Source organism: Oryza brachyantha, chromosome 3 (genome assembly GCF_000231095.2).
Source record: "Oryza brachyantha chromosome 3, ObraRS2, whole genome shotgun sequence".
NCBI lineage: Eukaryota > Viridiplantae > Streptophyta > Magnoliopsida > Poales > Poaceae > Oryza > Oryza brachyantha.
In genome coordinates, this window is record NC_023165.2 from 15,144,584 (window position 1) to 15,215,844 (window position 71,261).

The 71,261-nt window shown below is 40.7% G+C and overlaps 3 protein-coding genes, 1 long non-coding RNA gene and 1 pseudogene across 10 annotated transcripts; 4 read left to right on the forward strand and 1 right to left on the reverse strand.

Moving 5' to 3' along the window:
• Positions 1-7,064: 7,064 nt before the first annotated feature.
• LOC102707013 (xanthine dehydrogenase) lies at positions 7,065-22,290 on the forward strand. Its single transcript, XM_006650166.3, has 14 exons — positions 7,065-7,407; positions 9,301-9,400; positions 9,869-9,977; positions 10,719-12,221; positions 13,007-13,249; positions 13,333-13,647; positions 15,433-15,672; positions 16,238-16,522; positions 16,596-16,817; positions 18,210-18,371; positions 18,446-18,580; positions 20,744-20,980; positions 21,101-21,274; positions 21,880-22,290. Exons 1-14 carry the CDS (start codon positions 7,269-7,271, stop codon positions 22,120-22,122), a joined length of 4,107 nt encoding a protein of 1,368 aa, XP_006650229.1. The 5' UTR covers positions 7,065-7,268; the 3' UTR covers positions 22,123-22,290.
• Positions 22,291-26,703: 4,413 nt separating this feature from the next.
• LOC102701435 lies at positions 26,704-31,204 on the forward strand. Of its 2 annotated transcripts, none has more exons than XM_040521985.1 (10): positions 26,704-26,852; positions 26,931-27,126; positions 27,226-27,386; positions 27,498-27,643; positions 28,726-28,788; positions 28,880-28,972; positions 29,400-29,561; positions 29,666-29,772; positions 30,219-30,370; positions 30,448-31,204. In XM_040521985.1, exons 1-10 carry the CDS (start codon positions 26,762-26,764, stop codon positions 30,711-30,713), a joined length of 1,437 nt encoding a protein of 478 aa, XP_040377919.1. In that variant the 5' UTR covers positions 26,704-26,761; the 3' UTR covers positions 30,714-31,204. The 2 variants fall into 2 exon arrangements, with proteins under 2 accessions (XP_040377919.1, XP_015690222.2); XM_015834736.2 differs by having other exon boundaries at positions 30,219-30,364.
• On the reverse strand, positions 31,190-35,104 carry LOC107303840. 4 transcript variants are annotated; one of them, XR_001549808.2, is made up of 5 exons: positions 34,711-35,104; positions 33,997-34,092; positions 33,578-33,706; positions 32,965-33,288; positions 31,190-32,837 (listed from the first exon to the last, which is right to left on the reverse strand). It is a non-coding gene; the product is annotated as an uncharacterized LOC107303840 (long non-coding RNA). The 4 variants fall into 4 exon arrangements; XR_005811356.1 differs by having other exon boundaries at positions 31,190-32,701; positions 32,792-32,837; positions 33,997-35,103; XR_001549806.2 differs by lacking the exon at positions 33,997-34,092 and having other exon boundaries at positions 34,711-35,101.
• Positions 35,105-42,110: 7,006 nt separating this feature from the next.
• Positions 42,111-54,350, forward strand: LOC102706545 (lysine-specific demethylase JMJ25-like). 3 transcript variants are annotated; one of them, XM_015834456.2, is made up of 16 exons: positions 42,111-42,397; positions 43,018-43,191; positions 49,283-49,408; positions 49,501-49,631; positions 49,895-49,994; positions 50,110-50,242; positions 50,319-50,382; positions 50,466-51,255; positions 51,664-51,996; positions 52,172-52,406; positions 52,500-52,819; positions 52,900-52,972; positions 53,074-53,159; positions 53,321-53,440; positions 53,542-53,606; positions 53,703-54,350. In XM_015834456.2, the coding sequence occupies exons 1-16, from the start codon at positions 42,188-42,190 to the stop codon at positions 53,869-53,871; spliced, it is 3,129 nt and encodes a 1,042-aa protein (XP_015689942.2). In that variant the 5' UTR covers positions 42,111-42,187; the 3' UTR covers positions 53,872-54,350. The 3 variants fall into 3 exon arrangements, with proteins under 3 accessions (XP_015689942.2, XP_040377787.1, XP_040377788.1); XM_040521853.1 differs by having other exon boundaries at positions 52,172-52,397; XM_040521854.1 differs by having other exon boundaries at positions 52,172-52,331.
• Positions 54,351-56,624: 2,274 nt separating this feature from the next.
• LOC102701715 lies at positions 56,625-58,942 on the forward strand (annotated as a pseudogene).
• The last annotated feature ends 12,319 nt before the right edge of the window (positions 58,943-71,261 follow it).

The window sequence follows — 71,261 nt, forward strand, 5'->3', positions numbered from 1 at the left end:
AATATAGATTGATAATAAATTAATTGTATAAATAAATGCTATTTTATTAGACAATTTTTTTAAGTCCAATTAAGCCACGATTAGCAAATGTTTACTGTAGCATCACATTCACTAATTATAAACTAGTTAGGCTCAATAGATTCGTTTCGTGAAATAGTCCATAGTGGGTTTTATACGTGTCAAACATTATGCTTTAAAAAGAGTTGTGATGAAACAAACAGGCTCTCAAGTTTTCGCTAGCTTCGATCTGTGCTTGCAGTGACCGTATGTGCAACCACCGCCAGCTAGCTGAGCCCTGCAAAGATACACTGATTGGACTCGGTAAATAGCTCATGCTCCTAGAACATATTTTAGTTGCCGGGCCGTCACGGATACGTAGAAATGATTTGGCCGCATAATAGAACATATTTTAGTTGCAGGGCCTGCGTGAAAAAAACTGCCTGCTGGTGGTTGGCCCGACTCCGGGTCGCCAAGGGCATCTATCATATATAAAAGATATTATCGTTCATATGGTTTGGATCAGTATTATAAGAGTAATTCGTATAGCAGATCATATTTTGATGGGTTAATATATATTTAAATGAGCTAGCCATAAGAGAGAAACAATTAATGTGTTCCACCGTGGAGTATGGAGTTTGTAATAATAAAATCCTACTCATATGACCTACAGTTGATGATTACGGGGAAAAAAAGACAAGCGGTATATTTTTAAAGGAAAAATAATTTATAGTAAAACTTTTATATATGTATTCTTAGTGATAGTGATCTAAAAGCTAATACTAAAAAATATATTTTAGTGAAAAAATCTTAAATCAACTCTAAATTTAATGTTGAAAATTCAAATTTTGGCTTATAAGCATGAGCAAAAGCGAAAGATAGGAGTGTTCTTTATCAATATACATTAGTAATGTCTTAAAGGTGATCTTACTAATTTATTACTCTTTCTAGTTTAACTTTATACATTGGAAAAGCTGAAGAAGATCTTACACGGGAATATTTGCCATGGACAACTTTCAGACTAGAGTTAATCCATAAAAGACATAAAATTGCTTTGCCTTTTTAAATATATATGTTAAGTTGATTCTTCGGGCTAAGTGGGCCTAGCTTGAGATCAATGAACCTTAAATACTATGGTACTTCGTTGTAAACAAAAAGACATGACTATGAGTTTCGCCTTATGGTCACCATGTGCCTCAAGCACTGAGAATGTCCTAATTCTAAGGGAGATTGTTTGACTTTTTAGTATATTTATAAAAAAATAACTTATGAATAAAGTTTTATACATTCGTTCGTAACGATCTTAAAAAGTCAAAAAGTCAAGACTAAAAAATAAATTATGATAAAAATCCTAAATCTTTTTTTTAAAAAAAAAATAGCTTATAAAAGTAAAACGATGGGGCTGTTACCAACCAGCCACATGAATCGAGTAGTCGCGTGAAAAGAGGTGGCTCCACTTATAATGAAACCACTCACATGATACTCATTTCACACTGCAATGCACTGACTAGGGATTTTATTTATCGGGCCATTAACTATTTTAGCAAATCATCCTTCACGATTTTCAATTTATAGATGAGTCTATAATCTATATGCAATGCACATAGGCCGTGTTCGGTTGGGTTAGATTTGGGATAAGTTATCCGGCACAGAAAATATAGTAATAGATTATTATATGATTAATAAATTATTAATTATAAAAAATTAAAAATAGATTGATATGATATTTTAAACAAATTTCATATATTTTTTTGCAAAAAGCATATCGTTTAATAATTCAAAAGGCGTAGAGACGAAAAACGAGTGAATCTGGATAAGTCGCAAAGGAACAGCCGAAAGCGGCCATAATACTATAAATTAATTACCTTTGACTGTTTCACCGGCCATTCATGTATTTGTTTTCTTCCGACCATTCACATGCAATGGTTCTTTTCTAGGTAAAGTTAAAAGATAAAATATTATTTATTTTTCTGATAGGTATAATAGTTTAAATGATGGAATTAAATATGTGTTAAAAGGTAAGATGATAAAACTTTTATATAACACTTTTAAAATATACATTGTTTGGACGTTCATGACCTTGTGTATAAAATCCGAGGAAAAAGTTGAGAATATAGTCCGGAGAAAGGAGTAACACATTCATAGCTGTCGTCACTGTCATCCACACTGAAGCATCGTCTTCAACCTGAGGAAGGTCGAGATGTCCATGCAGCGTTATATCCTGTGTTGGTGGCTCAGCTAAGGTTACGTTTGGTACTTTGGTGGGACGAGACAGGACCATATATATATATATATGGTTATTCAGATTTATATTTAGTCAGATAGATGAGTTGATCTATTTTTAGATGGATGAAGGCGGATGGGGCATATTAAAATACGAATAAATAATACCTCTTATTTTTACTTGATGTAGTTATTTTTTACCTACGTTTTGATGGATGGTTGAGGGCGATGGGACATACTGAAGTGTTAATAAATAATATGCCCTCTCTCTTTTTATTTGACATTATTTGACATTATTGACTTTTCTATCCATGTTTGATCACTCATCTAACAAAAAAATATATAATTATTAATTATTTTATTATGATTTGATTTATTATTAAAAGTTTAAAAATGACTTATAATTTTGCGTATTTAAAATTTTAAATAAAATAAATGGTCAAAAATTTATTAAAAGTCAATGGCTTACAAAACTGTAGGAAGTAATATAAATTAATTATTATAGATCTTACCATAATTAGTATCGATTAACAATAAAACATATATTATCCCTAATTAACACTAATTTAATATTAGCAATTAATAATTAATAACAAAATATGCTAATTATTACTATACAATCACCAGTGAACTTCGATAAGCTCATTCGGCCAATTTGTTCTACACTCATTCAACATCTTTACGGAATATTTTTTTCTACCCACCCTATTTAGCTTACCCATAAACCAAACATATCAAAACACTAGAGATAAGCTAAGTGTAAAGTCAGCTGACCCCACAGCTTTTTACAAAACAATCTAAAAACTATTGATATTTGTATTATAAACATAGAAAATTTGATGAATTTTATAGTTTTAACCCCCACAAGTTTTGGGAGCTGGCTCCGCCACCGCTCAACTTATCAGTGTCTCGCACATGAGACCACCACCGCACTATCTTCCAGATATTGGATGGACGCTGTGTCAACCTCTCCTCATCCTTCCAACGCCGCAACGCAGGGGATTGCACCACTATACCTTTTGTCAAGCAATGCAAATGATGGTTTAAACGGTTAATTTTCAGCGTCACGAGAGTACGTTGAGAGGAAAATTTAAGCGTAAAAAGTGCTTGCCAAAATAGACAACTCTGGGATAAAAATTAGTTAGTCCAGAGTAGTATAAAGGAAAAAAAAAAAGCAAGACTACAATCACAACTAGAAAAGGATACCCAACAAATTGGAAAATTACATCATCCACCCTCATCGTCTTAAACAAAAAAAAAAGGCTTAAAATTTTCATTTAGAAAACAGAAGAACTGTAAATGATTAAAAAAAAGAGCAATCATTGATTCGTGAAAAATTAAGCAACTTCCTTGAAATTACGTCTCAAGCCTGATCAAGAACTGTAATTAATAGTCCCATGCATATTTGAGGTTCTCTTCTATCCCAGAAATACTAACTTGGAACTCAATCGCTCAGTTAGAGAATAAGAACCAACATAATCGTCATTACGTGAATCGTACTGTAATATCGTATGTATAGCAATTTTGGTTCACTTATTTGCTTGCAATATCAGGATGTTGGTGAATGAAAATTTGGAAATAAAGAAACTGAGGAGAGCCCGCGCTTGCATTAAGGAGAAGGAGATGGTCACGCTGTGTTGGGCTGCTTAATTAGAACGAGTATGAGGCTAATCGATAACCGCGGCTCTAGGCAAGAAGGAAGGGATCGTACTTTCTTTTTCAGAGTTAGTTTTCACGTGTAACCTATTCTCTCATGGATGTGACTATGTTGTGGATAGGTGTTTAGGTTTAGTAAATTATGGTAGGTTTAATGGCATGATATATAGTTAATTTAATCTACAGAGCTTAATGTCACCATAGCATTCTCTTAAATAGTAGTAGTAAATATTATCATCATCTGCGAAAACTCTATCTCACTATATCTCCTAAGGTTGCTTTCATATTTTATTATGGATTATCGATTTTTATGGCACATTTTTCTAACTCCTAAATGATCCATTTCGTTCAAAATATTCTATACAAAAGTTTCTCAAGCAACCTTTCTAAAGCAATTTTTTTTACCTTTTGCTAGTTAATTTAGTTATTTATAACCTCAATAGCTACCAAAAAGGTATCGCCGACGGTATGTCTAATGTGTATGTGCCCATACGTATGGGTGAAACTGGGTCGGATACGGTCGGATAGCATCCTTCCCGTATCCTAACTCATATTTTCTTTTCGGGATCGGGTCGAATACGGATATCGTCGAATACGAATATGAAGACGGATTATGTCGGTCACAGATACGGAACAGATACATACTAAGACGTATACGAATGATCCCGGTTACGAATATTTATTCGGATATCAAATCAAAACAACAACTATATATACCATATATATAATAGCTATTCAACTATTCCATAAATCTTAACAGCTAGCATTAGCAAAGTTGGTAAGAAAACATAATTGATTCATTAAATTATATCATTAGTATGTTAGTATATATAAACAAGAAGTATAAATAAAGTTAATGCACATATATATATGGAACACTTAGAATAATGTTTCTTGTTACTGGGTTTTAATAGTATGTGAATGCAACATGGGTTTTTGATGGGCTATAACTATCCGGGTCACATCCGGATATTTAACCGGGTAGTATCCGTTTTTTTGGCCGGGTAACCCGTATCCGTCGGATACCATATTCCCAAACCCGTATTTGTATCCAAGAAAAATTCTCAAACCCGGCTTCGAAATCTGCATTTCTTCCGGATACATGATTTGCTGACCCGAATTTGTCCCGAATTAATTCGGTCGGGCGGACGGACAAGAAATATCCATCCCGTTTTCACTCTTACCCATACGCGTAGGTGCACGAACACAAGAGAGTCGATGTGCAATTCCATCCACATGTTATTGGGGCAATTAACTTTTTACCACTCTTAGAAATGACACTTAACATATTTGTCACCTGCTGCTGTCTATGACATGTGGGCCCCACATGTATCTATGACATGTGGACCCAATGGCAAATATGTTAGCACCATTTATAAGAGTGGCAAAAAGTTAATTATTCCATGTGTTTTGTCCTATGTGCAAATTTATGTTCACGTGTTTTTGGTCTATTAAGCACTTTACGTGTTCAAACTTTTTTAATGAAGTTTACATATAAAAACAAGCTTATAGGTAGAAACTTCCGGTGAAAATCTTTATACGTGTAAACTTTGGTATGTGATGTATATAGACACAAAAACTTTTGACTCATAACCCTACGTTAACCAGCAGCCCATGAATGAGGGGTGTTTGGGACAGAATCTTTTTTATTCTTTAAACTTTTTAAGAAATAATTTTATTACTAAACCTTTGGGGAAAATATTTTCATCACATAAACCTTTTGGCCACGTCACTAATATTGGCGTGGCCAAAAGGCTTGCCACGTCATTGTCGGTGGTGTGGGAGCATGGTTTTGCCACGCCATTGACATTGGCGTGGCAAGATTGTCACGCCATGCCACGCCGATTAGGCTGCGTGACAGCGTTGTCTTGCCACGCCACCAGTATTGGCGTGGCCAAAAGGTTCAGTTTTGAAAAAATTTTACCCCGAGGTTTAGTAATAAAATTATTTCTTAAAAAGGTTTATTTAATAAAAAAATCTAGGATAAGGGACTAAATTTTATTCCCTTGTCTTATCGGATGTTTGGACACTTATTATAAATAGTAAACGTAAACTATTAATAAAACTCATCCATAATCTTGTAGTAATTTGTGAGACGAATATATTGAGTGTAATTAATCCATGATTAGCCTATTTGATGCTATAGTAAACATGTGCTAATTATGAATTAGTTAGGCTTAAAAAATTTATCATGCGAATTAGTTCTTATTTATATAATTAATTTTATAAATAGTCTATGTTTAATATTTATAATAAGTGTCTAAGTATCCGATGTGATATGTACTTAAAAAATTTTAGCCATATCTAAACACCCCTTAAGTTCAGACTAGTCATGGACCTAATGTAAAAGTAAAACAGAAAGCCAAACCAATTCACGCAACCGTATACTTTAAGCATATTCACATGATATATAGGTAGTGTTTGGGACAATGGACTTATTTTTAGTCACTTGTCTCATCGAATGTTTGGACATTTATTATAAATAGTAAACGTAGACTATTAATAAAACTCATCCATAATCTTGGGCTAATTCGTGAGACGAATCTATTGAGCCTAATTAATCCATGATTAGTCTATGTGATGTTACGGTAAACATGATCTAATTATAGATTAATTAGGCTTAAAAAATTCGTCTCACGGATTACCACGCATTTATAAAGTTAGTTTTTTATTAGTCTATGTTTAATACTTTAAATTAATGTCCAAACATCCGATGTGACATAGGGCTAAAAGTTTAGCCCTATCTAAACAACCCCACGGTCTTCCTAACCACGGCCTATCTACCAGTCCTAGATATCCAAGACAAAAGGAGATAAGACATTTAGATAGCTAAGAGCTAGTAGACTATAAGTCAGCTATAAACATATTTTAAGAAGAGAAGAGAGAAGATGAATGAGTTACAAATTTATAAACAACTGTAGCACGAACTCTAGTACAACATGTATGTATGTCATATGGAACATGATAGTATATGTTTTATAGGGGGCTATTATATAAATTAGCTATTAGATTAATTATAAATAAATTGAAACAAAGTAGTTGCTCTCATCCGTTTATGCCACAGCCTTTTTCGACCACGATCTACCATAAACAATATCATTGTCGGGAGGATTCGTGATTCACTTCACCCGTGCCCGTCCCTTCCAAGGTCAGCACCCTCACCCACATGCTGCCGCCTCATCCTCCGCACGTCACGCTCTCTCTCGGTTCCGAAAGCTCCCAGAGTCCAGCGGCCGTAGCCTACTTCACTCCCCCCCGATCCCAATCTCACCCATTAGAGAGAGAGAGAGAGAGAGAGAGAGGCAGCCCCATCCTCGCCCTCGCGCTACCGGACCGGAGAACCCCACCCGCACCCGCGGCTCCGTCTCGAGTTGATCGCCGCCCCGTGCGCCATGGGTTCGCTCACCAAGGCGGAGGAGGAGACGGCGGCGGCCGAGGAGTGGTCCAACGAGGCGGTCGTCTACGTCAACGGCGTCCGCCGCGTGCTCCCTGACGGCCTCGCCCACCTCACCTTGCTCCAGTACCTCAGAGGTCTCTCTCTCTCTCTCTGCTCGTTCGCCTGCACTGGGATTGGCTCTCGAATCCGATGGAATTGAATTCTCTACATTTTTCTTTCTATTTCCTTTGGGGGATTACTGAACATTAGTGATGTCATTTTTGGGGTGACAGCGCTTTCTCCCATAGGATTTACCATGTGTGACGGCACTGGTTAGGATTGACCATAACCATCAGAATAAGAATATTTGATGATGTAGCTTAGTCCAGCACTCTGAACCAAGTATGGGCAATAATTAAATTCATGTGTCGAGGTACCGCCGGCAGTTTCTTCTTGTTGTAGTCCTTTCTGGGATTGGATATTCGTCTGTCTGACAGGGTTAAAAGATCAACATACTACATGTACAGGGGCTAAAGGCCAAAGGAAAATTAGCAGCAAATACCCTGTAGAAAGAAATATTCATTTTTTCAGCAATTCTCTCTTTTGACCACTGGTTGCCTACTTAGGTGTTTATTGTATAACACTTTGACCCACCATTAATACAATGGTTATATAAGGTAGAGTGTCTACCTTTTGCGAGTCAGAAAAGCCTTTTTCTTGTCAGTTGAAAACCTAAGGCTGAAGAGTGAATATTATAATTACACATAGTAAGTCCCAAGCAGATCCTGTACATTCAAACAAAGAGAAGATTTGGTAGGGTGTCTCTTCATGATTTTCATCACATACTCCCTCCATCCCATAATATAAGAGATTTGACCCCTAAATTTTGTCCCAGAATATAAGGCCATGTTTAGATGGCAAAAATTTTTGGGGAAAATATCACATCAAACGTTTAACCGAATGTTGGAAGGATTTTTTGGACACGAATGAAAAAACGAATTTCACAGCTCTCCTGGAAACCACGAGACGATTTTTTTAGCCTAATTAAGCCGTCATTAGCACATGTTGGTTACTGTAGCACTTATGGTAATCATGGACTAGTTAGGCTCAAAGATTCGTCTCAAGATTTCTCCCATAACTATGTAATTAGTTTTTCGTTTCATCTACATTTAATGCTCCATTTAAATGTCTAAAAATTCGATATGATGTTTTTAGGAAAAATTTTTAGGAACTAAACAAGGCCTAAGGGATTTGTGATCCTGAGGCAAGAATTTATTTCCCATCCATCAACTTTTGTATTACTTTATTCTACACCTATCAACTTTCGTACTACTTTATACCTTTCCTACCAACTTTCGTACTATTTTATTCCTTCAACTACAATCTTTTGTGATATGACTTGTATTTTTTCTACTTAATTTTTGCAAAAAAAATGTCATAATCCCTTCTATTATGGGACCGAGGGAGTAGATATTAACTTGCAGTAGTAGTGTTCTTAGTGAGGATCCTCCTTAGCAGGTTCTTTGTAATCAGATTATCCTTGTGTGTTCATTGCACAGATAATTTCTATACAAGTCCGATTAAATGACACTGGAGGCCTCTGCATGATCTTGTAAGCTCAGCAAGAGGATTGGATAGCATAACTCTAAACATAAAACAATATGCCACTTTGGCAATAACGGTTGAATGCTTTTTTTCTCCTAAAAAAATGGCTGAATGCTTATTACAATTGTCAAAAGCATGACCAAGAGAGGAAGGCTAAAATACTCATGATAGTTCATTCTTGCATTATCTTTGTGTTTTGAACCTAGCAGCCTTCTGTGATCCTCTTATTTCCAACTCTTTTTAGACCAATTATTTAATGTCATTACATGTTAGATACATTTAATATTGTAGTCCAGTTTGTTCTGCTGTTCCAATCTGTCCAGAACAAAGGGCTATATTTTTCGAGCCTCAGCATATAGATACCATGTCCGTGTTATATTTTCATCATTCATATTTGGTTGTTTGAATTTCATTTGTAACTTTTCTCTAGCTCTGTATTGTAGACATTGGTCTTCGGGGAACAAAGCTTGGATGTGGTGAAGGTGGCTGTGGAGCCTGCACTGTGATGATCTCACACTATGATCGAACTACAAAGAAAACGCTGTGAGAGCTACAGCCCTTCAACAAATCATGTTATGCAATTTTTTCAAGCTACAAAGAAATCACTATTTCATGTAGTAACGCGAAAAAATTGCAACGCCTTCACCCTTGTTCGGTTTTCGTTTTACCTTAGTTAAAACTATCTTGTGCTAGCTGAAATGTGAGATACATTTGCAAGCTGCAGCTTGCTTGCATTTCTTAATCTTTCAAGTCAAATTGGTATTTTGTTACACCTTGTTTGAAACTATCTTGTACTACCTGAAGGTGAGATACGTTTCCAAGCTGAAACTTGCTTGTATTTCTTAACCTTCCATGTTGAACAGGTGTTTTTGTGCTAGTATGCTAACTCTTAATTTTGAAAGTACATTAAGATCCTTAATATTAAACATTACGTGTGGTTGTACTATGTATCTGGTATGTAATTGTCTGATTTTAAATTTAGCTTTATTTTGATAAAAAAATCTTCATCAGGCATTTTGCAATCAATGCATGTTTGGCTCCGCTTTATTCTGTGGAAGGAATGCACATAATCACAGTAGAGGGAGTTGGGGATCGCCAGCGGGGTTTGCACCCAGTCCAGGTGATGCAATGCTCTTCTATGATTTGTTTATATCCATGAGGCATCCACTTCTCTTACATGTTTCGATGTAACTACACCATAAGTCATTAATCTTTTTTTATCTTTTTTTATTAATGGTGTGTGTGAAAATATTTAAGCTGTGTGGAACCATTGATGTTGTAAGGTAGTAATTTGTTGGTTAAAAGACCTGGAGAAAGGTAGAGATTTCTAAGCAGTAAACTTGAGCATGAAGTAATTACCGACTCCATATATCCGGAGGGTTATTTTCATGTCAGCTCTGATGTGGACTCATAGAGCTGGACACAAACTCAAGAAGAGTATTAAAATGGATAAAAACTGAAGATAATTATTTTTTATATAAGAGTACAAAGCAGCTCAACACAATATTACCTGCAAAAGAAACATAACTTGCCTGGCGCAGCTGAAGCAACCCAATTGACATGATATGAATAGTACATGGGTTTCATAAGTTGTTGTGTTGGCCAATCAAAACACAACTCATTCAGATGTATCATGATGTCTCATAGTCTCGGAAAACACAAATATGTGAAATGCATCTCATGTCTCTTATAGGTTGTATATTTTTGACAGCACTACCATGTAGTGGTAAAGAACAAATCAAATATTGAGGAACAAGATGTTATCTGTTTCTGGCTCTTGCCATTGCACTTTCTTCATCCTTTCCTACCTATTGGTTTTGCTCTTTGATCCTGATGTCCAGAGGGTCTGCTTTCCTTACAGGAATGTTTAGCCAATGCACATGGATCACAATGTGGGTTTTGCACCCCTGGTTTTGTGATGTCGATGTATGCATTGCTGAGATCAAGCAAGCAGCCTCCTACTGAAGAGCAGATTGAAGATAGCCTTGCTGGAAATTTGTGTCGCTGTACTGGCTACAGACCAATAATAGATGCATTCCGCGTTTTTTCAAAAAGAGATGATTTATTGTACACCAACTCATCTCCAAAAAGTGCAGATGGTCGACCTATCTGCCCTTCAACTGGAAAACCATGTTCCTGTGGAGATGAGAAATACATGAATGCTAGTGAGTGTTCATTATTGTCACCTATTAAGAGCTACTCACCTTGCTCATACAATGAGATTGATGGAAATGCATACAGTGAGAAAGAACTCATTTTCCCCCCAGAACTTCAGTTGAGAAAAGTTATGTCACTTAAATTGAATGGGTTTAATGGGATCAGATGGTATAGACCTCTTAAACTAAAGGAAGTATTGCAGTTGAAAGCATGCTACCCAAATGCGAAACTGATCAATGGTAACTCTGAAGTAGGAGTTGAAACAAAGTTCAAGAATGCCCAATATAAGGTCTTGATCTCAGTTACTCATGTTCCAGAGCTTCAAACCCTTCAAGTGAAAGAGGATGGTATACATATTGGTTCTTCTGTAAGGCTTGCACAGCTCCAAAATTTCCTCAGAAATGTTGTTTTAGAGCGTAATTCACATGAAATATCATCCTGTGAGGCAGTACTGCGGCAGTTAAAATGGTTTGCTGGTACACAAATCAGAAATGTTGCTTCTGTTGGAGGTAACATTTGTACTGCTAGTCCAATATCAGATCTAAATCCACTTTGGATAGCTTCTGGTGCAACATTCGAGATAATTGATGTGAACAATAATATTAGGACCATTCCTGCAAAAGATTTCTTCCTTGGTTATCGTAAAGTTGACCTAAAGCCTGATGAAATATTGCTCTCTGTTATACTACCATGGACAAGGCCGTTTGAATTTGTGAAAGAATTCAAACAATCACATAGAAGGGAGGACGACATTGCATTGGTGAATGCTGGAATGCGTGTCTATATAAGAAAAGCTGAAGGAGACTGGATAATTTCTGATGTTTCAATTATCTATGGAGGAGTAGCTGCAATTCCTCTCCGTGCTTCAAGAACCGAAAACTTTCTCACTGGAAAAAAATGGGAGTATGGATTGTTGAATGAGACCTATGATCTGTTGAAAGAAGACATACATCTGGCTGAGAATGCACCTGGTGGAATGGTTGAATTTCGCAATTCACTTACTTTAAGTTTCTTTTTCAAATTTTTCCTTTATGTTACTCATGAAATGAATATAAAAGGATTTTGGAAGGATGGGTTGCATGCAGCCAATCTTTCAGCCATACAGTCTTACACTAGACCTGTCGGTGTTGGAACTCAATGCTATGAATTGGTTAGACAAGGAACCGCGGTAGGCCAACCTGTGGTTCACACATCAGCTATGCTTCAGGTATTATTAATCTATTTTTACAACCTAAATTCAAGTTACCCCATTCTGCTTTTCATCAAATTAGATACCTTGGGGTGTTTCCAATTCTACTTTCCTAGATCTAGATCTAGCTCCTTGGAGGATCTACTTCACTAAGATTTGGGTCTAACAGAAATTTTTGGCTAAGAGAATAGCTCCCAAAACACAGGTGGACAGGCCAATAAACCGTACGGTCCTCTATAAATTTTTACTGACCATTTTTCCTGTTCATTTCCATTTTATTTTTTCCCATGTTCTTGGAGGCAATCCTTTGTGCAGCTTTTTTCATGCAATGCAGAGACCTATGCACCAACCATACTCATGGCAATTATGATTAACTTCCTTGCTAGTTATGCCTGTAACAAAATAAACAAACTTTATTACCATTCGGTGCAGAACAAATTTTTAATTCCAAGACATGGTAATTCCATTGATTGGTTTTTAGGTATAGGAGAAAATTTAAAATTTTCATTGATTAGTTTTTATGCTTATTAGATATCAAATTGTTGGTGCTTCCAGTTTCATAAAGGCTCGGCGACTATACATTTTCTTGATTGTATGGTGCTGAGTCATAAAGTTTGAAAACTGAAATTCGACCAAAAGGCCAAACTAGTCTTTGTAACCCACAACTGGTCTAAGTTCCCCTACCATTTTCTTTTCATGAAGCAATTATATTCCTTTTTAATGAAGTGGTGATTGTCATATCATGTGTGGGCTGAGTCCTTTCATTAGATTTCCTTCACTTGCAATAACTTCTGATATGCTAGGTTACTGGTGAGGCTGAATATACTGATGACACACCGACACCGTCCAATACCTTGCATGCTGCTCTGGTGCTGAGTACTAAAGCTCATGCACGCATATTGTCTATTGATGATTCACTTGCCAAATCTTCCCCTGGGTTTGCGGGTCTCTTCCTGTCCAAAGATGTGCCTGGTGCTAACCATACTGGACCTGTTGTCCATGATGAGGAGGTTTTTGCATCTGATGTCGTTACTTGTGTTGGCCAGGTATCTGCTTGTTCTTGTATTTTAGGTACACAGGTTTCAATTTTATTAGTCTGTCAATCACTCCCTTTTCATCCCTTTGGCAGATCGTTGGAATTGTTGTGGCAGATACCCATGAAAATGCAAAAGCGGCCGCAAATAAAGTTAATATCGAATATTCTGAACTTCCAGCAATTTTATCAATAGAGGAAGCTGTCAAAGCTGGTAGCTTTCATCCAAATACAAAGAGATGCCTTGTAAAAGGTAATGTTGAACAATGTTTTATGTCGGGTGCATGTGATAAAATTATAGAAGGAGAAGTACGAGTTGGAGGTCAAGAGCACTTTTATATGGAGCCTCAATGCACTCTTGTCTGGCCAGTTGATTCTGGAAATGAAATTCATATGATCTCATCTACCCAGGTATTCTCTGTTCTTTAGAGTTTAAAGGATTATTTTATGTTCCATTTGCATGGACTATTGATATGGTAGACATGTGTGACTAATGTTTACTTCAAGGTTGATTTTTTTACAGTATACTTTAAGATTGATTAGAAATTATATGTAAGTAATTATTGGATAAACTCCTTTTGAATATAGAAGATACAACGGATTACATTAAATTTTTCATGACAAATGTCAGGGGAGTATTTTGCTTAGAACATACTAGAATTGATAAAGTAGTATGATTGGTTTCACTTAAGTGGCATGTTTGATGTGAGATCATGTACTCTCGGAGCATGAAAAAGGGCTCCTCAAGTGTATTAGGAGCATCCACACAATTTAATGGAAGATTTTGTTAGTATCATGTGACCTCTAGAAAAAACAAAGCCGGACATGTCTTTTTGTATGCACCAATACATATCAAAAGCTTCAATTTTTTGTAGAAGGTACACAGTGACAAATTTTCATACTCAATTTGTTTGGATGTTCCTAAAACATTATCCCAGGATATTTTTGTCGAGATCTTTTTGAGAAGCTCCCACAGTTTGATCGCTTAAATAGTACCTAGGTACTAGTGCATACAATATCTTCTATGCATATTCTTACAAAGATGAATTTGCTACTTTTAATTATTAATTCTCAATGCTTATACATGGAAATATATACCAAAATTCTAATCAATTTACTATTCATGAATTAATAATTTTAAGTTAGGAGGCTTAATAGTTCTGATATAATGAGAAATACCAATTTGCATCCGGCATGGAGTTTCATTTTTAGGCCCCATTTGGTGTTGTGGTGTGTGTTGTGGTGAATTATGGTAATCTATTTTGATGTAACAGCTCTTAGACATTTTGGTTCTTGGCAAAATGCTTTTCTTTCAATCTTTGCAAAAGATAATTTATGGTCTAAACACATGAAATTATTGGGAGAGGCATGATATTTTGGTAACATGTTTTATCTGACTATAATTCAAGCAATCTGTAAGCAAGTAACAAACTACAATGATTAAATGTTTTTATTTTTGCAGCAACTCAAAATAATTACAGCGCAACACAGCATAATCGCAACAACCCGAGGCTTGGTTTTTTCCTAATTTGATAATTCAAATTTCGGTTTTTAGAAATACCAAGTTTTACTCAGAATAGAATCTCAATGTAGTTGTTTCTTGATATAATTGTTTCGAATTTCGAAATTAATAGCTGCCAAATTTATAAAGTCTTCAGTAGACTTGTGATCACACTCAGATAGATGAACTACATTTTTTATCCAAGATTAATATCTCTATGAATTCTATCACTTTCTTTAATAAAAGAGAGGTACAAGTCAAACCTGATGTTCTACCATGATTACACCCATGTTCTGATGCTGGTTGTATCTGTCATTGGATTTTGAAACTGCCATCAGGTCTTCCAAAGTCTAGACCAAAGTAACGCTATGTGGAAGCTGTTGACCCATATTTATGGTGTTGTTGGAGTAAATTTTTGTTAAATTTCATGCTTAAGTAAGAACTTTGAGGTGCAGCTTCTATTTATGTTAGCATGGAATGTAAATACAAAACATGAAAGCCAAATTGTTTAATATGATGAATTTAGGCAACTGTATAACTATTTAATACTAATGCAAATTGAAGTGAAGTGTCTTTGTTTACCATTCTTAATTTTGTGTGGTCACTGTCTTTCTACCAGTCGCTTTTTCCCATTTTTGTTTTCTGGCATTACATGTGCAATCAGTTTTATCTGACCAAATGTTATATATGTTTAGGCTCCCCAGAAGCACCAAAAGTATGTTGCTAATGTTCTTGGTCTGCCACAATCAAAAGTTGTTTGCAAGACTAAGCGTATTGGTGGTGGATTTGGCGGAAAAGAAACCAGATCAGCCATATTTGCTGCTGCTGCATCTGTAGCAGCTTATTGTTTAAGAAGGCCTGTTAAGATTGTTTTGGACAGGGATATTGACATGATGACAACTGGACAGAGGCACAGTTTCCTAGGAAAGTATAAGGTATGGAGTTTCAAAGAGCATCGTCTTTTCATCGCTGCTTTGACAACTGTTTTCCAGTTTATTTTGGCATCTGTGTCTCTGGTGGCTGGAGTTTGATTAGCTCGGAACAAATAATTTATATGTTATTTATAGATGATTGGGTGGATTATGGACACTTTGTTATAGACATTGATCAAATCTTACATATTATAAAGCTAAAAATAGCTAGAGCAAGTTATCTAAGTAGTGCTGATGTAGAAAATTTTGGAGAAATCATATGTTTGGAAGCATGGCACAAATAGCCATCATGTAATGTATCAAACATAATCTAAAAGAAAAAATAAGCATTTGATTTGTTCTGGATAGCTGGAGGGCCTTCTAGATGCAACATTAATGCAATGTTAAAAGATAAATGTGATTATGTGAATGCAATGTGCTAACTGATCACTATTTTGCACCACTGTAGTCGAATGTTAAAGTAAAATATGGACAATAAACCGTGGAGGTTGGCCCGTGTGTAGTCAACACTAAACTTTCATCTGGCCATATGCTTTTATATTTACCTAACTTGCTATTAAACTTGTAGGTGGGATTTACCAATGACGGGAAGATATTGGCCTTAGACCTTGATATTTATAACAATGGTGGTCATTCACATGATTTGTCACTTCCAGTCATGGAGCGTGCTATGTTTCATTCAGACAATGTCTATGATATATCAAATCTCAGAGTCAGTGGGCAAGTATGTCTTACAAATTTTCCAAGCAATACTGCTTTCAGAGGCTTTGGTGGTCCACAAGCCATGCTGATTGCGGAGAATTGGATTCAGCACATGGCTACAGAACTCAAGCGAAGTCCGGAAGAGATAAAAGTAAGTGTAACCATTTTTTTGTTGTGGTCCTGGCCTGCTTATACTATTGAGTTAATTCATTGATTGTTTTCAGGAACTTAATTTTCAAAGTGAAGGATCTATGCTTCATTATGGCCAGGTGCTTCAGAATTGTACAATACGTTCTGTATGGGATGAACTAAAGGTTTCTTGTAATTTTATGGAAGCTCGCAAAGCTGTAACTGATTTTAACAGCAACAATCGTTGGAGAAAGCGTGGAATTGCTATGGTTCCCACCAAGTTTGGTATATCCTTCACTACAAAATTCATGAATCAGGTGAATAGGTTCCAAAACTCTATCCAGAAAGTTCTACTAATTTTATAACTCACTAGAATTTGTCAGACAAGGGAATTCTTTATAGTTTTGGATATTTATTAGTTGGGAATTATACTATTCTCTCAAGTGTTCCAAAAGGCGGTGCCTAGACACACTTAATAGGTAGGTGGAGGGGCAACACCTTGCGTAGGGGGTAGGCGGATTTTAGGCGCTAGGCATCGCTGGGTAAGGCCCTGCACTGCTGGAGGGGGAGCTATGCTGCCGGAGGAGGAATCACGCCGCCATGGAGCTGATGGAGGACGTGAGTTTTGCTGATTTGATCTGGAGGGGTGCTGGTTTCCCTGACCTGTGTGGGCTGAGGGGGATTGGTTCCATCTGTGGGATGAGCATAAGGGGACCGCCATTTTTCATTTTGGCCCTTTGATTGTTCATATATTACAAAAGGCCTCTATTTAATTGATTTCTTCTATATCAGTCCTTAAGTTTATATTTATTTTCATTGAAGACCCTTCTTTCTAATTTCTATAGTAAATTGCTTATTTCCACTATAACAAATTATGCATACTATCATACACAATTCGAAACGCCTAAGGAACACCTAGGAAATGCATAGGCACGCCTAAGATCCAGGCGGCGGCTCATTGCCTAATTAGAGCCTAGCGCTTTTTGTAACCTGGATTCTCTCCCTGTTAAGAAACACCCAGTGGTGCCTGGGTTCAAAGCCTCACCCCTCTTAATAATATCGATAGAGAGCCCTTCCTTTCATATCCAGCATTTTTTTTAGTTCTTTCCATGGTACAAATTATTTAGCTTGGGACTACTTATAAATTGACAAGTTTTTTTTTCATTTGCAAAATACATAGTTATTCAACTAATTACACAGTTGGTTTTTCAGTTGCAATTGATATGTACATAGTTATTCAATGTGGGGTAAATTACAATTTCACATACTGCTAAACAAACATAATTGCAATGTTTCTCACAAACTGTCTCTAGCTCTATTGGAAATTTGGAATGTACTAGCTACCACGTGATATTTTTGTGATGAATGTTTGTTTGTACTGTCAGAACAGCCAGTGTGCAATATTTGTAGTTGTACTATTATCTTGCATGCAGCGTGTAGGAAAAATGTGTTGGTTTTTTGGCCTTGCTAAGTGTGAATTTGACATGTCTGCTATTTCTGCCAGAATATGTACCCATGCAATGCAAATATTCTGAGTTCTCATTGGAACAATAGAACTTCTATTAAAAATTCCAAAAAGCTGAAAGTCAGCCATGGCTTCCCCACAAAAAACGCCATGGCTGAGATTACTGTGTTATTATGTACTGCTACAGCCTACAGTTACATTACTGTTCAGCCTAATGGAAGTTCTAATGGATGAACAACTGCAGGCTGGTGCTTTAGTGCAAGTTTACACTGATGGTACTGTCCTTGTGACACATGGTGGGGTTGAAATGGGACAGGGTTTACACACAAAGGTAGCCCAAGTTGCGGCTTCATCATTCAACATCCCTCTTAGCTCTGTATTTATCTCAGAAACAAGCACTGATAAGGTGAGTTTTGGCTCATAGATTTGGTATATTTGATTTGAACAGTATATTTCTAATCACCCATGTCAAATATGTAGGTACCAAATGCAACACCAACAGCCGCCTCTGCTAGTTCAGATATATATGGTGCTGCAGTTTTGGATGCTTGTCAGCAAATTATGGCTCGGATGGAACCTGTTGCTTCAAGAGGAAACCACAAGTCCTTTGCTGAGGTAATGTCCTTAATATGATATATCTTCAGTAATTGGTTCACATTATTGATTCTGATGTGAAGCATCAATATCCTGGATTCTTTAGTAACTGGACTGCTCAATTCCTGCCTTATTGTACAATTTGTTTCCATTAGTGGTGTGTTGAGTTATAGACGTGTGTTAAGACAAAATAAGGAGGTGCCTGTAAGGTACTAGAACCAATAATTGGGTTCATGAACCATCAAGTTAATATAAGTGAGGGTTTGTTTTGGTTTGGGTATAAGGAGTTGTGATATGATTGGGATGTGTTTTGGGAAAATCCTTATCCTCTATCTTCCCTCGTTCCCTCAATTGTCTATCATAAACATCCTTTCATAATCTCAATCCATATCCCACCCAATCCACCCATAAATCCAAACACCTCTTGAGTCTAAATACAAATTGTAGTAACCAAGCATGCAAAACTTTTACATGAAGGTCTTTGAAGCTGGTACCAAATTAGAGATGCCCAACAAGTGGCAAATGATCAGCTTCTGTGGTTTAGTGTCAGCAAGTCCATCAAAGGGGTGTTAGTTAATGTGCTTGATATACAAACTATATTCGACCACATCAAGTATGGATCATCCATGAACAAAACCCAACCCAAAAACCAGCAATATTTAAAGATATGGTCTATCCTGGATAAAACGGTGTGCTCCTTAGGGACTTTAGTTTTTTTTTCCTTCTTTTTTTTGGTTGATAGAACAACTTGCTACACGATTATGACTTCCCAAGGGACAAGTGAGTGTTTAGAATGTCCTTTCTGAAATAAATGAACACATTCACTCCTTTTAAGTGAGTGACCACATCCCCTTCTTTTAAAAGGGTGAGCGTGTTCACACCTTAACAAATGGGTGACACCTCATTGAAAGATTTCACCCTTTGAGACACTCGCAGGCTGTTAGCTTGGGCCTTGTTGAGAAAATGTTACACTTCTAATGTACTTCTGGGGTTGGGCAAGGGTATTAAGAACTTTCGGGGCAACGGAAATTAAGAAAGTAGGTTTCAATAGGGGAAGGTTATGATTAGTTGAGAAGAGCAAGCAAGAGGAGAAATTAAATGGTGCAAGATTGTGATTGGTTGAGAAGAGGAAGTAGGTGGAGAAGTTGCTATATTATTGGCCAAATTTTGAATGCTAATGTTACCATATTTTGGGACATAAAGAGCAATAAATACATTATAAACTTATATTACACTTTGGTTAACACATCTAGAAGTTGAGTTTAGTAGAGATGAGTATGATGTGATGGGTCTGTGGATATACAAGGAACGATCTTAAATGACAATAGGATAGGCGGCACTGAGAAGCTTGTTTAACATGGCTTGAGTTGGTTTGGTCGTTTGGGCATATCCAATGGAGGCCTCCTGAAGCACGAGTGCATAGTGGCACCCTCAGTCATGGCAAAGGTACAAGGAATGGCCTACTTGTAATACCCTGGCTCATTATTAGTGTTTTGGCCTGTTGGGCCGAAGTGTTAGGCCTGTTATTCCAAGTGTTCAGTTGGTGGGATTAGTCCATATGGAAAGTTTAGATAGGTTTGGCCGGCTTATACCTAATTCACCCCAAGCATAATACCTCCGAGTTAACCCTTTTATACGAAGCAAGGATGAAAGTGTAAGTGGGGTGCTATGTAAAATTGTGAACGTGGGTCCACTCACCGTGTAGTGGTCTGAATTGGATTTCATCTCTAGCCTATGGCAACATTGTTGTTGGTCATTAAGTTACAAAAAGTAGTAGTCATTTATTTTTTATATGTTAATTTAAAAATATGAGAAAGGAAATTATGTGCAAAAAAGGAACTAAAAGGTTCCGGTACTGAATTACTATATCTGGGAAGGTGGTAGTGAACTTGTGATAACCTCTTCCCTCTTTGTTGAACTTGACAACTTACAATTACCTTTGTCACATATCGCCGATATCGGTCTCCATCTTTCCTCCATCCAGTATGTTCTCATTGGTAATGCCACATGAATACTATATTTTATGCTGCATCTGCTCACTTAATTTCTATACCTGATAATATTTCCTGTTCTTCACACCTAAATGGCAATAATATGCCGACATGTATTTCCCACTGTATTGCATACAATTGAAGATAAAGAAATTAGCTGTAAAGTTAATTTTGGTGTTACTTGTTTTGACAGTTAGCTCAAGCATGCTACATGGAACGGATAGATCTCTCTGCTCATGGATTTTATATCACCCCTGATGTTGGGTTTGACTGGATATCTGGCAAGGGAACTCCATTCTACTATTTCACATACGGAGCAGCATTTGCAGAAGTTGAAATTGACACCCTAACTGGGGATTTCCACACAAGGACAGTAGATATTGTTATGGATCTGGGCTGTTCAATTAATCCGGCCATTGATATTGGCCAGGTATGTTTACAAATTACAATGGAAATGTTTGGATTCCTGGAATAAAATGGAGGACCAGTGATGCTTTTCTCCCATTTATTACCCTTTTTTGTTTTCTTTAACTTCAATAGCTTGTTTCAGATCGAAGGAGGTTTCATCCAGGGATTGGGTTGGGCGGCCCTGGAAGAACTAAAATGGGGAGATGATAACCACAAGTGGATCCGACCTGGACACCTTTTCACCTGTGGGCCTGGCTCTTACAAAATACCCTCTGTGAATGATATACCTCTAAACTTCAAGGTCTCACTCTTGAAGGTAAACTTCTTTTTTATTATTGCACTTCAAAAACAGAACTATGTTGAATTTAATTGAGATTATTGTAATTGTTGATTGTATGTCATTTTTTTTACATAATAATGAGTTTCTCTGCAACATTACAAAGGTATGCAATCTTGTATCAGTTATAATAAAATATGGGTGGTACAGGTTCGAGAAAATACAGAAGGACCATCTTGGTTCCACTGATTTTTTTAAGAAAAAGATGTGAGAAAATTTGACTGCAGGTGCTGTAACTTTCCCAGTGAAATACCGTATTAAATCCAAATCTATATTGAACTATAATGCCCAGCCTAAGCCCCTCTCCATACATTTTTTTATTCTGTTAATTTATACTAGTGAACTGTTTACTTTGCTCCTGCCAGCTCTTTCAGAAATAATTTTCCAGTGAAAGAAACATGCTAGAGAATGATGTCAATATAACATGTAAATAGCACTAGATACGAACTAGCGATGTTCACTTAAATTAAAAATGGAGGATCATCTACAAATTAATTTGCCAGAAACGCTCCTGGATTGTTTGATTGACATGTATTTACCCTATAGCTCGATTAACAGCTGTTTTTTCTTTTCCTTCATTGCAGGGCGTTCCAAATCCAAAGGTCATTCACTCGTCCAAGGCTGTAGGAGAGCCACCGTTTTTCCTAGGTTCAGCCGTCTTGTTTGCCATAAAGGATGCAATATCTGCCGCAAGAGCTGAGGAGGGCCACTTCGACTGGTTCCCACTTGACAATCCAGCAACACCGGAAAGAATAAGAATGGCATGTGTGGACTCCATTACGAAGAAATTTGCTAGCGTATATTACCGCCCCAAGCTTAGTGTATAGTTTGCCAAATTACGAGGATCGTGAAAGGTTCATGTTTAATCTGCCGGAGGTATGTTTGTGCAGTCCAAAGCCACTGTTGTGAACATATATATATATATATATATATATATATATATAGGTGTCAGTTATAGGAGGCAAGGTTACCCTTTTTTTTTCACCTATAGAAAGTAAAAATAAAAGGAGGAGAAATACACATGTTTACACCGCCAAGCTGGCTAGCGGAATAAAAATTTAGGGTCAAGCCCAATAATAGCGTCTTCTCATATTTGAGTATTTTTGTTGGCTCTTTATCCCAAAAGAGTCTAATTATGATGTTAAAAATAGTGAGACTCGTTCAAGAGTTACTACTCCCTCCATATGTGAATATAATGTATGTGAATATAATGGTTTCTCGTAGTTTTATAAGAAGAGAGAACATATTGCTGTGAAAATACTTTCATGCCCTTAGTTGCTGGGAAAGTAACGTTGGGAAATCAAACGAGTGATGGTTAGGATTGTAGTGTATTGTTATGGGCGCCGGCTTGCAAACGTAGGAAATATGAGTGCTGGACAGAAGGACGAGGCTTGGGAAGCCCCTGCCCGTGCCGTCCCGTGGCAGCGAGGAGAAGGAACAGGGGCGAGGAGGCTGCACGTGCAGCGAGGAGAGGCAGATCGTAGGTGAGAATTTAGATGAACTAATTGCTTACTTTATTTCTTGATTTGATGGCCTATATATAGGCTTGACAATGACTAATCTATATGCTAATCAAACTCCTATTCTTTATGCTAATCAAACTCCTATTCTATATGCTATGTATTAATCTGAATCTAACTCCTATATGGACGCATGTTTGCTGCTGCCGTTGCCTATTTGCTGCTGCCGATCCAATCTGGACTCCTCAATGGCCGGCACAGATATGGACTCTCCTCCCTGGTTCGGACGCCGGCGGCGGTAGTAGAGGCCGACCATGACATTATTCCCTTCGTATTTTAATGTATTTTCTTCATATTTTAATACATGATGCCTTTGATTTTTTTTACATGTTTAACCATTTATTTTATTTAAACTAGCAACGATGTTCGTGCTTCGCTACGGGTAAAAATAATTATTATATATTAAAGAAACAACTAAAACATATATTAGAACTTAGTAATAATTAATTAATTATGTGAACCATATTATAATTGTCTCCTAATTTAAATTCTGAAATTTTAGCATCTCCTTATTTTATCATTCCTTTCCTTTTTTTTTTTTCTCCTCTCTTCTCTTCTTTCTTTTCTTCTTCTTCATTTCTTCTTTATCTTCCTATTCCTTCTTTTCCTTTTCTTCCCATATGGATAGTCCTTGTTTCTGAGTCCTAACAGAGATAAGAAAGTGCTACACACCAAACGCACGTCAACTCTGAAATTTAAATATATTTGATTGAATCTGAAACATTGGTTGCCATACACGTTGCCATTTGCCACTAAACGTGTGTATGTACTCCATAGCTCAATACTTGAATTGCATTCATGCTAACCTCATAAATACCAAGGAAGAATATGTAATTGACTGAAGACATTAAGAAATGTAATATATCCAACCAAGTTAAACTGAAGTAATATACTTTAATCTTATTGGCCTTACCTCACTTCTATGCCAATCTCTGGACCAGTTTTTATATTTAAAAATATATTTATACTACTTGTAGTCATAAACTTCATGCATATGTATTAATAAACTTTAAACACAAATAAATATTCTGTTCATAAACTTTATACATAAATAAAATATTTTTATGTGAAAATATTTTTGCTCATCAACTTGGTTCAACAATCAAAATAATCTACTCTAAAATCACAATAATAATGATATATTTTGATAATTGTAGGTAACAATTTTTTGGTTTTAAAATTTTCAATCTATTGTATTGATATATTTTATGATAAAAAAAATAATAAACAATGTTACAAATTTAGTACTACATGTAAATTTTAATAATTAATTAGTTGGGCTCTGCCTCTAAATAATCAGGGCTGCAGCTAAAAAAAGAAAGCGGTGGAAAAAGGAAATCGGCTACAAATAAAACATTGGAAATAACATCCACGACGTGCGCGGTGCGCCTGGCAGGATCGAACAGAAACCTCTCACGAAGAGAGTCTTATCCGTCGGACCATGGAATCGATTTTATTTGTTTCTGCGCGGAAAGGAAGAAATAAGGAGGAAATCATCTATACGGACAACGGAGAACATAAGCACTCATTGTTTTTATAATAGGTATAGAAAAGTATATAATTATGATTTATTTTGTTGTGATTGGATTTATGGTTAAATATATCTAAAATAACTTGTATTATTGCATATCTACATAATTTTTTTAATAAAACGTAAAGTCCCAGGGAGATAGCCTAGAGGGATGAATAGGTGTCCTGAAAAAATCTTTGAAACAACAGCGGTCAGTAGGGGCCGGACGGTCCAGCCCTATGTCCAGACCACTCTCAGGTTGGGCCGAGAGCTCTAGCCGGACCGTCCGGTTTAGAATACTGGTCTATCCGGTTAGTGGAAACAACAGACTTAAAGGTCTCCTTTTCCAGTGAAGTTCCTGGAAACGTGAAGTGATCGTATGCAGAAAATAAACATAGAAAGATCGCAGGACAGAAAGAACACCGAAATTACAAGAACGAATACACGAGAGATTTATCCTGAAGTTCGGATCTTTCGATCCTACTCTCCGCTGAGGCGTTCCTGCGAGCGGGATCTCTCTCGATCCTTTCCCTCTCTTGGCTTCCTCCCACAAGGCCAACACAGGTCTCCGAATTCACATCTAAGCATTAGCAACCCCTTCGATCGACCACCAAGGTCAAGATCAAGGCGGCTTGCCCAGCCCTAGGTTGCAATCCGCTCTACCCTGCAGCCCTCTATGAGAAAGCACAAGAATCCACTGGCAATCTATCTATTTCCTTGCTGAGGTTGTGCAACAACCTTCACAAACTTGCTCCCGAGCAATCCACAAGAATCGGAGGCTCGTGAGCAACGCCTATCCGTCCGTTTAGTAGATCAATCTCCAAGAGTAATAGGTCACCTTGATTCCGCATGCATCCATCAACGCCCAAGAATGAACACTCAATCATTCACTAGCCTAAACACTCTCCCTAAGGTGTGATCTAGCGATTAATCTCTCTAGCAGGTGTTTTGGGTTAGTGGGGATGCTTGAGAGGTGCTAAACTTGCCGTAGCAACCAGTGAATTCAAACAGAAAGCCTCTCCAACGGCTAGATCTAAAGGGGGCCTTATATAGGCTGGCAGACGTAACTTAGCCGTTGGAAAAGAAATCTAACCAGACTGTCCGGCTAGAGGGCCAGACCGTCCGGCTATAGAGGCTGGACCGTCCGGCCGACACTTAGCTCACTTAGCCTGAGCAGGAGCCGGATCAAGGTTCGGACCGTCCTGCCACCGGACTGTCCGGCCAGGGGGCCGGACCGTCCGGTCCCTGCTGTTTAAGAAAGACAGCGACAAGCCTCCGCTCAACTCAAGCTTAACTCTAACTCTTCTTGAATGCATGCTAAGCTTCTGATGATCCCTCTTAATAGTACGGAGTTCCTACGAGTCAAAACGAAAAATAAAACCCGTCTTCGAACGTCTTCAACTCCGTAGAATCGTCGCTTCGGGTCACCCATGCTTGAAATTTGATCGCGTATTCCTTCAATTGAATTGATCTCTTATTTTCTCTGCAATCACAACTTATTAGCGCACACATGCTTGACTAGCATTGTCATTAATAATTCAAAACTCCGTTTGGAGGCTAGATGCGCTTTCAAGACGAATGGTCGTAATAAAAAATTAATGATTTATCTTGATACCAAGAAAAATGCTTATATGTATGGATAAATTGTAAATGAATGCAATGTTGTATTGTGCTATGTCATGCTTTTGAAAACTGGTTAAGAGCATCCTTATTTATTAATTCAATATTTTTCCACCCCAACTTTAACTAACTCTTTAGTTAAAATATGAATACCTGTGATTTTGAGTAAATTTCACAGGCCTTGATTTTCAGGCACTTGCAGCATATACCATAGCAATACATTATTTTTATTCGTTTATACCATTAAATAGTTATCACAACAAATAGAAAATCTTCTATCTTCAACTATCACAAACACAACCTATGGGAGAGGGGAGAATGATGGTTTTTTTTGGCTTGTGGCCAGTCTTTATAGGTAGGGGCTTTTACAAATTTACAACTGTTTTTTTCTAAATTGCAAGGTTGCCACTTGAATGACAGTTCTAGTGGTATTTTTACATTTTTTTAAGGATAGTTTTGTAATAATGTTTCAAACTAATGGTAAATTTGTAATTGTCGCTTATACGTAAGGCTACGTCATCTAAAGGACTTATATGAAAACATATTAATCTATTTTATATTTCTTAATAATTAATAATTAACTAATTATATACTAATCTATTAATATATTTTTCAAACTAAAGCAAACCCTCGTCCAGCCGAACGCGGCCTGACGACGTGACGCGGTGCAGGGCCGACGGGCGAACCGGCATGCTGCCCTCACGACAGTACTGTACTAGGCTAGCACAAGACGCACGCCGCGTTGTTTCAAAGCAAAACAACACCCCAACGACGCCTTCCCTCTCCCCGCCTTCCATCCCCAATCGCGCCGCCGCAATGCCACCGCTCCACCGCCGCGGCGCTCTCTCCTTCCTCCTCCTCCTCCTCACCGCCGCTGCCTCCGCCGCCACCCCCGTCGAGCTCACGGGTAAGCACACGTTCTCCTCCCCCAAAACCCCTTCCAAACCCTAACCCTAACTGTTTACTTTTGCTTCGTCTCTCGCAGCCGCGTCGCACCCTCTCCCCGCACTCCGTCTCCCGCCCGCGGCGCCCTTCGCCGGGGAGGAGGGCGGGCCCTTCTGCACGCGCGTCCGCGTCCGCGGTCGCCCGTCCCGCCTCCGCGACCCGTCGCGCTTCTTCCACGCCCTCAGGGTCCGCGCCAACGCCACCCGCCCCAGCGGCCTCGAGCTCTGCTTCCACCGGTAAGTGAGAATGGAGGCGTGCACCCTAGCTTTCTTGCTGTGTCTGCACCTTTGGCCTGATTTTTTTCCCCCTTTGGTTGGCCCGGCTGGTGTTTGTAGGAATGCCACAGTGGGTCCATGCAAGTGCGCGGCGTCGCAGTGGCATAAGATGCCCAAGGGCGGGCTCTGGGCGCAAGCCATCTCCCCCTACGACACCCGGATCCTCGATTTGCGTATGCCATCGGACCCTTCGAGGTATATCGTAGTGTCCACGGAGGAAGGTACTCTCTTCTTTCTCCTCATTTCAGTGGTTCTGTTTTGTTTGGGTGGCATCTGTTTGCGTGGATATTGACTTGGGGGTGCTTTTGGGGATTCTGTGACTGTTTATGCAGAGTTCTTGCTTCACAGGGTGGTATTCTTGTTGCTGGGAATGGTGCTGATGGTGGTGGCACACACACTTAGCGAGTCTGTGGTATTCTACTATGGTGGAGCAATGACTATTGGAATTTTCCTTGTGATTCTTATTATACTCTTTCAGGTGAGTTTGCCCATCTTCACTATGTTCTGTATATATGGCAATTGATAGTGTTTGAAGTTTTTTATGGGGGGTGTTGCCATTGTTTTTACACTTTCGAAAGTTGTCTTTACATCATGCTTTTCATTGACAGTTATTACAATTATTGGGATAGGCAGGTAGCATATATGTAATTTTTTATCCTCCTTTACCAGAGGGCTTTCTCTGTTAACTTTTTTTCAATCAGCAAAATTATGTTTTGATAAATTGACAAAATTCCATGCAACGACATTCCACTACTCCAGCTTCCTCTTAGCATGATTGCGAAACTGTATTCTATAAAGCGAGATTCAGAACCAAGAATTTAGTTAAGTACCGTTCTGATTTGCCTGCAATTTTTGTTGCACATGAAAAACATTACTTCGCTGGAGCTTAATCTACATTCCCATGTTTTCTTTTCTTGTATATGATTTAAAGGCATTATTCTGTTACATTTGTTTCAATTATGAACACTGCGTCTGGTGAATTAACAAAGCTAAGTGATTAGATTGCAGTTCCCTAGTATTATCATGCTTAGCAAGTCATATTCTCTAAAAAGGAATCGAGAATTGAGGATTTTAGGTGTTTGTTGCAATTTTGTCATGCACACGTAAAACATACCATTTCATTCAACGATTCATCTTAATGGACACCTTTTTTTCTCTATGGGATATAACCAAAAGGTTTGTTTCCATTTTTTTCCCCTTCTTTTGTTCTGTTCAGTGAGAATGTATCCTGCTTCTTGAAACTGTTCTATTCCAAATTTACTTTGTTGAGCCTAAGCTGCCATGGAAAGGAAGGGAAGAGGGATTCATAAGAAAGAAAATAATTAAAGACAAATAGCAACATCTTGTTTGTATTTTTTGACATTTCTTGATTGATCTATAAGTTGATTCTTAATAACCAATCTGTCTAGCTTATTGAATTTTCAGTACCAAATGCTTTACTTAATGAATTACAACCATCTGTTGTCCGGCAAGTATTTTATTTTATAAAACCTTGAGTGTTTTAATTATTTTCTTAGATTACTTTCTGATTCTTTTTTCTATTTCTATCTTATTTTTCAGGGAATGAAGCTTTTACCCACTGGTAGAAAGAGTTCTCTTGCAATTTTTGCGTACTCTTCACTTGTAAGTATTCACCATACAATTTAAATAATTTCTGCCTTAATTTTAATGTCATATTCTTGGGAGACTCATTTGTGACGTTTTCCCAAAACAGGTTGGCATGACGACATATTTTCTGCACTATCTGTCGGGACTGTTGCGTTCGGTGCTTGTGGAAATTGGGATTGCTGAAGACATGCATAATCCTGTATGTAAGTTCTCCACGTAGGTTATTTATGGTTCATTTGCTGTTTTCGTTTCCGCCTCAATTACATGTGCCATATGGAAGAAAGAGTTTTATCTTTTTTTTATGAAGGTACATATGTATAATATTTCAGGTTAGCATTTTACTGCCTGTGCTTTGTTAGTTTGTTTTCACTGATTACTGCATTGTATAAATTTGATAATATCTCATATTTTCTTCAAATATTTATTTATGCTTGTCTCAGTTCTTGTTGACAAATAGTCTGGTTACTACAGTCCCATAAAGAGACGGTCCATGATTTTACATTAGTATTCCCTTGAAGTTTATACACTGCTGTCAAGCTATCCCATAAATATGTTTTCAAAAGTTTCATTCAAGGTCCATTTTCTATATTCCATGACATGCCAACAATCAATATATGTTGTTGCAGCTAGGTGTATTCCTTCTTGTAACTGTGATCTTAGCTGGAGCTTGGTTCGGTTACTGGGGTGTCCGTAAGCTTGTGCTAACAGAAGAAGGAGCTGTTGACGCTGGTGTGGCTTATTTTGTTGAGTGGGCTATCTTGATTATTTCTGCTGTTATGATCCTGCAGGTAAGTTGTTATGATGACCTACTATTTACTGACAAACCTATTAACTTGCTTATCTGTTAACTGACATACAAGCTTTTTCTTGTCTTTTTTTTTTGTGTGTGTAGAGTTCTTTGGACTATCTATTTGCATTTTCAGCCTTAGCATTTTGCACAGTTGTCAAAGCAGTTTCAAGGATTGAGGGAACTTCAAGATTTCTACTGTGCCTATCAAGGTATGTTATAATTTATTTGTATATTGTATCAAGGTATGTTATAATCAGGGAAGTCATACAAGAAAATGTGAGATATCATCATACTTTCTGGCCAGTGCACACACAACTTTGTTCAATTATCTATAAAGAACTAAGTTCAATTGATGTTTTCTCCTATGTGTGTAGTATGCTATGCAACATCAGAGTAATTACCTTAGATGTGATGGTTGGTGCATGTAGCTTTGTCAAGAACCTTTTGATTACAATTATAACACTATGTTTTGTAGAGGTGACTGAATAGCACAGGCTTAGAGACATTAGTTTCTCCAAATATGTTGGGAACATGGGTCCCTTTGCCTTAAGAATGTATTCATGTTGTTACCACGAACATTTTGATAACATGGTTGACAAATCAATGACCTGCTTGTATTTCCTTAACGTTAAACTAAATGAGAGTCTCTTGGCAGGGGAATTTCGAAGGGAATCACGATTTTTCCCACCAGTTATGAAGATTTCGGTGAAGAATACTCCAGCATGAATGGATCTCACGAAGATGGATTTACCAAGCTTGGTGGTGAATACCAGAGATGTACACCAAAAAGAAATTCACTTCGTATGGGTTTGTCATTCTTTTATCTGTATGATGTCACAGTTGGTATTATTGTGTGGTGAGCGACTCCATTTTTGCTTTTACAGGTTCAAGGAAGACATTGTCACAAGGACATGATACAGATAGCTACTATTCTACCTTTCACACTACCCCTGAGCGAAGAAAATTTTCAGAGGAGGAATATGAAGCATTCACTAGAGAAGAGACAAACAAAGCTATGAAACAATTGATCTCCTCGCCAGATTTCAACAGGTGGGCACTAGCAAACGTGGACAGGATATCTGTAACTCCACCAAGAACACGACAAAATAGCAGCAGCCAGCGGCGGAAACGTTTTTTCGGACTGTTTTAAGCCTATCTTACATCTGTAACCTGGTTTCAATTGTCGATCGACAGATTGAGCTGTATATCAGTTTTTGTTCCTGATATCCTCAGTCCTCAGTGTGCTTACAGTGGTAGGTGTTCAATGTATATGAACCGAGTGATTGGCTGCTACATGAGCTGTAACGATGGCGTATTTGCTTTTGTGGAAGCAAATTTGTAGGATATCCTGTTAGGTTAGTTCTTGGTTGAAATAGCTAGAGTATTTGTACTAACTTTTAGGTGATACGGTGAGTCTCAAGTTGACTGAATTGTACAACCTCACTTCGTCTCTGAGACCGAGTAATGCCCTGCTTGTTTTAGTTTAGGATTATTGTAACGTAGATCATAGAAATTATTTGAAACAAGGAATTAGCTAGAGCGCAGATTACTACAATCTGACTAGTTATATATCCGTGCTAACGCTACGGTGATATTCATAATTCAATATAAACTGGATTGCACCATTTCAAACCAAAATTTATAGGGCATTTACGAACCAAAAGTTTATAACATCACGGCTCATGTCCATGGCATTACTGGGAATATTTACAAATTAATTCCATATGGAAAGCTGCACTAAAGATACTGAATTGAGATATTGAACCACATATATCTGAGTTCCATATTATGGCTAACTACACAAAACCAAACAGGAGTGCAAAATCATTGACATGCTAATGAGTTCCGGTGTTAAACTGTCGCAACCATAACTCATCATTTTTTTTGTCCCTATTAATAATTTTTACACTTTATACTTGCCTTGCCATCAGAGTTAAGCAAGCAGCTGAGACATGCACGCTGAATTGCTGATTCTAGTCATTCAAGAGGGACACCACACATTGAGTGACCACAAACCACCGGTATACAACATATTGATTAGTCCAAATAGTGACCTACCTGTTCTTTTTCCTTCACAAAACAAACTAACATGTCTCCTCTCTCCCGAAAAAGGATGCCAAAACCCTCTCCTGTGAACAAATCTTCAGCTTCTGCAAATTTCTAGAGTTTAATTTGAAGCAAATCCGCAGCTTCTGCATTGAAAGGCTAGTGTTCTAAACGTTAATAAATCTGCAAATTTAGGTTCAGAGAAATTTATCCAACAACTGAACAGAAGCTCTGATCAGTGATCAAAGAGCAAACAAGCAAGACAGAAGTACCCATAACCGAACAGAGGAGTAATTAATCAACATGAGAACTTGCCAAGAACAAGGGCCGACCAAGTCAGTTAGCCAAGTCCATTCAAGACGTACATCAAGACGCCGCCGCATCCGATTCGCTAGCTACGGCGCCGCCGGCCGGCGTGGCAGCCGGCGCGCGGCAAGTTGGGCACGAAGAGCGGCAGCCTCCAGCGAGGCATCTCTCGGTGCACCGCGCGTGGAAGCCGTGGCCGCACACCGGCATGTCGCGCACGGGGTCCCCGTCCACGAACTCGGCGAGGTATATGGCGCACTCCGTCGCACAGACCAGCTTGGTGTCCGCCGCTGAGTACAGCAGCACCGGAGGAGGCGATTTCGGCTTAGCCTCGGTCACGGGTGGTTTCTCCAGGTCTTCCGCAGCAGCACAGACGGCGACGCCTCGTTGCCTGCACGGCGGTTCCAGCGGAGCAGGTACCTGACGGCAATGTTGAGCGAGAGGGCGAGCACAAGCGTGACAAGTAGGGCGGCGGGACGTGAGGGCGTACAGGAGGCGGCTAGGGTTGAGAGCGCGAAGAGGAGAGGCAGCGGCTGGGGTTGAGGGTGCAGGACGGGAGGGAGGCAGGCGGAGAGAGTCCTCGACCGAGGAGGGAGGGCGACGGAGGAGCGAGTGGCGGCAGCGGCGGGGCGGTAGGGCGGCGGCGGCAGGAGGGCGATGGAGGGAGTGGCGGCGGCTAGGGTTTTGGAGGCAGGCCGAGAGGAGTGCACACGCGGGATGAGAGGGAGAGAGACATAGCTGATCTGGGCCGTCAAATCCATCATAGATTGATTCAGGCCATTGGATCTATCCAATGAGTAATGAGTAAATGAGTAAAACCTCTTGGTGCACTATAGGGTAGATGCATAAGCAAAAAGATAAGGGTGCTACATTTACTTTGTTATAAAATGAGTCAATATTTTCTTCCTCTAAAGGCAGATATCTGCAAGCAATACAAAAACAATATTTTCATCGGCAACAACCTACATAACAAAAAGAAATGTATTCTAGGAAAAACCCATTTCTGGTTAAAGAAAAATAAGAAGAGCAGTTAAATAAGCAAACATTACCAAAGGAGCAACTTAATTAGGTGTCCCATGTGTATGTAACAATCCATTAATCTGTCAAAAATGACGTTAATTAATTTATATTTCTTTTATATATAGAAGACATTCAATTAACATTGAAACAAGAGATGTGTAATCACATTCTTTTATCTCATTTTCAAATGAGGCCTTATGTTTGCCATTTGCAATTACACTAATATGACACTACATATGCACAATGATTTAGTATCGGTAAGAACATATACTGTTGGTTTTTTCCTGGCATGATGACTTCTTCGGTCAGCATATTCCCTCTATTGAGGTTGCTGGCTACCTCCTGCTCTACACCTGTGCAAAAGGGATCAAACGGTGAGGCCAATTGGCAAGCTTCTAAAGCAAAAACAAAAAAAGGGCAATGACTGTGCCGACTTTTCTTCACTTGTTATGCTGGACCAGCCCTCTGCTTGCAAAAAAATGATTATGTAATATTATATCACCATTGTCTTACCGATATGACTCCATACTCATTAAACAGTTTAAATTTTACACCAAAATAAGAGTGCGGTCTTGCCCTATTGAAATGCAGCATAATTTTACAAAGGCAGAGCTTGAAATCCTAATAATTAGCAGAACTTACCTAAAGCTATATTCTATTGGAGAGGTGGAAAACTCACAAGGGAGATGGAACTTTAACAGATGATCCAAGTGTAGCTTGAAAACATAGGAAGAGTGAAGGAATAATTCTGCATATACTCATTAAATAATTCTGCACCAATATCAGACATGAAGAAATTATGAATTCAGTAAATTGACCTTGGCCAATAAGCAGAAAAGCAACAGCTAGCAAAGGATTATCTTCAGACTACCCTGTTTAGTTCTGATTTTAGACATCAAACAATATACAAAGAAAAATTTGAAGGCTTGTTGATGTACAGCTCTAAGTATTTCGCATTGTACTACATATACTCTTTTAAATTAAGCTAGTAGACTACTTAACCTATGTACAAAGTTAGCATATTAAACTCCTTGTACAAACAGTAGCCAAGACAATTCTACCTTTTGTGAAATAAGTAAATAAGTAAAATCCTCGTACAAACTGGATCCATCATGCAAATATTATACTGCTGCCTCGATGTAGTCACGTCATCCAACCTAATACTCCAACAGAAGAGCCCAAAACAATTAGGTGCCAACCAACCCTCCAAAGCTGATGATCAAGCCAAAAAAAAAACCTTGTAGGGGGATGGCGAGGTGACCATGGCAGTGATGGTCAAATATAATTCTATAAAGGGAGGTCAAATTGTCAATCCTAGTTATTCAGCAAAGTATATTCCTTGCATTGTTTCATCCAACCTGATCTTGTATATCACCGATATTTGTTTAGAATAACATGATTCTATAAATCACCAGTACTTAAGTATGGTGCAAACTTGCTTGTGTGATAAATCGATCCTAGTCAGTTCAGTGAAAGTAGAGAAAACCATTTGATTGCATTATTCGACATGCTACCTTACCAAATTTGATGTTAAATCAACTTGAAGTGGTGATCCAGCTAGTTACTACTACCAATTACAGGTTAATCATACCATACAAGAGCATTCTACACAGAACTTTTATCACTGAAGCATTCAAAGTTCATGCCTAAGTTTCGAGATGGAGCGGCTAAGCATTCCGTCGAGCACGTTAAGCGCGGCATGTGCACGGCGTACAAGGACGAATCGAAAGGGGAGGGGTTTGTGGAGGAGGTGGTGCTCCTGAGGGAATCCTGACCTTGTAGAGCTGCTCGGTGACGGCGGAGGCGACGACGTAGGTGCCGACGAGGGGCGCGACGGAGCGCGGCGGGCGGTACGGCTCCACCATGTCCCACAGCACCGTCTTCTCCCACCGGTGGAACTGCCGGTCCGCGTACCACCCCCAGAACCGGCTCGCCATCCCAATCCCCCGCCTCCTCCCTCCCCATGCCGCCGCCGCGCTCCTCCCGCTAACGACGCACGGGGGTGATGCCGAGGCGACGGCGACAGTGATGGCGCTGCCGACGGCCGGGGGGGGGAGGATGCCGAGGCGACGGCTGCAGCAGTGATGGCGCGGCGATGACGAGGTGGGCGGCGGGCGGCGGGCGGCGGCAGGGACTGCGTCGGCGGGGATGGCGCGACGGTGATGGCGTGCGTGATTTTTGGCAGGGAAGGTGAGGGGAAATAGACCGGGGTAGAAAAGGAAAGAGAGAGCTGATGAACGGGACCGTCCGATCGATACGGATGATATCGTTGGATCTGAGTAACGAGTAAATGACTAAAATATTTTAGTGCACTATAGATAGACTAGCTTAATATGCCCGTGGTAACGCTACGGTATCATAATATTTATATTTATACACTATTTAATTTTATACTAGTTAAATTACTTTTTTAAATATATGTAATTACACTTTAATTTGATTCAAGTCATATATCAAACATACATGTGCTCAAAGTAAGAGAATTATTTGTCGGTGGCTCTCACAATAATTCCTCCAACTAAAGAAAAAACCGCATTATACATGTTAGTACAAAAGAATACCAGTAGGCCCAGTACCAACACATTAGCTTCATATCATCTGCACCACTATAAACATATCATTTACATCACTATAATCTGGCGCAAAAAAAAACGTAGCAATAGGATCAAACAGAACACTAAAGGTAGAGCAAACAAATTTTTGGCCGTGCATATGAAATAATAAGAAATTAGATTACAAATAGTTCTTTCTATAGAATTTGAAAGTGACCGTACTATTCATAAGAAATAGTTCTAGCTACATAATGTTTAAATAAATAACGAAGAATCGTATCTTTATCTAAATAATACTCATGAGAGACTGTGTAAAATTTAATTTCTATGAATATCTCGGCAAGAAAGGGCGTTGTACATTGAATTGAAAAAAAGTAGACTCGTATGGACCCTGGTCTCACAGGGAACACACCTTCATTCTTTTCTTGCTTTGTTCTTATTTCATCTCACCTGATTATTATAGAAACACAATCAATTATTAGAAGCAGTCTACTTTGCCTTGGAATGAGAAGTATGATCACTTGTGTTCTAATAATCCAAGATTGATGTTAAAGTACACTATATCTCCTAGATCAGTTTTATGAATATCTAGAACTGAAATATGATCAATGCAAGAAGTGAGATGAGTCAAAGCAAGAATAGGGGTCTGTAGAGGCAGGGTGAACCGATGGAGGACACAATGTTCATAAAAGAGCTTGAAGAAGAAAAATGCAATACCTTGTGGTTGAGCCAATAACTGAAAAATGCATGATCGCGAGGGCAGATATAGTCACTGAACACTTTAGTGAGAGGACACAATGCTGGATCTGCACAACTGTCGGATAGGTTCCAACATAGTATTTCCAAATTCTTATGACCAAAATTTCTAACCGAATTCAGCAGAACCATTTCTCTGCATGTTGTGCCTATAGAAATATGGAAAATAATAACCGTAATGCTGCTACAAAACATTAATGATTTCTAACATTATATATCTCAATCAGGAAACATTACTGGGATTGGAGCTGCACAACCCCACTGCTTTTGTTGGACTTCACATCTCTGAAATCAAAATACACTAATATTCAGGTGTCGTTTAGTTTGAAAAAAATTTTGGGAGAAGTGTCACGTCAAATGTTTGACCGGATGTCGGAAGGGGTTTCCGGATACAAATGAAAAAACGAATTTTATGGCTAGCCTGGAAACCACAAGACGGATTTTTTGAGCCTAATTAATCCGTCATTAGCACATGTTGGTTACTGTAGCACTTTGGCTAATCATGTACTAATTAGGCTCAAAAGATTCGTCTCAAGATTTCTTCCATAACTGTGCAATTAGTTTTTTGGTTTATCTATGTTTAATGCTTTATTTAGTTGTCCAAAAATTTGATGTGATGTTTTTAGAAAAAAAAAATTGGGAACTAAACAAGGCCCCATATTTGGTCTTACACCAAACTTACAGTTTTTGCTTCTCTTTCTCAGTCAAGTGAACCTATCATGAAAGTTAGCACAAGGTTTATAAGTGCATATGATACACCTAGTGATCACTACTGCATTTTTACATATGAAGAATTCATTTCTTACAGGTTCTTTTCGGGAATAAACAGAGGGTGTTACTCCCCATTCCTCAGTGGCAGCCTTCTCTAGCTGAATGAGAAGGCACGCTGATGGTGAAGGGGCATCCAATGAAAAAACAGCTCGACGATCTAGAGAAATCTGAGCCTAATTGAATATAGAATAAAAGAAAAATGCTTAGTAAGAATGCAAATAAGATTAGGAGAATTCTAGAGCAATTAACAAGTTACAGTTGTTTTGTTTGTAAATACTAATTGCAAGAAATTAGAGGGATACAGCAGAAGCTCAGGAAGAAGTTTTCGGTTGCTCCTTACATCTTGCATTTATGTTGAGAGTATATGAAAGAGAAATCTTCTGACAATTTTTCTCTTCTATCTCTGTTGTACAAGCAGATTGTACCACTAAATGGCTCTGCAAATGATATGTGGTCAGAAGGCAGGTCAATATAGAGTCTAGCTGTTAAGAGAACAAACTACAGTGTTTATTTGTGCTGCTCACAAACTAATCCAGCTTGGAATGACAAAGATAACACCTTGACAGTTATATTCAATCCACTGTAACCAGTATAGAATAGTTAATAACATGGGAATAACAAGAAAAAGCTGCTCAGAGAAATGAGGTAAAATGAACAAAGATATATGTGATGCTTGAGATGAGGTTGAAAACCTGCTGTTTATTGCAGGGACATTGTCTGGACCCATTGGCCGAATATCAAAGATCTCTCATTTTCCCAATCAAATGCAGGTTCATATGCCGGTAAAGATGATAGACTGCAGTGCTGAAAAAACAACAACATGTTAAGACCCCTACATCAAGATGGCAATTGTTGGTTTGCTGATGCACAAGCTAGTGTCATTTAGATGGATGAAGGTGAACTACAGACATTAAAAGCAATAGATGACCGACATACATGCAAAAGGAGAGCATACAATGCAATGAAGATAACAATATACTATGTAAGCATTAAGAAGGTGGAGGAGGGAGGCTTGCCCCGCACGGAGGCGGCAGCGGTAAGACAGGAGGAGGCGGTGGAAAGAGGGAAGCAGGCAGGGCCGCGTGTGGCAGGTCGGCGCTGCGAGGCTGAGTCGCCGACCCGAGGAACGGGAACGAAGGCGGCAGGATGGTAGGGCGGTGCCGGCGGGACGGGTACGATGCCGGTGGGAGGACGGTAGAGAGGGAGGGCGGCGGCTAGGGTTTGGGATAGAATGGGTGAGGGAGCTGGAGACTGGCATAGAGGAGGCGAGCGGAGGGGAGAGCACACGCGGGATGGGAGTGAGCGATGCATAGCTGATCTGGGCCGTCCGATCTAGCGTAGATTGATTCAGGCCGTTGGATATGTCCAATGAGTAAATGAGTAAACTGAGTTGGTGCACTATAGGGTAGATAAGGTGTTTCTTTTTAAGATTATTGAGTAGTTAAAGACATACTGTCCTGTTACTTTAAAATTAAGTACCATTTTACAATGCATTAACTACTTTAGCCAAGAATCGTGGTTTTGACCAAGAATCCGCGGTAAACGTCTTTGGAGTTCAAAAAAAAATTAAATACAAATTTGTTACGGTTCTCGTGGTTATCGTGTGGTACCCAGGCCTCTGTTAGTGGGCGGTAGGAAAGGCTCCGGCGGTCAACAGTGATGGGGGCTACTTTGTTGGCTGTCAAAAGGTTGCGATGTTAAACCTTAGATATGCCACAATTTGTGAGCAACTTCAATGTGTGTTACATAAGGAGTGAGAAATATATATGGTATGGATGTTATATATTAGAGAAAGGGTGTTAAGCTAAATTTTCTAAGCACCAATGACTTTATCTAGGCAACCAGCGCTTAGATTTAAAAAATACTTTAACTCAATATGTAATGTTGTATGTTGGAGAAAGGTGAGAAGGATGACATCTTTTATCTCAGTGGGTTTCACATTAGTCTAAGTTATATAAGTCTAAACATTGGAGCACACTTAACTAAACTTACAACTTATGCCATGTGTAGTCTTATACTTATTATTATACTTATTAAGAAAATATATACTAAAATGTCCTTAATTGAATATTTGGAATGTTTGTCTCACTTTTGTAATGTCACACTTTGTTTTTTGGCCAACGTGTCGGACTCAAAACTTCTTTTTTCCAAATATTGCCATACTTTGTGTGGTATGTCACGCTTGTGGGAGCAAATTAAAGTAAAATAAATTTAGCCATTAACTAGACAGCTTCGTAATTCAATATGGAACTGAAATTGAATTGTGGGATAGAGAAGGTAGATAACATTCTGCTTAGTTTTGGGCGAAGAAACATTTCTTTTTGTGGGTGCCTGGAAATTATCAGGTCACAACTAATCTTTATTGGATGGCGGGAGGATGTTACAAATATCATCATCAAACACTTAATTATAAGAAATGCTATCAACAAGTGTGAGTTCTATAAAATGCTATCATATAAATGAATTTATCTAAGAAATATCATTGTCCATAGGGTTTCATCAGCATTTTTCCGTTAAGTGCTATAGTCTGAACAATGTATTTAACGGTAAAAATAGGCGGAACCCTAACGGTGATGACATTTCTCACACAAATTCATTTGTACGATGATACTTCTTAGAACTCGCACTTGTCAATGACATTTCTTAGACTTAAACGTTTGTCAATGATATTTTTTATATTTTTCTCTACTAGAAATTGCATAAGCCATCCAACAGAGAGCGCAAAGCATAACTACGTCTAAAGAGCAAGTTTAATAGTAGTCAACTATTAGCTATAAACTCATATAGGAGTTATTATGCACTCCGTTTCGTATTGCAAGACTTTTTAGTTTTTTCTAGATTAATTCATTTGATCAATGTATATGGTCTGTATATATGTTTAGATGCATTAGCATCTTATACGAACCTAGATAAAGCTACAAAGTTTTTCATTACGAAAGGAGATAATATAATAACCTAGCTAAGGTCAGCTCTACTATATATATCCTATCTCTTTCTCTCACTTATATTAGCTTCACCCACTATTATGAAAAGTCTTAATCATCCTAGTGCTATATGAAAAAGGCTGTGCATGCTAGAAAAGCCGGAGAATTCAGCACCGTCCTGCTAGGGGGCACCTCCGGTATAGCGTCGCGTCGGTCACTATCGCAGGATATGATCTCTTAGAATCCACCTAGTGGGCTTTATCTATAAGGAAAGAACAAAGAAGAACTGGCAACTTTGTTGGGGATGGTTGATTGCTTTTTTATTCTCTAAATCCACATTCATCTTAGAAATTGTATAGAGCTATCATTTTTATGACAGTTAATGTTCCTTATTTTTTTATTTTTTCTCTTCTCCACATGTACCAATAGTTAACTTATAGTCTTGTTTATAGTTGTGGTTCTTATTTTATTTTAAGATAAAAGTTGGATAAGTGAATCCCCTATTTTTTGGTTATGCTTATGTTTATAGGCCAACTTTAAATTTTAAAACTTAAATGTGGAGTTGATTTTTGAGAGGGGCTTATAGTATTTTTTCCACCCTTTGCTTTAGATTACTTAAAAACACATATATAATTTTTTACTAATGAATTTATTTTTAATTACTAATAAATCGTTGCACTTACGTTTATAAAAAAACAAAAAGATGAGGCCGAAAGTTTCTTATGGTTACATGGGAGAAGTATACACTACCCACACATCCACACTATATACGTACACACACAAGAATTAGATGTCAAATACTCCCTCCGTCCAAAATTGATCAGCTTATTATAAAAAAACAAAATCGCCGTATAAGGGTGGTAGGTGAAAGAAACCTCGAAGATGACGCATTGTTGCTTCGTTTCCGTATGCACATATGCATGCGTTTAATACTCGACCATATCCCAAGTTCCCAACCAATTGGGCCACCTCCAACTATAGAGATAGGATATGTATTCTAAAAGACAACTTCTTTATTAGTCTAACTCTTAGTAAATAGTTTATAATATAAATGCCCCTGCAATTCATTTCTCACTTAACATTAAAATATATGCAAGAGACTATATCTTGATTAAAAGATAGTTTTTATCTTTCTTCTGTTAAAAATTGTATAGTATATCTTATAGATAGCTTATAGATACCCATTGGAGATGGCCTTAAATGCTATCCACTCCATTGAACAAGCAGGCATGATGGGAGCATGCAGTAGGCAAGTATGCATGCCGCTGCAAACCGGCGACAAGTAAATAAATTATGTGTTAGGCCAGTCTCAATGCATAGTTTCATGATATAGTTACTAAGACTGTAAACTAGGTAACCGAGTCAGATGAGTTTCATGGGGATAAAATTCATCTATCATCTCATAAAACTCTTTCATTTAGTGACCTTGCCAAGTCAGCAATTTTACTGATATGATATCCTATTTAATGTGTATGACGCCCCATAAAACATATATTGAGACTGGTCTTAGGGCACTCTTAATGTTAGAAACTACCATGATTTCTATGCTCTATAATATTGTGTCAAGAAATTATCTTTCACAATACAACTTTTGTATCTTGTTATCACATGGCCTACTCATTTCTCTCACAACCAATCTTATTTTATATGAAGACACTAGTTCTTAAGGACATGCACAACATTAAAACAACAACCATCTATATACATCAACTCAGATTAGCAATCCTACGTGACATAATTAACTCAAGAAAAACTAGATAGCCATCTCTTCGTTCGTCTACTACTTGGACACGTACTCTGAAGTTATATTTTATAGAGAACTACGCCATGCATTAGTTGCATACAATAAATACAAACATAAAAAATAAAGTATTAAAGATGCTACTGATATAACCAAATAAAGTATTCGTCGGCAGCAGCGAGTCAGACACCGCCGGTGTCACACCGGCTAGACCACCCGAGCCTCGCAACAGTGTACCCTAAGAAGAAGGACCATTTGCAGCCGTTGGATGCAGATGGACGGACGCGATCACACAAAACGCAGTCTCCGCGATCCTCTACCTTACTGCAGAGAAAACGCGCTGACTGCAAGCGGGCCCCACCGTCGCCGACCCCGCCCTTAAATTGGGCGCTTTCCCATTCAATTCGATCCATCCGGCTGAGCGCCCTGTTCAAAAAAACCCAAGCGAAAAAAGATACTCTCCTCCCCCACCACCTCCACCGACTCTACAGCTTCCGCCCTAGCGCGGATGGAGGAGCCGAAGCGCGGGAGGGGGAGGCCGCCAGGAAGGGGTCGGGCTCGGGGGCGTCTCGGCGACCAGTCTTTCGCGCCGCCGGCGGCGAGGCCCGGGGAGGAAAGCCGCGGCGGGGTCGCGGCGGGGGGGAGGGCGCTGCGGGTGAGGAGGCCGGCGCCCGGCGCGTACTTTGAGCGCGAAGCTGATACTGACAGCGATGATGAGGTGCGAGGAAAGGGGGTGGGGGAATCGATTCCGTTCCCGTGCCTGGGGATCTTCTCCTCGGTTCCTCTCTCGTGCTGCTGCTCCGTTTGTTTCCTTTGTTGAAACTGTTTCTCATTTCGTCCTCTGCGTTCTGTTTTTTTTTTCCGCGATTAAACTGCGACGTGAACTTGTTGTGTCAACGTGAGTCAACGCGCACGAAGTTAGTTCTTGTTTTTACTTTTTTTTTTTGGCATCGGCCGCATTCTTTTTGGGGGAAAGGTTGGTTTTGAGTTTTTTTTTTTTAAAAAACCGGGACGATACTGATTCTATATTTTTCTCTGATGATTTGAGAATGACGTAGCAGCGTAATTAGGAAAGTTGCGGGTTGTGACAAATTGAGCATTGCTCGTCTATCAATGGTTTGAAGAAAGCAGGTCGCTAAATTCGGGCAATTTCTCCATGCATTTTTGTTGCCCTCCAATAATTGTGAGAGCATAAATCTTTTAATTTTATCCCTAATTCATCATTGTCAGTTTGTCACCATCGCTGTATTGGTGATTCTTTTAGGCTGTATCAAGTTTTAGTCCATGTTTGTTTGGTTGATGTGAACTCGAATTGACTAAGTGCTATTTTGCTTATAGTATGGTGAGCAGAATGACGATGATGCTGAAAAACCAAATAATCAAGTTGCAGAGCCTCTTGATGAGCCCAAGAATAGTATTGCACGGAAGAAGAGGGGAAGGTCAAAGAAAATGAAAGCAGAGGATGGCAATAACGGACTCTCCGACGGGAAAAACCTTGACACAAACAATGGGGTAATTACTCAGCCTTTATTGCCAATCATCTTTGAGTGGTTTTGAGCCACAGAAAGTTTTAGTCGTGCATTAGCTACTGTCGACAAATATTCACTTATCTTGTCACCAGTTATAGGCCATGACGTTAGGTGAAGACATCTTTATATTCTCTTCTGACCATCAACATGTTACACTTAAATATGTATGTGTGTGTGCGCGCGCGGGCCCGCCTTATTAGAAAATTTCAAATTCTAGATGTCCTTATATTTCTGGAGAGGGGGTAATAGTTCAGAAAGAAATACATAATATGTCTTCGTAAGGTTAACAAACTACAATTAAAGCAGTCTTAGGCTGGTATATTATACATAGCCACTTTCTAAAATACTTGTGCTAATAAGGTAATCACCTAATCCTTCAACAAAAGATGCCTAAAATACGAGTTCTGAATCAAACTGGCAACAAAAGAGGCTTAAGCGAGTGCCTGAATGCATGTGCTTGAGCTGTAGCACAAGCCTCCTCTAAGCTATTCTAGGTGCTTTAGTTGCGCTTTGCCTCGCCTTTTCAATTAGCCGATCAATAGGTAAACAAGTGATATCATTTTTGGTGTTTTTCGGCCACTACAATTTCTGTTTCCAAGGTTACTATATTAATTCCTGTCAAATGCTATTGTGAAGCCAAGAGAGCAAACTGGCCAATCATGCTCCTAGCTTGATTTGCATGCGAGAAGAGAATATTTTGATGGGTTAATTAGCAAAATTAATAATAACAACCTTGTCACATTATTTTATTATTTTGCGTAGGTGCTAGCAGTCTATGTTATATTTGGGTCAGCTTTACTAGAATGATTAGCTAATTACATAATTAATGCTTGTTGAGTCCAAGCCATGTAGATTTAGGCTTTCTTTTGTCCAAATCGGTTGGGCATGCATGCCTGCAGTGAGTTAGGGTTGGTTAGCCTGCATGGCTTATAAAGCTATGAAGTTGACAGTCGAGGGATTTTTTGGTCAATGTTTCATGTAGAGGGTTCCTTGAGGAGAATTGCAGATGGCAAACCCATCTGCATGAGGGTGGTTCTGTGCTGTAGCTGGAGAGGTTGGAGGCTAGGCGCGTCTTGGAGTACATTTGTTGGATGTGCAATTTGACTTGTTTGGAGACCACTGACTTGCTGATCATGGGAATTACTCATGGGCGATAGGTTATAGATAGGAATTTTGGTGTCAATTCTTGTAAGTTGAACTTCCTACATAGTTAAAATTGTGAGTCAATCAATTATTGCTTTGCTACTATTAGAGCAAGTTTAATAGTAGAGATAACTACTAGGTATACGCCCATCTAAAAATAGTATTAGAGCTATAAGGTTGCCTACTATTTTTCTCCTACCTTCCTCTCCATCTATGAATTTAATGTATCTATCTTGGAGCATCTGTAAAGCTAGCTCTTGCATAAGAGCTAACACTCATTTTCATTCTCTGTCCTCCACATGTGTTTATAGTTGGCTTATAGCCTATTATTATACTTGCTCTTAGAAGAGTTTTTTGTTTGTTTAGATTATGTGGTACCAAAAAAAGGGGCATGGTACTTGCCATGGGGTGCTCATCAGGAGCTTCTAGGAGTAGTGGTAGTTTTCACCATGCCTCTGATTAGAAAGAGATTACTACAACTGTTTTTTATGCTGATTTACCTTTTGGAGTTAAGAATGGATTAGAAAATTCATGCCATTATCTAGAGAAATGCAAGCATAGTAATTTCAGAAGTGTGAGAGAATGTCAGTTAATTGTGTCTACCACCACCACGCGGGGAACATGCTAGACATGATTGGTGTCCACCACTTGAACAACACTAGTACGATTGCACTCTGATGGGGGTGTTTATCATCGACGCCCTCCCCTCACCGAGTCTTGCTCGTATGGAGATGCTTGCTGATGGTGTATGCAGTCATAACTTTGGCGGTTAGGTGGTGATGATGCTTGTGTTTCGTTGGATGATGCAACTGTGTTCTTTTTGCTACATTATCCCTCGGCTTTTGCACGCACGCTTCTTGAACAACCAAACTGTGTATTTTTGACAAAAGTTTCTATATAGAGGTTGATCATCTCATATTTCTAAGGTAGAGTTTCAACTTGGTAGTAGTTAATTCCATCGTTTATACCATGAAATAGTTATCACAAAGATAAGATAATCTGTCATCTTCATCTAAAAAAAGAAAGCAGTACGATAAATAAATTTCATTCCTTCTTTATCGGGATCTGGTGATCCGAAGGATTTTTTGGAGTGGAAGATCCATTTTTTGTGATCGGATCTTTAGCAATCACAACTATTCGGAGAAGGTACGAGCTCCATCTATTGAATTCATTGGTTATGCTTTGTGTTTGGTGGAATCAATTAGTATGTGTTGCAGGTTGTTGGAGGCTAAGTACTAGCATGTTAAGGGTATGTCCCTCGCAAGGACCCGTTCAAGAAAACAACCCAACAAGCCTTTGGCACCATGGGCCATTGGCCAAGGGGACCTATTAGCACCAGGTGTACCAAGAACTGAGTATGTCTTTGGCTAGGAGTGCCTTTAGTCAGATGGACCTTTGAACAAGTGGGGACTTTGGCTATGTGAAGCTTTGACCTAGAATGATAGGTGCCAACCCACCAAGGCCATGGAATAGCCCAATAATGGGCTTGACTCTAATAGGCTTAGACTTACGTATATTCCCCCTTGTACCCCTAGAAATGTCCCTTTCAAGGGTCTCTTGTAATCAGACATGTAACCCTAGAATCTTCGCTTGCTAGGCCTATAAATAGGCCTTAAGGGGGCTGTAATAGGCATAACTCCTGTGAACTTCCAAAGATGGTAATCTCACTTTTACTACAATTGTCCATCTCAAAACATAGGTCATCTACATACCTAGTACTTAGTAGTGCATGAAAGAGGTTATGACTTGCCATGTTACTGAAAATTATAGAGTGAAGTGCACCAGCGGTCCCTAAACTGGTGTGCGTGTGTTATCTAGGTCCCTGAACTCTCAAAATATATTTTTGGGTCCCTGAACTTGTCTGGGGTGTTATATAAGTCCAAACGGGTACTGACCCGCTCCATCCGCTGACGTGGCATGCCACGGTGGCACCTACGAGAAGGGAGAGAAAAGAATAAGGAGGAGAGAGATACTGGCATGTGGGACCCACATGCTCCCACCAACACATAGGCGCCACCGTGGCATGCCACGTCAGCGGATGGAGCGGGTTGAAGCCCGTTTGGACCTATATGACACCCCTGGACAAGTTTGGGGACTCAAAAATACATTTTGAAAGTTCAGGGACTTAGATGACACATCCACACAAGTTTAGGGACAGCTAGTGCACTTCACTCAAAATTATACAACTCCCTTCGTCCAAAAATATAAGAACATCTAGAGTTTGAATTTTCAATAATATCAATTCATCCTCACCTACTCTCTCCAGTTCCATAGTTCTTGTCGTTTTGGACAAGGGTGTGGTCAAACTTTTAGAACTTTGTTCGTTGTAGCAAAGGGAAACCCTGTTTCACTTGTTTTTCCAATGTTCGTTTAGCAGAAAGTGTTGGCATAAGCTTGGAATATCATGCAACACCTCTTTGGAATTCTTTCAGATGTTGGTGCTAGCAAGATTGAGGTTTAGGAAGAAAGGCTTCTTGGAAATTGGTTTCATTGCATGCTGGCACATTTGGAAGCAACGAAATGGGAAGATTTTCAGAATATGGATCCTTCTTTTGATAAGCTGGTGGAATGCTTTCAAGAAGGAGATTCTTCTACATATGTGTAGAATGAACGAAACACTTATACAATCGGTCTCTTATTAGTTGCAAACATTATAGATCTTCAGGGAGGCTCTAGCCTTTTTGTAATTTTTCATTTTCCTTTTTGCTGTAAATACTTTATCTTCTTTTTATAAAATACACTACTAGGCAAATGCCTGGTAGTTTTCCTTTCAATTTTTTTTCAAATATTTAGTTTGAAAAAACTATGGGAATATGTATAGATGAGTCATAACGAATACATCCATATATAAATAGAAAACCATAGTCAAAAAGTAGATTTTGAAGGCCGCGTCGATGTCCAAAATGACAAGAATTATCAAATTGGGGGAGTACTTATCTCAACCAGTTAGAACCAACCCTCATTTAATTTTCCCACCTACTTCCCTATCCCAACCAATCACACATCCTTATTGTTGGCTGGAAGGACTAGGTCACTGTATAGACATTTGTAGCAATTAGATCCCCTTATAACAAGGTGATCTTTGAGTTGATGCTTATTATGAGAAGATGGAATTATTCATGACTCTCACAAGGAATTATTTTCATGACACACACACACCTATATAATTTTCCTACACACACACACACACACACACGGAACTATAGGAGAAAAACAATAAGGTTATGGATTACCTTGACAAATGATGAATCTTTGAGCTTTGGCTATTGTTACCATGTACACCATTAGTATCTTGTAGTGTAAAACTGTATATACAAAATATAAGCAACATTAAACTCATAATCAATAGGAAAATGTCAAGAAATGAAGAAACATGACTTACAGAAATTACTTATCCAACACACAATTGAGGTCTATAACATAAGTGCAACGTTAAACTCATAATCACAGGAAAATGTCTAGTAGTTTTAGACTTTTAGTTCTACATGGCTAAAGATATTACAGCTCCATAACATAAGTACATTTCGATGTTAATAGGGGATACATGGCACAACGCCGAATATAGCAAGTTGAGAATAATAAACATAAAAGAGTGCAGACCTGTAGTGTAGAACATTCTTGCAATAAGAGCATCAACCATTTGACGATCTTGAAGGTGAAATTTTTCTTCAACGCCACCCTCTTGAAATTTTCTTCAACGCCACCCTCTTGCTTCTCTTTAATTTTGATCCTGATGGGGGCAATTTGCTAACCCCTAAAGATGATGGGCTCACTGCAACAGACAAGGGTATAGATCTGGGAATACTACTTGAAGCTTTTTCTTCAGCTGCAACAATCTCTTGGTGGAGTTGCTCAAGAATGGGCAGTTGGGCACTGTCCCCTTATGACATATCTTTGTTCCAGCATTAGAAATTTTCAACAATGTGAGCCTTAACTCTCGAGTAGCTCCCATGTACAATGCGTCCACAAAAAACACACTCAGACTTAGCATTTCCCCCTAAGGTGCCCCCATTTTTTTCAATGTTTTTAACATATCTCCATAGAGGATACCTTGGATCATACTCTTCACCCTTAGAAGCAGCACCCGTTGAGGAATTCACACTACTACCTCTACCACTATTTGTTTCATTTGAGCCTCGAGGCTGAGATTGAAAGCTTTTGCTTGCCATCCTAGACTACTAGCATAAAAACTTAGAACAAAATGGTGTGGCTGCACCTCAGATTCCAATGCATGGGTGTGGCTGTTGGTGATTCCGCAGTTGGTGGCGTCTGTTCTACTCCAGTCGTGGGCGGTGGCCCTCCTCTAGGCGTAGAAGTATCGGAGACGTATTGATAAATACTTTTATTTATTTTCAGCGATTTATTCTTCGATATTCTGTCGATACATGTATCGCTGTATCTGACACGGGAACAGCGATACACGATGTATTGGTGCATCGCAGATCTTTACTAGTTCCTCCACCTGAGAAAGCTCCAACTGGGTGGATTATGCTCCACAAAGACCCTTGTATCCATCTTCTCTTGCCAGGCAGAATGCCAATGAGTAGGTCTGCTACCAAGTGATCATTTCCCCATCTATTCGATCTTTTGCCAATTGTTACGGCAGTTCTGGTGCCTCGCCTGGCCTCGATAGCAAATGTTTTTAGTAGCAATGGTTTTTTCAGTATGTAACCATGCTTATGATCCGAGTCCAGTGCTATAAACCTTAAATCATTGGTACATGCAATGTGTGATACTTCCATTCAACATGATGCTTGTAAATCTTTAATAGGATGCTAGTATTATGAAGCCTCTGGAAGGTGTTTAGCAATCGAAATTTAGAATTGCAGTGAGTGTAGGTTGTTGGCTAATAAAAATCTGCCTTTTAAATCCAAACTATATTGCTCAGTACTTAGCATTTTCTTTCCTTGACGGGTGATGAAATTTTGCAGCCTTCAAAAGAATTGAAGCAAAGAGCTGCAGGGAGGAAGTTTAACAAAAAAATGTTGAAGAACATAGAGGAAGAAGAGAATAAGGCCACATCCTCTGAGGATAAAATTTGTGATGCAAATTACAAGGCAATGCACAGATGTGTGTTATATGTTCTGTATGGAATATCCATAGTATTTTTTATGAGTACACTGAAGTTTATGTTATTTTGATCGTATAGAAAGGGAAGAAGATGCTCACTGGGGAAAATGCTTTGATGTGCCACCAATGCCAGAGAAATGACAAAGGGAGAGTGATTTGGTGTAAATCATGCAAGAATAAGCGCTTCTGTGAGCCATGCATAAAACGATGGTTTGTCACGTTGTCTTAAATCTTGTCTTCTACTAATTGGAAAACCCATATCCATTGTATAATATCACTGTTTTAGAAATTTATACTTTTGCTTGAATGAATCGTAAATTCTTTAGATGCCTGCCATTCTTTTGTTTCTTTAGTTATTTTCTTTTGCTGACTGGGCTATACTAATTTTGATGTTCCTTTTAATACCCTTTTGTTGGAAATTTCATATATGGCTGTGTTGCATTGCATTACACACAACTGTTTTTGCTAATTAGGTATCCAAGTTTGTCAAAAGTTGATTTTGCTGCAAAATGCCCGTATTGTAGAAAGAATTGTAATTGCAAGGCATGCCTAAGAATGATAAGAGTTGAAAAGGTATGTACTTGATATCCCTCCTTATAGAGTCTCCATATTTTCTACAGAATTTTTTGTGCTCAAAAGATTGCTTTATAGTCTGTCATGATTAAATTGTCGTGCTCCCTTGAAACAGCCTCCTGAAAAGAATATCTCCGAGGAAAATCAAAGGTGTTATGCTTTTCGTATTGCATACTTGTTGCTTCCTTGGTTGAAAGAACTACAACAGGAGCAGATGAAGGAGAAGGAATTTGAGTGCAAATTACAAGGTATGCTGTTCTGGTGTTCCATGATGAATTGAGGTATTGGAGAATTTTCTAATACTGACTTATTTTTTGTTTGCAGGTGTTTCTGTGGATGAAGTAAAGTTGGAACAAGCTGATTGTGACATAGATGAGCGTGTTTATTGGTTCATCCTTTTCCCTGTTTACATTTTGCTATAAATATTGTGGCACCAAGCATCTCATCAGTCTTTTTGTTCTTGTATTGCAGTAATAGGTGCAAAACTTCTTTAGTTGATTTTCATAGAAGCTGCAAAGCTTGTTCGTATGACCTGTGTCTTGCATGCTGCTGGGAGCTTCGCAAAGGGGAGATTCCTGGAGGAGAAGACGTAAAGATTGTGCACTGGGAAGATAGAGGGATTAAGTATGTTTTTGGTGATATTCCCAAGTCAAAGGATGAGGATGGAAATAAAAGGGTCTCTTCAAGGAGACACATGGAGACCCCAAGTGCTGAATCTTTCAATAACCTGGATGTTGCCATGGACCAAAATAACCCTCTGCTACTGTGGAAAGCTAATAGTGATGGCAGTATACCTTGTCCACCAAAGGAAATAGGAGGCTGTGGTGCTTCATCTTTGGAACTCAAATGCTTGCTACCAGAAAATATGCTTTCTGAGTTAGAATACAGAGGTAACAAAATTATTAAGAGAAAATCATTTGCAAAGGCAATAAACACAAGAAGTAATCATTGCCCTTGCTTTGATCATTCAAGCAAGATAAGAACAGAGGCTATTCGAAAAGCAGCCAATAGAAAGGGTTCAAGTGATAACTACCTATACTGTCCAGATGCTACTGACATCCGGGAGGATGACCTGTTGCACTTTCAGATGCATTGGTCAAAAGGTGAACCAGTTATTGTCTCTGATGCTCTTCAGTTAACATCTGGGCTGAGTTGGGAGCCATTGGTTATGTGGCGAGCATTGCGAGAAAAGAAAACCAATGGTGATGTTGAAGATGAGCACTTTGCTGTTACCGCGGTGGATTGCCTTGATTGGAATGAGGTTTGGAACTCTATTTTCCTCAATGCATGAGTGTTCAATATTTGATTTAATAGGCTGTACAACTTTTGTTATCCTCTCAGAATCACATGATCCCTAAAAGAACTTTACTATATTAGAATGAGATGATTATCCTTTTAGAAGTGGATGGTCCTTCCTGTATTTTTATGTTAATGGCATCATTGTATCTTCAAAATTCCCTCTGTTGTGTTCCTGCAAACCTTATTGTTTGCACTTTGTTTGGACAAGCAAGATTTGATAGCCCCTGCCTTGGAAAACTGGTTTCTGTTTATCAATGAATTGTAAGAGAACTTTGTTAATTTACCAATGGATTTAACTTAAAACTTTAATTTTAAAAATATGTTATATGTGCCTGTTTTTATGTAGACAGACCATTCTTTGTTGCTGCAGGTGGAAATTAACATACACATGTTCTTTATGGGGTATATGAGAGGTAGAATGCATTCGAGGAACCATTGGCCTGAGATGCTTAAGCTAAAAGATTGGCCACCATCTAGTTTGTTTGACCAGAGATTACCTCGCCATGGTGCTGAATTTATCACTGCATTGCCATTTCCTGAGTATACAGATCCACGATATGGCCCACTAAATCTTGCTGTCAGGCTTCCTGCTGGTGTACTGAAGCCTGATCTTGGGCCAAAAACTTATATTGCTTATGGACATTATGAAGAGTTAGGCAGGGGTGACTCTGTGACCAAACTTCACTGTGACATGTCTGATGCGGTATGTTGTTATTTTATAATTGGCTGGTGATATATTTTTTTCTGAAATGTTGTAGCTTTAATGTCCTGTCCTAAATAAAAGGTGCCTTGCCAGGCATGCTTACCATAAATTGTTTGTTCTTTCCTTTTATCACTTGATTGAGTTTCACTGGCTTAAAAATGTTTGGTTTGGCCAGGTAAATATCTTGATGCACACAGCTGACGTGTCGTATGAAACTGAACAGCTTCAAAAGATTGCAGAAACCAAAAAGAAAATGAGAGAACAAGATCTTCATGAACGTGGGGTTTTAGAATCAGACACCATGCACAGGCAATCATCTCTGGTTGAATCCAAGGGTAAAGCTGTTGATAAATCATCGAAAATCTCATGTAACATGGAAACCAAACACATCTCTAAACAAAGTACTGAGGGTAAAAATATATCTTTACGTAAAATCAAAAGCTGGCAAGAATTTTAATTGTGTCTGATTATGGTTTACAACATATCTTTCATGTGTCATGCAGGTTTGGACATTAATGCTTTACCTTCTGATGATTCTGGAAGTGATGTTGGGCAAAGTGAATTAGCACAATGTTCAAAACATAATAATGAGGTTAAAAATAGTTCTAGCAAGATGCATGGTGGAGCTCATTGTACTTTGGACAACCAAGGATACATTGATAGGAGTGGATGCCTACACAAAGATTCGGACTGTTCAGACCAACAGAAAACTGGTGGCGCTTTGTGGGATATTTTTCGAAGAGAGGATTCTGAGAAGTTACAAGATTATCTTTGCAAGCATGCCTCAGAATTTCGGCACATACACTGTGATCCAGTGAAACAGGTTTTTGTTTTTCCAATCGCATTACATAGGAATCGTTTACATTTTTCTTGTGCTGAGCAATAGCTCTGTATGTTGTGCAGGTTTATCACCCAATTCATGACCAGACTTTCTATTTGACCGCAGAGCATAAAAGAAAGCTCAAGAAAGAATACGGTTAGTTAACCTTCTATTCTAAAGCTGTCATCTCTTTTGCAACACTGCTAATACACGGATGTAAGATTGTTTTTCTTGTTCGTTGGCATGTATAATTTTAGGTATTGAACCTTGGACATTCGAGCAGAAGCTAGGTGAAGCTGTTTTCATTCCTGCTGGGTGTCCACACCAAGTGAGAAATTTAAAGGTGCGGCTGAATGCTTCCCTCTCTCCCCCCATCCTGTGGTATTTGTTGAAGATATAAAGTTTTGGTGGTATTTATTGGTACCACCTAAATCCTTGTGGTATAGATGCACTTTTATCTTTAAATATTACTAAACCAGAAAACTTGCATTCTGATTTGTGCAGTCTTGCATCAAGGTTGCTCTAGACTTTGTTTCCCCTGAAAATGTCAGTGAATGTGTTAAGCTGACTGGAGAGTTTAGACGTCTTCCATCTCATCACAGGGCTAAAGAAGATAAACTAGAGGTTAGACTGCGATGTATTCAGTTATCTAGTTTGATCATATGATGTGATGTTCTCTGATTATTGCCCTTAAGTTGATTAAGGTTTTTTTTTTAAAAAAATAGATCAAGAAGATTGCTCTTAATGCTCTTAAAGAAGTTGTAAACTTCTTGGATCCTTTATCAGAAGGGTAAGAACGACTGAACAAGCTTTTGATTTTTGAAGGTTTGACGATGTAACATTAGCTAAAATATTTGGGCTACTTTCTTTTTCTGTGATTTATCAGGTCAAAGAACATGGATGACCAGCCAAACATTGAAGTGGCAGATGTGAACAAACGTAAAAGGCAATACGGTAAGCGAGGAGGTGACCGGATGACTGGGGAAGACCAACCCAACGATGAAACAATAGAAGAGAGGAAGCCTAAAAGGCGGGGGAGACCATCCAAAAGGTGATCTGAGGACTGAAGAATCCTAGAAAGCAAGGTGGCCTCCGAAGAGGCTCCAGTAGGTGATTTACTATTTGTATTTATGACTGTATGGAAGGCCTAGCATTCATGCTTTTTGATCACTCAAAAGGCTCTAAGGATGTGACTGCTATCGTTTTGAAACAAACTAGGTTTCGGCGGGTCAAGCATCACCTCAGACATCGCCATGGTGTCTATTTTGTTCATATGTGGTGATTGCTGTCACTAAAATGATGTATTTTGTTGCCTATATTATGGCAATCGACTTGGATTAGCTTTGGTAAATTTCAATATGTAATCGCCGTGCAAGTTTGCTATGGCGGTTGCATTTGTTAGGTCCATTTCAATCTGCGACATTCCTACCTGAGTCATGGCCCACGCTGATGCTTATTCATGTTGACCTGCCCGTGATTTTGAGGTAAAGTTTGCTACAGGGCACTCAATAATGTGTTATGGGAGGACACAAATGCCTGCTAATCCTTGCTCAATTGGAGAGAGAAACCATATTAAAATGATAGTTGTCTTGTGGCCTCTTGGGCTAACATACGTTGCTTGACTTGGCTTGGTTATAGTTTCATTGTGGTTTTTAGAAAATTTTAAAACTATACGTTATGCAAAATTTCCAAATATGTAAATTATGCATTTTTGCAATTTTTTTTGAAAATTTCAAATCCCGATTGCGTAATGTGTATTTTGAAACTTTGGAAAATTGAAACTTTCAAATTACACGAGCGTAATGTGTAACCTGCAAATTTAAAAATTTTGCTTAATGTGTAATATCAAATTTTTGAAAATTTTGCCTGACTCGTAATTGAAAATTTTGCATAATGTTTCATTTGAAAATTTTCTCATTGTTACTTAGGGGATCGACAAAGAAGTGGCCTACTCCATGCTTGAATGAATCGGACCAAGTTGAGCAAACATATACTGCCCTTAGGGGCGATATTGTAATTATAACGTGGTGTCTCTCTTCAATTGGATGGCAGTGAAATATAATAAATGTGGTATGACACGATTTTGTAATGTACACGGTACACTGATAAATTATACAAACTTTATATGTCCTGTAGCAAATATTTACATAATTTTCCGTGTAATAATTAAAGGTTGCTCGAAGTTTTCTTTCTGTGCATTTCACGCCACTCAATTGTATTTTTTGGGTCAGTTTATCTTAATGTGAAATTGGTGAACGCGTACCTTGATAAATAGGATACCTGAAATGCACTTGATGCATAAATTTCCCAACAGTTGACCTCTTCTCCCTCCGTCCCATAACAAAATGGATTATGCCTCTTTTTTAAACAATAAGAAATTAAGTCATATAAAAAATGGCAGGTGAGGAAATAAAATAGTACAAAAATCGATTGATGTGAGATAAAGTGCTACAAAATTTAGTACGTAAAGAATAAAGTAGCATACAATTTAATTGCTGGAAAATAAAACATTGTCTTGATTTTGTACCATGGGATAAAATTGAATGACAAAATATCTTATATTATAGGATGAAGGTGTAACTGTCCATATTATTCTACACTATTTGCTAAAAAAAACATCAGAGTACTTATATGCTAAACATACTACCCTTCTATATTTAAATGTACAAGCTTTAACTTTTAAGCATCAAGTTTAACCACTCGTCCTATTTATTTCTTTGGAAACATAATTTATTTTGGAGTAAATTACATTTCAGCCATGTTTTATTGTCTAAATTTTATTTTTGAACCACTTTAAAGTTTTTTTTTACCTTGGACCGAATAAATTTGCTATTATTGTAGCTTGGACCATCCTAAATAACTTTTCAATACACATCAATAACCTTAAACACATTGGTTTTGGTACACCGGCTAACTCTGTATCTAAATATTTACCTTAGGGAAGACTAGACATGGCTAAAAATGATATTTGAGTGGCCAAAATCACAAAATAGCAAATTTACCTAGTTTGAAGTGAAAAATAAGTTTAATAATAGTCTAAAGTAAACCTTAGGCAACAAAAGGTGTCCCAATCTGTAAACTCTTATGCAACAAAATGTGCCCATGGGCCCTCTATAGCAAAAGAATAGTAGATGAAAAAGAGCACCAAGAGCAATGTTTAGCGTCACTTGACTTCCTAACCTGAGTGATTAATAAGGTGAGTTGTCTTGTCACCAGTCATCTGAACCTTTTTGTTCAAAATGAGAACCAAAGCCCAAGTTGGGTGCAGAACCATACTCGTTCTCTCTTCCAGGCTATGGTCGTTACACCATCGTACTCCATGTTTTCTCTCCGCATTAATGAAGATCATGCATAGCCTTTTGTTGGAGGAAGCAATTTTCAAATATTTAACCATATATAGCCTTTATTTTGTTTCGATTTTCAAATATGCATTTATACCTTAAATCTTCTATCTGACGTATATATGCTGATACAGATATGCATGCCTCGCTGCATGTTAATCAAGTTTTGTCTATGAGCTGATTAATCCAAGCCATTATAATACATAAACTTTCTTATGCTCAATTGACCACACAAAAAATATATATAAAAGCAAACCCCATTCACAATCTTGCATAGAAACTAGAATGCAATTAATTAACCCTGCTGAGGTATACCAGCGTTTAAATATGTAGATATAGAGATAGAGTTGACATACCTTCCCGGACAAACCGTCGCTGGGTTTTGGTTTGCATGAGCTGCTCGATCCAATCATTTTCATGGTGTACAGAAAAGAATTGCATTTTGGCGCATCATCATCAACCTGGCAATGCCGTGCTCCACCAATCTCATGGCTTCTCTTCTGTTGCTCGCTGCAGTAGCCTTCCTGGTCTCGCCTGCACCTGCGCTGTCTTACGTCAACCATGGTGCAGGCGGCGGCGGCGTCCGTTCGAATGGCGCGCGGCCAGCCGCCGGTAATGCTGCCTGCCGGACCTACATTGTGCTCGTCTAGCCGCCGCCGCATGGCGACGACGTAGATCACCGCCGGTGGCACGAGTCTTTCTTGCCGAGGCCGCACGGGCTCCTCCGCCGAGGCGGCGCCACGGCTCATACACTCGTACACCGAGGTGTTCGAGGGCTTTCGCCGCGGAGCTCACCGACGCCGAGCTCGACGGCGTGGTGTCCAAGAAGCGCGGGTTCGTGCGCGCGTTCCCTGGCCGGACGCTGCGCCTCATGAAGACCCACACGCCGGCGTTCCTCGGGCTGACGGGCGGCGCCGGGTTCTGGAGGGACGCCGCCGGCTACGGGAAGGGGGTCGTCGTCGGGCTGCTGGACACCGGCGTCCACGCGACGCACCCTTCCTTCGACGACCGCGGCGTCCAGCCACCCCCGGCGAGGTGGAAGGGCTCGTGCGAGGGCTCTGCGGCGGCGCGGTGCAACAACAAGCTCATCGGCGTCAAGTCCTTCGTTGGCAGCGACGGCGACGACGAGGTCGGGCACGGGACCCACACCGCGTCCACGGCCGCCGGGAACTTCGTCGGCCGCGGCGCCACGGACCGTGGTCTGGGCGCCGGGACAGCGGCCGGGATTGCGCCCGGCGCGCATGTCGCCATGTACAAGGTGTGCTCCGGCTCTGGCTGCGACGACGCGGCCATACTAGCCGGGTTCGACGCGGCCATCAAGGACGGAGTCGACGTGCTCTCGGTTTCCGTCGGCGGCTGGTCGAGTCTCCCCTTTGATCAGGACCCGATTGCCATCGCCGGATTCAGCGCGGTGGCCAGGGGCATCACCGTCGTGTGCGCCGCCGGCAACAATGGCCCCGAGCCCTCCACGGTCACGAACGACGCACCGTGGTTGCTCACGGTCGCCGCGGGCTCGGTGGACCGGAGCTTCTCCGCCACCGTGCGGCTCGGCAACGGCGAGCTCGTCGATGGCCAGGCGCTCGCTCAGGAGGCGGCGGCGAACTCGAGCTCCAGGACGTCGTCGTACCCCCTCCTCTTCTCGGAGAAACTGCCTCACTGTAACGAGCTCGTCGGAGCTGTCGGGAGCGGCGTCGCCGGCCACCTCGTGGTCTGCCAAGCCGATGCACTCGGCGAACCAGTGGTGAGCGCCATGATGGTCGCCGGGGCTGGCGGCGTGGTGCTGATCAACAGAGAAAGCGACGGCTACACGACGGTCCTCCAGGACCAAGGCTCCGGCCTGGTGCAGGTGAGCGTGGCCAGTGGCCTCAGCATCACGGCGTACGCCATGTCAGCCGGCAGCGGCGGAGCCGCCAATGCCAGCGTCGTGTTCAGCAACACGTCGCTCGGCGTCCGCCCGGCTCCCACCGTCGCCTCCTTCTCGTCCCGGGGGCCGAGCACGGTCACCCCAGGCGTGCTCAAGCCGGACGTCCTGGCGCCGGGGCTCAACATCCTCGCCGCGTGGCCGCCGCACCTCCTACGCGGCGGCGGCGGCGGCGGCCTCTTCAAGGTCATATCCGGGACGTCCATGGCGACTCCGCACGTAAGTGGCGTCGCGGCGCTCGTCAAGAGCTGCCACCCGGACTGGTCGCCGGCCGCCATCAAGTTAGCCATTCTGACGACGTCCGACGCCGCCGACAGCGCCGGCGGCAACCCCATCCTGGACGAGCAGCACGAGAGGGCAACCGCGTTCCTCACCGGCGCCGGCCATGTCAACCCCGCGAGAGCCGCCGACCCAGGCCTAGTATACGACCTCGGCGTCGCCGAGTACACCGGCTACATCTGCGCCCTCATCGGAGACGGCGGCCTGGCGACGATCGTGCGCAACGCGAGCCTGGCATGCGCGAATCTGGCCGGGATACCCGAGGCGCAGCTCAACTACCCGATCATCACGGTGCCGCTGCTGCCATCGACGGCGCCGTTCACCGTGACCCGGACGGTGACGAACGTTGGGCCGGCCAACTCGACCTACGCGCTGAAGCTGGAGGTGCCCAAGTCGCTAACGGTGCACGTGTCGCCGGAGAAGCTGGTGTTCTCCGGCGCTGGCGAGAAGAAGGGTTTCAGCGTGACGGTGAGCGGAGGCGATGGGCGCAAGGTGGTGGAGGGGAGCTTGAGTTGGGTGTCCAGGAAGCATGTCGTGCGCAGTCCGATTGTCGTCGTTCCCCGCCGTGCGTCACCGAGAAGATAGCTAAGCTAAGCTAGAATGTTAATGACATGATTTTCTTGCTTTTAGTCACCTCAAGGTGTTTAATCCTTAATAATAATTGAGTGTCTAGCACATAATATACTTTGTGCGGAAACAGTTTTTAGCACACGGGTATAGATACACTCGTGTGCTTGCATGTCATCTAAATAGTTATCAAAAAATATGAAAAAAAATTGATAAGATAGATTAATATGAGTTATATCACTTCACGCAAGTTTAAATTCAACTTCTACAAGTTATAGAAAAAAAAACTGAAACTAGCTATATACATATTCATAATTGTTTTTGTTATTTTTGCTATAACTTGTAAAAGATGAATTTAAACTTGCATGTTGGTGGAGTGATATAACTCATATTAAACTATCTTGTTAAATTTTTCTATATTTTTTTATGACTATTTAGATGGCATGCAAGTAACGGGTGTGTATACACCTGTGTGCTAAAAAACTGCTTTCATACTTTGTGTAACAGAGTAAACAGCCCTTTAAGCTTGTGATCCCGTCTCAGATGGGTCCATTAACACACAAACCTCGTGTTTAAGACACTAAGCTTTTTTTATTGTACTCTCTACGTATACAAATACATGACATTGGTTAGTTCAATTTAACTAATTAACACCAAATAAATAAAATGAGAGAGAATCAATCTACTTTGATTTGACGATGACATCGTCGTGGCACTTCAAACCAGGCATGGTAAGTGACAGTCCTAATGTTATATTAATGGTGATTTCTATCATCATTAAATAGCTTGCCAGTTGTCACATAAGCAAATGATAACATGACAACCTAATTAATGAAGAAAGAGAGAAAAAACTAAAAAATGGATTCCTCAGGAAGAAACAAAATCTTCTCTTTACCTAATGCACCAAGAAACCATAAATATATCATTGGAAAAAAACACTAGGGCATGTGTCATGCTTATCATTGGTGAAAAAATAGAGGTAGGAGAGAAAACAATTATAACTCGAAGACACCTTTACTTATAAATAATGGTTTCATTTCTTATACTATAGCAACCATGTTAGTTTTTTCTATTGGAACTGCCCTAAGGGAATGGAATTAGATGGATCTAGATTGCTCCAGTGGAGGGCTAATAAACCAGATTACTCTCTTTTTCATGCGCAGGCTTTCCAAACTGCTAAATGATGTGTTTTTTCGAAAAAAATTTATAGAAAAATTGCTTTAAATATCATGTTAATCTATTTTTATATTTAATAATTAATTAACCCTATACTAATCTATTATCACAACTTTCACCGCCGGACAACTTCTCCCGAAACTCCAACAAACAAAAGCGGCATTAATGGATTGGTTTCACGCGGGGATGCCGGGCGACAGGGGCGCCAGGGCGGGCTTGCTGGGACGTCGAGCTGCTGCCTGCCAGTGCCATGCAGAGGCCGAGAGGCACCGAGGCGGGTTGGGCGGCTCCGCGGCTGGGCGGGAGGGGTGCGGCCGTCCAGGAGCTGGGAGTCGGGGAGTGCGGGCTGTGCGGCGGGCAGAATCAGCATAGCACCGATGCGGCGGTGAAAATGGACATTAAGGGCTAGTTTGGTAGGCTCTAGTCCTAACTCCAAACTCTAACTTCAGTGAGAGCTACTTGGTGAGAGCCAGAGAGCAGATCAAAACTGTTTGGCTAGCTTGGTCTACTCCAGAACTCCTAAAAGAGAGAATACGAAGTAGATTGACCATAATAGCCTTGCGGATTATATGTAGTCATGATTAAACCATGATTTAATTATGTTTCTTTTCATGTAATTTAAATACTGATTATTTTTCTTTTGAACTTCAGCAACACAACTATATGTTATAAAATACTATATGATAATAGTTAACACACAGTATAAATATTTGCTAATAATATATAGTAGCATAAGTGCCAGATTCAAGTAATTACAATAAAATAATAAAGGGTAGTGGGTCTTTTGGCGTGGAGTGGAGCTGTGGAGCAATAAAAACCTAGCTCCACCCATGTAGTTTATTTTTCAGGAGCAGCTCCATCAACTTCACTCCAAAAAAATTAGAATCTGTATTGTTTGGCACAACTCTAGCTCCAGTTAAGTTAGAGTTGGGAGCTGGAGTTGTACCAAACGGGTCCTAAGTCATTCTTAAAACACGGTTTTGCTGGTATACCATCCCAAAACAGTGATTCGCTAAAATATCAATTTGAGCCGCACACACACCGCTACTTTGCCATTTTCTCCCTTTTAGCCATTTTCTATTCTATTTTTGAAAACATAGAGGATGGGGAGACGATTTTGCCCACCGGCTCAACCGGTGACGGAGCCCCACTCGCCGGCGTGGTGGAGACGGCGGTTGACCCTCTTGAGGATGTGGTGGTTGCCAAGGTGATGGACGCGGAGGAGGAAGAGGAGGTGGTGCTAGCCGTTGCAGGCCTCCGGGAGGCCACGCGGGAGAGTCGCGCTCGTCGCCGCCGATGTGGGCGAGCTCAAAACGGAAGATGAAGACTGTGTGGGTGAACTGGTGGTGGCGCGACGACCGCGGAGGCGTCGGCAGGTGCCGTGTCGCACGTGGGGAAGAGTCAGACATTGATGAATGTCTTGTGCACGCGGCCGTGGCCCCCTTCACGCAACGACATGTGCTCGCGCCGGGATAAGGGTGGCGTCAAGGTCGGCGTCATGTCGCGCCTTCGTCTTCTTGTATGCCTCCTCCGCCATGTCGCCCGTGACGAGCGCCATCTCGCCATCCACCATGACCGCGACGAAATACATGGACGATGGCTCCGGCGAGTTGGGGCAGGCAAACCGCGCGCGAGTGAGCAACCTGCCGGTCCGACACGCGGAACCGCTTCGACCCCCGCCGCCGCCACAGCAGCCACGGCCGGACCCGCACCGCGACGGTCGTCTCCTCCTCCTCCTAGCTCAGGTCCTCGTTGTGCAGCAACACGACTGAGTTCTCAAAACACGAGCTCGAGCCGAAGGGGCAAAATCGTCTCCCCATCCTCTACATTTTTCAAAAATAGAATGAAAAATAGCTAAAAGGGAGAAAATGACAAAGCAGCAGTTTGCGCTTGACTCAAATTAGCATTCTAGCGAATCGCTGTTTCAGGATGACATTCCAATGAAACCGTGTTTCGAGAATGGCTTGATATCCATTTTCTCGATGCGGCGCGAGGCGGTGGGTCGTCGGGCCGCGGCAAGCGGTGAGGCGAGAGACGCGAGGGAGTCAAGGCGGGAGGTCGGGCGGGGCGGGCGTGGGGCGCTGGCACTGGGCGACACCGCGACAGTGATGCTGGCTAGCCGAGGATGAGTGTTGACGCACCCGAGAGTCTCTCTGCTACTCTAGCACACGATCTAAATCTTGATTAGACACCATGGTGCTACTAGTCAGTTTTGCTTCTACAAGTAAAAAGATAAATAATAAAAAGAAACTGATCGGCTATTGGACCGCTGGACAACTAAAAACCCAGCTAATTAAATGTCGATGTAGCAACGTTTAGCTAATAGAATAAACAATTGGTCGTTAAAGGCTTGGATCGTCTGAACGTTCGATAAAAATAGACTCGAATAGTTAAATAAATCAATGAATTCTTCATTACAATTGGCTAAAGACAACTTGCAAGTAATCCTTATAAGCCGATGCAACGTCTAAATAACTCATCGACTGAAACTCTAATGAAACAATAACTGCTGCCTACTTTCTTGAATAAAACCAATTGGTGTAAAAGCAATGTAGTAGTGCAATTAGCTACTACCCAATGGCCACTAATAGAAGATAGCAAGATCTACCTAATCTAGCTTATTAAGGATAACCATGATAAATCAGACCAAACCAATGCAGCATCGGATCACACTTAATAAGAGATACTATCAATCCAATGAATCGATGACCGATAACTTATCGACTAAAACTCTTATAAAATAGTGAGTAATATGAATCAATTTGATATAAACTATTTGATAAGCGCAATTTAAAAGATCGAACCGAACCAAGACAATACGAGATTAATGATATCAAACAATAAATATTAAGTCAACATAAATCACTCAAATAGTCGACCAAATCAACCCAAGATACAAGAGTAACATAGAACTAAGCTGATATAATCAGTAGCAACAGTACGACCTTTGATCGGAATATTGGACCTAACCAAAGAAGTTTTGACCTAACATTTACGGTCACTAAATAATTAACCAGAATGATCAAAGATGTATTTGCTGTACCACTACCAAATTAGCCATCTATCTTCTCTTGATCTCTTATGAGAATACAAGTATGAATTATTAATTATGGAATTTTGTGCATTATGCAATGTCTTGATTTCTGACAAGAGAGGTATGATTAATGATCCACCGTAATATTTTTAACTCTCAAAATGAAGAGGAAGGAGTCTGCCGTTGATAATAGAGGTATGATTAATGATCCACTACTATATTTTCATCTTCTACATGTTTCATATATTGTCAATTTTTATATTTTGAACAATTTTATGTTATGACCAAATTAGTGAAATATGACCTTAGACTTAATTTTATATTATATATGATATATTATACCATTAGTAAGTGTTTGATGTTATAAAAGCCAATTATTAAGATTTTGGGTTAAAAAAAAGATAGCAACAATACCAGTAGATAAAGAAGTAGCAGCAGCAACAGAGTATGCAACAGAGCAATTAGAGGAGCAAGCAAGAATTGTAGCAGCCAAAATTTGAACAAATTTAGTAGAATTACTCAGATGGACTGTAATTTCATATACATGTACATGCAAAGATGTTGTTATAAAATTTGCATAAAATTTTGTTGGCATGTATCTCGAGCAATATCAACCGGACGTAGCACACAAAATTTGAACATACATGCATGTAAATCAACAGAAACAGATTTCTGCAATATAGGTAGAGGATTGGGACCAATTTTTATCTGAAATAAACCGATATTGTTCATGCCGTTCCGCTGCCTCCGTGCCTTTCTCAGCTGCCTCGGCTTGCTCCAGCGCCGCACCATACTGGCAAGCGAAGCACGTACCAGACTACCACTGCTACCGTGCTCCACCGGTGCTGCTTAAGTTAGTTTTAGGCTCGAGGTTTAAGCCTGATATGTCACGTTCTCTTAGTCACAAGGCAACGGAGAATGAGTATTGAAAGTGCATCTAGCCCCTAAACGAAGTTTTGGATGATTAATGACAATGTAAGTCACGCATGTGTGCGCTAATGAGTTGTGATTGCAGAGAAGTTTAAGGGATCAATTCGATTGAAGATACGCGACTGACTTGATGCATGTGTGACCCGGAGCGACGATTCTACGAAGACGAAGGAGTTCGAAGAAGAATCCATTTTTTGTTTTTGAGTTGTAGGAACTCCTTACTATTAAGAGAGGTCACCAGAAGCTAAGCATGCATCCAAGAGTAGTTAGGGTTGAGTCGAAGTCGAGCGGAGGCTCGTTGCTGTTTTTCACAAGCAACAGGGACCGGACGGTCCGAGCTCCTGGCCGGACAGTCCGGTGACAGGTTTGGACCTTGGTTCGGCCCCTGCTCGAAGTGACTGAGTTAACTGTCGGTCGGACGGTCCGGCCCCCTAGCCGGACAGTCTGGTTAGATTTCTTTTCCAACGGCTAAGTGACGTCTGCCAGCCTATATAAGACCCCCTTGAGATCTAGCCATTGGTGAGGCTTTCTGTTCGAATTCTCTGGTTGCTAGGGCAAGTTTAGCACCTCTCAAGCCTCCTCACTAACCTAAAACACTTCCTAGAGAGATTAATCGCTGGATCATGTCTTAGGGAGAATGTTTAGGTTAGTGAGTGATAGAGTGTTCATTCTCGGGTGTTGATGGATGCATGCGGAGTCAAGGTGCCCTATTATTCTTGGAGATTGATCTGCTAGACGGATAGGCGTCGCCCACGAGCCTCCAATTTGTGTGGATCGCCCAGGAGCAAGTTTGTGAAGTTTGTTGCCTAACCTCCGCAAGGAAATAGGTAAGATAGTGGATTCTTGTGCTTTCTCATAGAAGGCTGCAGGGTAGAGCAGATTGCAACCTAGGGCTAGGCAAGCCGCCTTGATCTTGACCTTGGTGGTCGATCGAAGGGGTCGCTAGTCCTTAGGTGTGAATCCGGAGACCCGTGTTGGACTTGTGGGAGAAAGCCAAGAGAGGAAAAGGATCGAGAGAGATCCCGCTTGCAGGAGCGCCTCAACAGAGAGTAGGATAAAAAGATCCGAACTTCGGGATAAATCTCTCGTGTCATTATTCTTGTGATTTCCGTGTTCTGTTTGTTCCTACGATCTTTCTGCCTTTATATTCCACACAAGTTCACATCACGTTCCTAGAAACATCACCGAAAAAGATGACTGTCAAGTCTGCATTTTTCATTGACCGAACGGTCCGGTGTTCTAACTAGGACGGTCCGGCCAGAGCTCTCGGCGCAACCCGAGAGTACCGACCGGACGGTCCGGCCCCTGTATTAACCGCTGCAATTTGAAAGAAATTTTCAGGACACCTATTCACCCCCTCTCTAGGCTGTCTCTCTGAGACTTCAATTGGTATCAGAGTCTGTTCTTCTGAAAAGACTTAAAAGCTTGAAGTGATCCAAGATGGGAGACAAGAATAGCGACGTTTCCAACAATAACCGTAAAGATGAAGATGGTGGAGAAGGCTCTACTAAAAAGGGAGCTTCTATTGAGTTTGACTACTCTAAACTCAATACTTTTTCTTCTAAAATTTCTATCTCTTCCGGTCGTGCACCTTACTTTGATGGTAAAATGAGACTTCATCTAATCTCTTTGCATCCAAGTGTTTGGAAAGTTGTGTGCACAGGTGTGAAGGATATGCCGAAGATGAAGAAGATCTCACTCCGATACAATAGCTTCTCATCCACCGCAATGCTCAAGCGGCAAGCGTGATTCTCAACTCCTTGAGCCCGGAGGAATTCAACAAGGTTGATCAACTTGCTGAAGCCAAGGAGATTTAGGACACACTCCGCATTGCCCATGAAGGATCAAGAGGGGTTCGAGAATCCAAGATCGAACTCTTGAAGGGAAGCTTGGGAGGTACGTGATGGAGGATGACGAAACACCTCAAGAGATGTATGACCGGATGATGATCATTGTGAACAAGGTCCGTGGCCTTGGAAGTGAAGACATGACGGATCATGTGGTGGTGAAGCACTTACTCCGGGCCATATCACCAAGGAACCCTACCTTGGTGACTTTGATCCGTGAGTCAAGCGGTTTCAAGGATCATCTCGCATGAACTCTTGGAGGAAGAAGCCAAGGAAGTTAAGAAATACGTCACAAATGCCGCCCAAGCCAAGAACAAAGAGGTTGCATTCAAGGCAAAGAAGACTAGCTCCAAGCTTCAAGAAGAGAGCTCAAGTGACTCGGAGAGTGAGGATGAAGAACTCGCTCTCTTGGTTCACAAATTCAATAAATTCCTCCGCAAGAAGAGCTATGGGAGAAAGGATGAGGATTGATACAAGAGGCAATCCAAGAAAGCATGCTATGAGTGCAAGGAGTTTGGGCACTTTATAGCGAATTGCCCCAAGCTCGCTAAGAACAAGGAGGGCAAGGGCAAGACCAAGTACTTCAAGAGAAGGCCCGGGAGAGCTCACATTGGTGAAGAGTGGTTCTCAAGCGACAATGAGAGCGACAAAGAAGAGGAGCCTAAGTCAAGCGACTCCAAGAGCAAAGGCGTCATTATCGTGGCCATTTCATCATCGAGCACGAAGCGGCTCTTCTCCAACTTGAGCGACGACGATAACGATCATATGCCGTTGTGCCTCATGGCACAAGGGCGCAAGGTATATCTCGCTCCTAAGCATCATGTTGACTCTAGTGATGATAATGATATAGACCATGATAATGATGATGCTATGCTTAGAAATTTTAGAAAGCCCGCTCTCATTCATGTTGCCAAACTCATGAAAGTGTTAGAAGAGAAAGAAGGCTCTCTTGAGAGGCAAGAGGATCTCCTTATTCAAGAGAGGATTGAAAAATGACTCTCTTGAAAAGGTCCTTGCTGGAAAAGATGAGAAGTTGTTTGATTTGTCTAAGGAACTCATGTTAGCAAATCAAACCGTAACCAATCTTAAGGATGTCAATGAAATTCTTGAGGAAACTATTGTGTCCATGAATGTGAGGCAAAATGGTCTTGAGAATGAAATTGATAATCTTAAGCACAACCTCTCCAACTCTAAGGACAACAGAATAGTCAATACCATTCTTGATTGTGAGAAATACAAAACTATTGACTTAAGTATTGTTGAGACTAACAGTGCAACTCTCAAGGAGTTGAAGAAGGAGAATGAGAGGTTGGAGACCTTGGTAAAGTTTGGGTGCATTCGAACTTACCAATTCAAGGATGCCCTCTTCAAGACCATCACCTCTTATAACAACAAAGATAAGAGGGGTCTTGGATATTCCCCCGGCTCAAATGCAAGCCCAAAAAGAGTAATGATCAATGGTAAACCATGTGTTGCATTTGTGAAGGAAGGGGAGTCATTTGCTGAAGAGGACGCACAAATCAGCCCTGAGGACAAACAGTCCAAACAGGGCCGGACAGTCCTGCCTGAGCCCTTTGTTCAGCAGAGAAGGCAGGCCGGACGATCCGGTCCGGCCCCTCTGTTCAACAGGGAGGGCAGACCAGACAGTCCGGTCTGGGTCAGTCAGTCCGACCAGACTTCTCGGTCTGGTAGAGAGGTCCGGCCGGACGGTCTGGTTCAAAAGACCAGACGGTCCGACCTGAGCCGTCTGCTTGGTAGAGAAAATCTGGTGGACGGTCTAGTCCTAGGGGCCGGACAGTTCGACCCTAGCAAGGCAGAAAGGCTGACTCTAAGCTCTCCTCAATTCATGAGGATCCAGCTCGAATCAGGCTTATCTATGGCTCTCATGTGATCATGGAGAACAAACGTAGACATGTGATTGCTATCTTCATTGGATCAAATCAAGAGAAGCAAAGGCCAAGCATATGGATCCCAAAGGAGTTGATCTATTGTTAAGGGACCCAAACTTAAACAAGTTTGGGTACCTAAATTGCATGCTTGACCTGTTTCTTGTAGGCATCCTTCTCCGGTGGCTCGAGTTGGATGATCGATAGCAAATACACTAATCATATGACCGGAGAAAGGAGTATGTTTACCTCACTCGACGAGAATGGAGGAAATTGAGACGATATTATCTTTTGAGATGACAACAAAGGAAAGGTAATGGACCTAGGTAAAATCTCCAAAGACAACTCTCTCTCAAATGTCCTTCCCGTTGAGTCCCTTAGTTACAATCTACTCTTGGTTTCTCAATTGTGTAAGCTTGGATTTAATTGCCTCTTCACTGATATAGATGTTACCGTCTTTAGGAGAGATGATAAATCGGAGGTGTTTAAGGGAAGATTAAATGGGGATCTCTATCTTGTCGACTTCGACAATAATAGAGTTAACTCTAAATCTTGCTTAATCGCTAAATCGACTCATGGATGGCTTTGGCATCGTCGCCTTAGCCACTCCAGGATGAGAAATTTGTCAAATCTTCTAAAGGGGGCACATTCTTGGCTTATTTAATGTTATTTTTTAGAAAGACCGAGTTTGTAGTGCTTGTCAAGCGGGGAAGCAAGTTGGAAACTTCCACCCCACAAAGAACATCATGACGACTACAAGACCGTTGGAGTTATTGCACATGGGCCTCTTTGGACCAATAGCGAATCTAAGTTTGGGAGGTAACAAACACGATCTAGTAATTGTTGATGATTTTTCTCGCTTCACTTGGGTTTTTCTTTCTCTATGACAAGAGCGAAACTCAAGAAATCTTCAAGAAATTTGCCAAGAGAGCACAAAATGAGTTTGAAGTGAAGATAAAAAGAGTTCGGAGTGATAACGAAGTAGAATTCAAGAATACCCAAGTTGAAGAGTTTCTTGATGAATAGGGAATCAAGCACGAGTTCTCTGCTCCATATGATCCCCTCAAAATGAGATTGTGGAGAGGAAGAACTGGACACTTATCGAGATGGCTCGGACAATGCTTGATGAGTACAAGACTCCGGATGTCTTTTGGGCCGAAGCCGTCAACACCGCGTGTCACTCCCTCAACCGTCTCTACCTCCACAAGCTTCTTAAGAAAACTGCATATGAACTTCTAATCGGTAAAAAGCCAAACGTATCCTACTTTCGCGTCTTTGGTTGCAAATGTTTCATTCATAGCAAAAGGCCTAGATCATCTAAGTTTGCATCCAAAGTAGATGAAGGTTTTCTATTAGGGTATGAGGCAAATGCACGTGTCTATCGGGTCTTCAACAAAACCACCAGTATTGTTGAAGTCTCAAGGGATGTGACGTTTGATGAAACTAATGGCTCTCAAGTAGAGCAAGTTGAAGTGAATGATGCAAGAAGTGAAATTTCACGGGAGGATATAGACAACAAGGCTGTTGGAGATATAAGACCTCGGGAGATTGAGGGGGAGCAAGAGCAAGAACAAGACGTTCAATAAGAATGATGATCCCGTACAAGTTGATGATGATGGTGGCAATAAAGACCTTGGGGATGGGATTGATGCCGTGGGCGCATGTGAGCAAGAATCGGCTCTGGCCCCCACGGTGCACTATCCTCGAATTCATCAAACAGTATAAAGGGATCACCCGGCGGACAACATCCTTGGTGATATGAGAAAAGGGGTAGCGACTCGATCCCGAATTATAAGTTTTTGTGAAAATTACTCATTTGTCTCATCTTTGGAACCAGTGAAAGTGGAAGACGCGCTTGGAGACCCGAATTGGGTAATGATCATGCAAGAAGAGCTCAACAACTTCAAAAGAAATGAAGTGTGGTCTCTCGTGGAAAGGCCCAAGCAAAATGTCATCGGGACCAAGTGGGTCTTCCGGAACAAGCAAGATGAGCATGGGGTCGTCACAAGAAATAAAGCACGGTTATTAGCCCAAGGTTTCACTCAAGTCGAAGGACTTGACTTCGGTGAAACCTTTGCGCCAGTTGCCCGCCTTGAGTCCATTCGTATTTTATTAGCTTATGTCGCTAACCATGATTTTAAGTTATACCAAATAGAAGTCAAGAGCGCCTTTCTCAATGGACCAATCTCCGAATTGGTATACGTGGAGCAACCGCCGGGCTTCGAGGATCCAAAGCACCCCTACCATGTCTACAAGCTATACAAGGCTTTGTATGGGCTCAAGCAAGCACTAAGGGCATGGTATGAGTGTCTTCGTGATTTCCTAACCAAGAACGGTTTCAAAATCGGGAAGGCCGACACTACTTGTCACGCCCGGAGTTTTATCCCAAGCCTAAAATCATAAAAGAAATTCGTAAATAACAATTGGCTTAATTAACTCAGGAAAAATCCCTCTAAAAGAACCTAATTCAATTAAATCGAGGTTCGCAAATCGATTAACTGGATTTAAATTCAAATTGCAGAACAATAAAATTTGATCAAACAAATTAATTTAAAACTCGGCAAAAGTGGGGTTTTTCTTTTTCCCTCCTTTTTCCTTTCTTTTTCCCTTCCTTCTCAAATTGGGCCGAAGTCCAATTTTCCTCCTCTCCCTTTTTCTTTTTCTTTTTCCTCCTTCCCGGGCCGGCCCAGCCGAGCCGGCCCCCCTCTCCCCGCCCGGCCGGCCCAGCCGAGCCGGCCTTCCGCTTCGTCCCCGCGCGCGCGCGCGCGCTCCTCCCGCCTGGGCCGCCTCGGCCCAGCTCGCCCGCTCGTCCGCCCGCGCCGCGGCGAAGTCCGTCTCGCCTCCCTCCTCCCTCGCACCACTGACAGGTGGGGCCCACCTGTCAGCGACCGAAACCCCGCCTCCGCCCCAGCCCGCGCCCGCGCCGCGCCGCGCCAGCCGAGTCCGCCGCCCCGCCCGCCGCTCAGCCACCGCAACCACCGCCGCCGAGTTCGCTGCGTCGCCAACTCGGTCTCCAGCCTCCGTCCCGCCCTAGCCGGCGCCGCCACACTATAAATCCCCTCCCTGCCACCGCGTCGCCACTGTTTTCCCCTCCACCACCAAGCCGCCGTTGTGTCCCGCCGTTCGCCGCCGACGTGCGATTGCGCCCTCTGCCGCCCGTCGTCGCCGTCCAGCCGCGTCGTCACCTCCGCCTCGCCGTCGCCGACTTGCTACCGCCCGGGTCGTCGCCGGCGGGCATCTCTAGCGCCCGCGCATCCTCTCGCCACTCGGTCGCCGCCGCTCCCGACCTCGCCACCGCCACCCCGATCCCATCGCCCGGTCGTCGCCGTCGTGCCGTCGGACGTCGCCACCTGTCCTACCTCCTCGCCGACCTATCGCCGTCGTTCCCATTGCCGGTGAGCCTCTCCGCTCCCCTCCTCCCCTCGTTTCCTCTCCGCAGGATGCCGCCGAGGTCGCCGCCACCG

Excerpts from the sequence above, each read along its gene's own strand:
- LOC102707013 (XM_006650166.3), top strand. The coding sequence starts at position 7,269 with ATGGGTTCGCTCACCAAGGCGGAGGAGGAGACGGCGGCGGCCGAGGAG. Across the intron at positions 9,401-9,868 it reads CGAACTACAAAGAAAACGCT|GCATTTTGCAATCAATGCAT; the intron begins GTGAGAGCTACA and ends AATCTTCATCAG. Across the intron at positions 16,523-16,595 it reads GAAGTCCGGAAGAGATAAAA|GAACTTAATTTTCAAAGTGA; the intron begins GTAAGTGTAACC and ends GATTGTTTTCAG.
- LOC102701435 (XM_040521985.1), top strand. The coding sequence starts at position 26,762 with ATGCCACCGCTCCACCGCCGCGGCGCTCTCTCCTTCCTCCTCCTCCTC. Across the intron at positions 27,387-27,497 it reads CGTAGTGTCCACGGAGGAAG|AGTTCTTGCTTCACAGGGTG; the intron begins GTACTCTCTTCT and ends CTGTTTATGCAG. Across the intron at positions 28,973-29,399 it reads CTGAAGACATGCATAATCCT|CTAGGTGTATTCCTTCTTGT; the intron begins GTATGTAAGTTC and ends ATGTTGTTGCAG.
- LOC102706545 (XM_015834456.2), top strand. The coding sequence starts at position 42,188 with ATGGAGGAGCCGAAGCGCGGGAGGGGGAGGCCGCCAGGAAGGGGTCGG. Across the intron at positions 49,995-50,109 it reads GAATGATAAGAGTTGAAAAG|CCTCCTGAAAAGAATATCTC; the intron begins GTATGTACTTGA and ends CCCTTGAAACAG. Across the intron at positions 53,607-53,702 it reads TTGGATCCTTTATCAGAAGG|GTCAAAGAACATGGATGACC; the intron begins GTAAGAACGACT and ends GTGATTTATCAG.